The sequence below is a fragment of the Asparagus officinalis genome, chromosome 3 (assembly GCF_001876935.1).
Source record: "Asparagus officinalis chromosome 3, Aspof.V1, whole genome shotgun sequence".
In the NCBI taxonomy this organism is placed as follows: domain Eukaryota; kingdom Viridiplantae; phylum Streptophyta; class Magnoliopsida; order Asparagales; family Asparagaceae; genus Asparagus; species Asparagus officinalis.
Genome location: NC_033796.1, coordinates 60,179,798 through 60,251,886, shown reverse-complemented (window position 1 = coordinate 60,251,886; position 72,089 = coordinate 60,179,798). Strand labels below are relative to the sequence as shown.

General features: G+C 39.9%; 3 protein-coding genes and 1 pseudogene across 5 annotated transcripts; 3 read left to right on the top strand and 1 right to left on the bottom strand.

Moving 5' to 3' along the window:
* Nucleotides 20,556–22,698, top strand: LOC109835180. Its single transcript, XM_020403166.1, has 2 exons — nucleotides 20,556–21,451; nucleotides 22,383–22,698. The coding sequence occupies exons 1-2, from the start codon at nucleotides 20,556–20,558 to the stop codon at nucleotides 22,696–22,698; spliced, it is 1,212 nt and encodes a 403-aa protein (XP_020258755.1).
* LOC109832304 lies at nucleotides 22,983–24,496 on the top strand. The gene is made up of 3 exons (XM_020399726.1): nucleotides 22,983–23,431; nucleotides 23,538–24,152; nucleotides 24,255–24,496. Exons 1-3 carry the CDS (start codon nucleotides 23,057–23,059, stop codon nucleotides 24,432–24,434), a joined length of 1,170 nt encoding a protein of 389 aa, XP_020255315.1. The 5' UTR covers nucleotides 22,983–23,056; the 3' UTR covers nucleotides 24,435–24,496.
* Nucleotides 49,484–56,932, top strand: LOC109835179 (annotated as a pseudogene).
* Nucleotides 57,677–63,269, bottom strand: LOC109834213 (receptor-like protein kinase THESEUS 1). 3 transcript variants are annotated; one of them, XM_020402186.1, is made up of 2 exons: nucleotides 62,986–63,269; nucleotides 57,677–60,725 (listed from the first exon to the last, which is right to left on the bottom strand). In XM_020402186.1, exon 2 carries the CDS (start codon nucleotides 60,392–60,394, stop codon nucleotides 57,878–57,880), a length of 2,517 nt encoding a protein of 838 aa, XP_020257775.1. In that variant the 5' UTR covers nucleotides 60,395–60,725; nucleotides 62,986–63,269; the 3' UTR covers nucleotides 57,677–57,877. The 3 variants fall into 3 exon arrangements, with proteins under 3 accessions (XP_020257775.1, XP_020257774.1, XP_020257773.1); XM_020402185.1 differs by lacking the exon at nucleotides 62,986–63,269 and adding an exon at nucleotides 61,857–61,982; XM_020402184.1 differs by lacking the exon at nucleotides 62,986–63,269 and adding an exon at nucleotides 60,851–61,005.

The following is a 72,089-nucleotide window of genomic DNA, read 5'->3' as shown; positions in this document are numbered from 1 at the left end:
GCCTACAAGCAGCAAGAAGTCTACCATGTATATCATTCACTCAGGAAGACATGCAAGTCAAACACAAGCATGATAGACCATTGTACTACACAGGGTATATTGGATCTTCCGAAATCAGTCGTGTTCAAGTTGACCCAGGCTCAGCGCTTAGCATCATGCCCTATAGGGTTATGCAGGTATTAGGGATTCCTATGCACCGACTGAACACCACCCAGACTACCATCTTTGGGTTCAACGCTAATAGCACTCGGCCCCTGGGAAAGATCAAACTCAGATGCCAGATCGGAGATCTTAAGTCCGAAGTAACTTGTTACATCATAGATGCAGACACGTCTTACAATCTTTTGCTAGGACGACCATGGATACATGCAAACCGCATTGTCCCATCTACCCTACATCAGGTCATGAAGTATGCTAATGATGAGGGAGAAGTTCGAACCTTAATCGCGGAAAAATACTCTTTCCGAGGAGTGGAAAACTTTCACACCGATTCCGTTTTCTACCTGGAATCCCAGGAGAAAGAAGATGTGGACAGTGGTAATGAAGCCGACATTGAACCGGATCTTAAAGAAGATTGTCCATGGGAATTGAATCTAGATGTAATGGGTCAGGATGAGAGCAATAATAATGTACCGAGTGAGGGCGAGTGGTGCATTAATGAAGATTTTATTTTGGCGTACTTGTCTGATGTGTCCTCTAAAAATAAACAAATAGAGAATGATCGTAATGCAGGTACCAACTCATGGCACGCACTGTGCACAGATGCATCACTCACATTACCAATCGAGTCATCGTACCAACTCATGGCACGCACTGTGCACAGATGCATCACTCACATTACCAATCGAGTCATCCTTCGCGTTAGATGAAGAAGCAGAAGACGCACAGAAGGCTTTCTTTAAAGTCCTATCCAAAAGGAAAGGGCAGAAGCCGATCTGTTTTGGTAAAGTCAAACCCGAACAACTCAAACGAGGAAGTTCAGAGGAAGATGATGGAGTTCCCCAATTCCATTACCACGAACCCAATTCTATACACTTAATGAAACGAATGGGATATAACTTTAATAAAAAACAGGGTTTGAACTTCGGGAAAGGAAGACGAACACCGATCCGAATGTCTCTCACCCCTGAAGGAAAACCTCCGGATTATTATCAAAAATCTGGAAGAGGCTTAGGGTACGTCACAACCCCCTGCCTCGGAAAATGAAATCAGTAATTATCTGCGTCAGGACCATTCATCCGGAACATCTTCTTGGGAATCTGACATCAGTGTCGGACCTTTCTTTAAAAATCTGACAGTGAACATGGTTTCAACTAGTCATCCAGATGAAGACACAGGGGGTGATGAAGGATTAATCGAATCAACCAATGATCCTTGGATCAAACGTCTTAACATCTTGTGGGATATGCGCTTTGAACAACGTGAACCACCCACCGAAGATAAAGTGATCCAGGTCAACATGGGAGATGAGTCTGACCCTAAGCCTATCTTTATAGCCGAAGACTTATCATCATCCGAAAAAGAGGACCTTATATCTCTCGTTCGAGAATATATAGATGTCTTCGCTTGGAATTATGAAGATATGCCTGGCCTAGACCCGAAGGTGGCCATGCACCGTCTCAACATCGATCCGGATACAAAACCCGTTAAACAACAACAACGTAGGTTTCGTCCAGAGATCATGGAATCAATTGAGTCAGAAGTTAAAAAGCTTATAGACTCAGGTTTTGTTAGGGAAGAGCAACACCCGGACTGGGTAGCCAACATTGTCCCAGTGCCCAAAAAAAAGGGTAAGGTCCGTATATGCATCGACTTTCGTGACCTTAACGCAGCCTGTCCAAAGGACGAGTTCCCACTTCCTATCACAGATGTTATGATTGACAACACCTGCGGATATGAATGGATGTCTTTTATGGACGGATTCTACGGATACAATCAGATCAAGATGCACCCGGAAGACGAAAAACACACTTCTTTTAGAACACCACTGGGGGTGTATTGCTACACAGTGATGCCCTTCGGCCTGAAAAACGCAGGTGCAACTTATCAACGTGCAATGAACACGATCTTTCACGAACACCTACGAAAGAAGATCGAGTGCTATGTTGATGATATAGCAGTAAAGAGCCAATGTAAAGGTGATCATCTTATAGATCTGAAGACAATGTTCGAGATCATGCGAGCACATCAACTGAAGATGAACCCGACAAAATCATTCCTCGGAGTATCAAGCGGAAAATTCCTGGGATTTATTGTTACCTCCAAGGGAATTTCTCTTGATCCGGAGAAAGTACGTACCATCCAAGACATGCCACCTCCGAAGAATCTCAAAGAGCTCAGAGGTTTGTAAGGCAGACTGGCCTACATTCGAAGATTCATATTAAATCTTTCAGGGCGTTGCCAACCTTTCTCTAAGCTCATGAAGAAAGGAATATCCTTTGTTTGGGATGCAGAGTGTCAAAAAGCATTCGAGGAGATTAAGAGATATCTCACTCAACCGCCAGTTCTCGTAGCCCCGATATCAGGAAAACCATTCCTGTTATATGTGAGGGCCATGGACCATTCTCTTGGGGCTTTGTTAGCCCAGAACAACGATCAAGGTCAAGAGCAAGCCATCTATTACCTGAGCAGGACTATGATGGAAGCCGAACATCGGTATAATCCGGTCGAAAAAGAATGTCTCACCTTGGTATTCGCAATTCAAAAGATGCGACACTACCTAGTTGGAAACACAATTCGCGTCATCTCTAAGGTGAATCCTTTGAGAGTCCTGATGACGAAACCATCATCTCTAAATTGCCGGCTTGCAAAATGGGTCATTCTCTTGTCGCAATACGACATGCAGTTCATGCCTCAAAAAGCGGTCAAGGGTCAAGCACTGGCAGACTTCTTAGCCGATCACCCAGTATCGGGAACATCTAAGTTGTATGAAGAATTACCGGACGAAGTCGCTGAAGCTTGCGCTACCCAAGAAGCTACGCAAGTATGGAAGTTATTCTTCGACGGTGCGTCTAGAGCAAACCCTCATGGAGCAATCACCGCAGGAGTAGGAGTAGTGCTAATCTCTCCGAACGGTCATGTAATCCCAAGAGGATTTTCCTTAATCGAACCTTGCACCAACAATGTAGCCGAGTATAATGCTCTGCTATTAGGAATGCAATTTGCTGAAGAACTTAATATTCAGCACCTCGAGGCTTACGGTGACTCTCAGCTCATCGTTAATCAAGTCCGAGGGGAATACGAAGTACGTCATGAGGATTTGATCCCGTATTACTTCGCAGTGCTAAAGCAAGCTCAAAAGTTCGAAGGTTTCTTTATCGAATATGTACCACGAGCTCAGAATGCGTATGCAGATGCTTTAGCCTCCTTGGCAACTTCATTAGCATTGCCACCGGAGGCTGAAACAATGATTCCAGTCGCGGGACGCAAACTATATTTTTCCAATATTCCTATGGAGGAAAACTCAGACAAGGCAAAGACCGGAGAAGTCTGTACAACCTCTATAGAATTTGAATCTAGGGATTGGCGATTCCCGTATATTGACTATGCTATATATGGAATTCTGCCCGATGACCCTAAGAAAGCGGCCTCTATCAAACGAAAGGCCCTTCGATTCTATTATGATGCAGTCTCTCAAGTCCTGTATCGTAAGTCACATGACGGAGTTTTGCTTCGATGCCTCTCTCGGAAGGAAGCAAAAGAGGCCCTCAAGGAAGCTCACGACGGAATGTGTGGGGCTCATCAGCCCGGAGCTAAATTAGGAGATCGCCTCCGACGAATCGGCTATTATTGGCCAAAGATGTTCTCAGATGCAGTTGACTATGCTAAACGTTGTCACGCATGCCAAATTCATGGGGACTCTATCCATCAAGCACCTGGGAACTTACACCCCACATCGGTGTTCTGGCCCTTCGAAATGTGGGGTATAGATATCGTGGGACCAATTTCCTCTCCGACGTCCAAGGGACACCGGTTCATTCTAGCTGTGACCGACTACTTCTCCAAATGGGCGGAGGCAATCCCGTTGAAAGAAGTCAAGACTTCAAATGTAATTAAGTTCATCAAACATCACGTCATCTACCGTTTTGGAGTCTCGAGGCGAATAGTTCACGATAACGGGACATAATTTATCAGCTTTGGGTTTCAGAGATTTTGTGACAGATTCAGAATCCAAAGTGTTACATCTACGGCATATTATCCGCCAGCAAATGGTCTTGCAGAAGCTTTCAACAAAACCATAGTGAAGCTTCTCAAAAAGTTTGTTTCCAAGATCCGGCGCGATTGGGATGAAAGACTCGGTGAATGTCTGTGGGCTTACCGCACAACAGTGATGACCCCTACAAGAGCTACACCATTCTCTTTGGTATACGGCTGCGAGACTGTATTGCCATTGGAAATCCAGATCCCTTCTCCGAAAGTTGCTATTACAACTGGACTAACGGAAGAAGAAAAACATCAACGACGTCTGCAAGAACTTGAAGCCTTAGACGACAAACGACTTCAAGCTCAGTAACAAATCGAGTTATATCAAGCCCGTATTTCCAAAGCCTATAACAAAAAGGTTAAGGAACAGATTTTCAAGAAAGGCGACTTAGTTTTGGCCAACAGACGACCCATGGTGATGACTCACAAAACCAAAGGGAAGTTCAATCCTAAGTGGGAAGGGCCCTTCGTAATAGAGTCAGTCTATTCGAACGGAGCGTATCGCCTCATCAATCAAAAAGGAGACATGCTCATGATGCTAATTAATGGGAAGTTCCTTAAGAGATATTTCCCGAAAATCATGTAGCCCCCTAAACTCTAGCCAAGTCAGGCTGGGGGTTGCCAAGTCATAGTGTATTTCGGGAATAAAATTTTATTTTCCTATCTTGTATGTCGTCATGTTAACATTACACCTCTAACGATTGAAATTTTCTGAAATTATTCTAAATAAGTAATGAAGAGAATTTTGATAGCATTTGCATTATTTTTCATTATCCTGAACCAGATTTCAACAAAAAGAGATAATGAAAGGCAAAATGATATCATTTTCATTCAATATTGTTAATTTGAATACAAAACGAAGACAATCGAAATAAAAATGATACAAAATTATTCCCTAGCTAAAAAGCGATTCAAGTCCTAAGCATCAGGGCTCATCAGTCTAAAAGACTTGAGTTTAGATTTCAGCGCCAATATTTTCTCCTCACGAGCCTTTTTGACTTCCTCTGTTATCTTGCTCTTGAGCTCCTCTTCATTTGGTGCTGCCTCTGCAATCTCCCGCTTAATCTTGTCGGCAGCGACAAGTTCATCGTAATAGCCTTTGAGAAGTCCTTTGCAGTAAGTAGCTAACCCTTTTAGAACTTCCACGTCGCCGGCTAATTGAGCATTTATCTGAGATAGCTCAACACCAGCACGGGAAAGTTCTGCTGCAGTATCCCGGAGACCCATAGCAAGATTACCCATGTCCACTTGTACTTGGAGATGTTCCCCACACAGGCCGGCAATACGAGATTCTGTCTCAGACAGACTCTTCTGGAGAGTCTCTTGGTGCTGTACTTTCAAAGCTCTGGCTTGAGACAAAGCTCGATCCACTTCAGGTCCTATGTCGTCACGCTGTAGCATTGAAAGGAATTCCAATTCATATTCCAGAATAACAATGCCCTCGCGACAATTATCGGTCCATAATGCATTCCCCTGATCCTTGATCTTCGCGAGACACTCCAGCAGATGGGTTTCAAAAACTTTGAAACTCACGTCCCCGAGGCTAACGACGTCGATAGTCATTTGCATCCAATGCTCTAATTGCTCGATAAGCTTCCTCAAAGTTTATGAGCTTGGGGGTGGAGCAGTTGGATAAATAAAGCAATTCGCATAATCGGTGCGAGTAGGACGACGGACAGCTTCAGGTAACGACTTTTTAGGTATATCTGATGCTGAGCTGGGGGTGGCAGACCCCCGCCCACCTATTGTCATTTCAGGACCGGGAGAGGCAGCTTGAAGCATAGTATCCCCCTTCTTCTCTGGAGATGCAGTACGTGCCGACTTTATAACATCCCCCATCAACTTGGCTTTATTGGAGTTCTTAGCTGCAACGAGTTTTCGCTTCCGAATCCTCTTCTAATATTCGCCTTCCTCCTCAGCAGTAAGAGCCCGCTTCCCTGATGATCTCATGGAGCGAGGCTCAGGAGGGGGTATTCTCTCGAGAGCTTCTTTAGTATCCTCTTCTTCAGAATGCTCGGCAGCGGATAACTCCTTCGGGATCTCCTCGATTCCGGCTGCCTCTCTTTCGAAGGACAGATAATCCTCTATCCCTGGTAATCTAGTCCTGGCAGAACCACTTCTTGATTTATAAAGTTCCCGGATCTCATTTATGCATGAAGTATATATATATATCATATTCGGGGATTCGAGAAGCTTTGTCGAACCAATCGCGGAAGTCCGCTACGGTGGAACAACTAGGCGGCAAATTGGGCAGAGTAAACTGCGCATGAGTCCCTCGGGCAGCAAAGAAATACCAAGCATGGGCTCCTTCGTATAAATTCCTGATGTGAGCTAATCACGGATTAGGGTTACCAACATAAAGCTGGTCATACCCGAATTGTCGAGCAAAACGTGAAGGAACGTAGGGCTCAATTATGCATCTCTCACCTATTCGGAAAACCAGGTAGCCCACTCTGATAGTGAGGAGCCATTGGAAGGTCCCTGTATTTAAAAGCGAGGACCCTTCAAAGACTACGTCGCCAAACTTCGGGCCTTCTTCTTCAGCCCCATCAAAGCAAGGACGACAGCAAAAAAGATCATAATTGTTTTCTAAAGACAAGAGTTGTCTAGCCCGGACTATGTATACAGTCGTCCATGTGGCTGATTCAAGTCTTTGCACGAAAGGAACAGACGTTTCACTATCATGTACAATCCCCGTCATCAAAGAGGGACAATGCAGCACAAACCAAGCCACCAAGTAAGTATAGGGCATTGGTGTGCGTGGTTGAGAAGTCTTCCAAACTTTCTTCCCAACAACATTCGTCTCCCTGAAGTCTAGGAGTTCAGAAATCAAATCCCATAAGCCCCTCTGCAGGCAACCTGTCATTGCAGAGAGAAGACTTAGAGGTCTTCCGTGAGCCAAGAGAACGGCTGGGTAGACTACCTCAACCAAGATTGATTCAGCTGGCTTCGTTGGCACGACACACCGCTTCAACCATAGCATCAAGAAGCCAGCAAGGAGGGCCATGTCAGAGATAGGAGTTGCAGCTTGATGATGAAAACTTTCAAATTCGCTGTCAGCTTCAAATTCATCTTCCAAGCACCTGTTCCTATAAATAGCATTAGGGGTCTTGATGCGAGCTTTGATGCTCTTAGCAGAGCTTACAGCAAGATGGGTCACCGTCAAGTCTTTCTGACCCAGGTTCTGAAATAAGTAATCTGCCCAGGCAGTATGCATAAGACCACCCCCACGCATCCCAGCTACCTGAGCGCAGATGTGGAAATGGCATATCAACTCCCAAAAGGTGCTGTATATCTCTGGATGAGCAGTCTTCAGGAGGGAGAGTTCTTCGGTGGTGGGAATAAATTCTTCATAGGGCGTTTGCCCGAAGGATAGTCCCGATATCGCATGCATCTCATGGAGAGCAAATCCCAACTCCCCAACAGGTGTGAAAAAGGTGCAGCTATCCGAATTGTATCGCTCCAGCATAGCAAAGAAGCAGGGATAACTCTGAGTGATCCCACGTCTCGTAGCCTGTACTGATATGGTAAGACCAGACTGAGCAAGAGGTTCCTTGAGTTCCTCAAGGATAAAATCCACCATCCGGGTCCACCAGCCATCTTCTCCAGAAAACAACCAACCAGGAGAACGGAAGGCTTGTGCAGGAAATTCGCCTCTAGCAGCAATAAACTGGTGTATGAAAATGTTCGCTGGAAGAGGTGTCTCCTGAGTGAAGTCTTTTTTCTCAAATCTGCCAGGTCTCAGACCTTTGAGTTGTCCGCTAATTTGAACACGAGATGATCGACCAGATCCAAACGAGATGTTTTCCTTCTCCTTGACGAGATCGAAGGCCAAGCCCCTGCGACCACCGACACTCAAGAAGTAGGAAAGAGGGTACATTCTCTTCATGCTTGGAAGAAAGAGTAAACGATCATCGACTCTTCGCAGCATCCGGGAGTCTTCTACATACCCAACTTGTCCATCGACGGATATATGGTCTCCGAACAAAAATGATGGTTTGACAAACTGGTCCAAACCCGCAGGAGTGTCTAAATCCGCATCAGTGATCAGAGCCCTAAGGGTGGAACACCCAGCAAACCTAATTAAATGTGTCCGCTCCAAGCTCGGGAAAGTGCATAAAGGAAGTTCTCTGCGAAGACCAAAAGCTTTCCCCACTTCTGGGTCATCAGTGCAGTTGAAATGCTGCTCCGGCAGAAGGGGCACATTGGGAAAAAGCACTGTGAAATCCAAAGCAATAGTTAGTAACAGAAATAGATTGCTAACACGAAAATAGGAGCATAACACGAAAGACAAATTCTACGTGTCAAGTATTAAATACAAGGGCCAACCCTTGTATCAACACTTGAACGCAGAGGTCAAACCCTGCGTTATCAACACTTGAACGCAGAGGTCAAACCCTGCGTTATAACACTTGAACGCAGAGGTCGAATCCTGCGTTATAATATTTAGACGCAGAGGCCAAGACCCGCGTTCAAACTTCATACCCAAACATAGGAGTCTTAACTCTATGTTTCCTTAAACGCAGAGTCCTATGTCTGCGTTTTCAATTTTAACACAAAGTTCTAACTCTGCGTTCCTAATTTTAACATAGAGACCTAGCTCTATGATTCCTAAACGCAGGGTCCTAAGTCTGCGTTTTCGATTTTAACACAGAGTTGTAACTCGGCGTTTCTGGCAAAAACGAGTCATCTTCCTCGTTGATGAGAACCCATCTAGGGTTTTCAGAAAACTTGTCGAAACAAGTTTCCATGGCCTCCACTTACCACAGCAACGAGGTCCATGCGATAGCGACGGCGGTGTCGAAGCGCTCATCAGAGCAGCGACATCGCCGGTGTTCTCGGACGGCGACACCTCTTCTTGGAACCCGAACTCATCCTCCTGGGCGCCATGTGGGAGGTTAATCGGAGAAGACGGAGTTCGTCAGAAAATTGACCGAAATTCAAACGAGAAATCTTGTTCTTGGAACTAAGCAAGGTAGAAAGAGTCGAATGACTCTTGATGTGACCTTACAGGCTTATTTATAACAGCCGTCAAGCTGTTAAATCGGTTCGGGACTCTAAGAAAGAATCCCAACCAATTCTGAAACGCAATCTTCTGCGTTAATCGATAAGATCGGTTAGATCTTAACGCAGAGTTCACTTCTGCGTTTAAGTCCCAAACGCTAGGCTTAGACCTGCGCTATAAGAGTTCTTAACTCTGCGTTTCGAACCTTCAACGCAAAGGTCACCCCTGCGTTGTGAGTATTTAAAACAAAGGACACACCTTTTTATTGGCAAAACATGATACTTATTTCTTAAGTTCATGAATTTTTTTAACATGGCATTGTTAAACTTCTGTATTTCCTCAGCAGAGTTTAAATCCTCGTCAGGTTAATATTACACCTCAGATGAATGTCATCCCCACAGAGTTTGAGTTTAGCTGACATCAAAACCAATACGGCTATAATTCCTCTGTCAGAATCCACTTATCGATTCTCATCGATGGAACGATAAGTCTCCAAAATTACTCAAATCATGGTCAGTTTATTAACTTTCCGTAGCAGAGTAGTAAATAACCAGTTTATCAACTCCTTTCAATGGGGTGATAAAATTCCCCAAATCTAGTAAATAACCAGTTTATCAACTCCTTTCAATGGGGTGATAAAATTCCCCAAATCTTGTTCAAATCACAAGTATCACAACTCATCACTTCGATGATAAATCAGTTAGCAAGTCCTCCCCAGCGAGACACTAAAATATTCTTCTTGTCACGTTAACACTACACCTCTGACAAAGCAAAAATCCACTTATCGACTCTCTCCAATAGAGCGATAAGTCCTCAAAATTGCTCCTATAGCAATATTCTTCTTGTCACGTTAACACTACACCTCTGACAAAAATCCACTTATCGACTCTCTCCAATAGAGCGATAAGTCCTCAAAATTGTTCCTATAGCAATATTCTTCTTGTCACGTTAACATTACACCTCTGACAAAAATCCACTTATTGACTCTCTCCAATAGAGCGATAAGTCCTCAAAATTGCTCCTATAGCAAGATTCTCCTTGTCATGTTAACACTACACCTCTGACAAAAATCCACTTATCGACTCTTTCCAATAGAGCGATAAGTCCTCAAAATTGCTCCTATAGCAATATTCTTCTTGTCACGTTAACACTATACCTCTGGCAAAAATCCACTCATCGACTCTTTCCAATAGAGCGATAAGTCCTCAAAATTGCTCCTATCGCAATATTCTCCTTGTCATGTTAACACTACACCTCTGACAAGAATCCACTTATCGATATATTCCCAAATCTCTGTTATGTTAACAAACCACCTCTAACAGTTCTAACCCGTGTGAACCAGTTAATTCTTCTACAAAGGAATAACGAATGTTCATATACCCATCCCCAACAAGTTAAATTTTTTCTAGAATTATCTTAGATGATAATAAAGGAAATTTTAAAAATTGGGCATTTTCCATATAGTTTCATTGTTGCGAGTCAGAACACGACACATGCAATAAATAGAGACAAACCAGAATTACTCTTTTTATTTTGCTCAGAAATATTAAGGAGTGATACAAAAACCCTGTTCTTATCAAACAAAAAGAACAATACATAATTAAGCCTCTGGACCAACAAAAGTGAAAGACGCAAGCCGGGATTTAATAACAGACAGCCTTTCTTCGTGAGCGGCCTGCACCATCACCTCGGCTTTCTTCCTAAGGGCGCTTTCGTCCGGCGCAATCACATTAGCTTGCTTTTGGATAAGTTCAAGGTCCTGCACTGACGAACGGTAGGCGGCATAAGTTTTCACGCTTTCTAGTGTGAGCTTTTTCAAGATTTCTTCCTCTCGTGCGAGCTCGGCCTCGTGTCGAGCCAACTCCGCCTTGAGACGATCAATTTCTGCACGAGATGTTTGTATGGCAGCACTCGAAGCATCCACGGCGTGTTGTTTCTGAATGCATTGCCCCTGTAAGGATGCAATTTCGAGTTCCCTTTCAGTGAGGGCTTCTTGTAGAGTTTCGTATTGGCGGGTCGCTTCAGCTTTAAGATTATCAAAGACTAACGCAGTTTGGACAGCAAGATCAGCGCGATGCAATTCTTCCAAGGCCCTTAGATCTTTTTCCAGCCAAGAAATGCTCTCGGAGCAATACTGGAACTATTGAGCATCATCCACATATCGAATGCCGTTTAGGGAGTTCATGAGTATTGGTTTGAAAGAATCGAATGAAGCTCGTCCAGCACTGATCTCCTCAATCGCTATCTTCATCATATCTTCCAACGGTCGTATAAGAACTTTTAGCACAGAAGGGATGACCATCGGACTTAAAGACTTCGCGGGAGATGTTGCTAGGGATCCCAAAAGCATAGACCCAAATGCAAGAGCAGTGGGTGATGACCGTGAAGAAGTCGGGGAAGCCATAGTGATGTCCAATTGCGAGGGACTGGAGGGTAGAGCCATGAGTGCCCCTGATCAGGCTGAGCTCAGCACAATCTCCGTCCCCGCAGATTTGAGGGGAATCGTTAGCAAAAGAGGTTCTTCTGGCAAAGAACTTGTCATCACCGGCATCGATTCAGAGAGAGGAATGTCTGCTGCTTGTGGGTGGAGAGACGAGGACGCATCAGCAGCCCACGAGTTGGAGAACCTACACAAAAGAGCAGTCAGTATAAAAGAAAGAAACACCAGAGAAATCAGAGTGTGTAATTTCTACCAGTGGGGTAAAAAGGAAGATAACCGGATGCCTTGTCAGAAGGAGGTGGTGGCGGATCAGCCCAGCCAGCGGAATCGTCACCATCACTTTCATCCTCATCAACATCATCATTGTGAGATGAGCTCCCATAGTCTAACGGTTCGTCATCGTCTGCAGCTGAAATCCCGGAGAACTCGCAGTCGTATCCACTTTAGTCATTCGGCCAGTCGTTGGACTAGGAATAATGGCCTCCGAGTGTGGCAATAGTGCAGAGGAAGCGGGAGACTGACTCTCATTAACATTTGCAAGTTCATCTGTCACCAGTTCATCTGTAGGCAGTTTAACCCCTTCAGATGGAGACGTTGCAGGCAGTGCCCCTGCATATGAAGGAGTAGCACCTGGAGCTAGCTCTGGAAATGGTGAAATATCAGGAGGAGCTTCCATATTCCCAATCAGGGATTCATCTCCACCCTCTTCCGGGTTCAAAGGACATTGAGAAGAGAATTCTTCAGAAAATATAGCACCCCCAGAATGAGGATCTGTGCGATCGAGACGACTTGCAGCAATTGGTTCTTGTTCATCCCCTCCACCGGCAGATTTAAAAGCATCCGCCATCAGCTTCTGGGCAGGAGGGTCTACTAGCAGTTTCCTGCGAGTACGTTTCTCGTACTGAACTTCTTCTGCTTCAGTAAGAGCCCTCTTTCCAGTTGCTTTCGTTCTTGGAGTTTCAGCAGCCTTAGGGCTCGTTACCGGGGCACTCTCTAGTCCCAGTTCTCTCTCTCCTTCCTCAGCTTCCTCTTCAAAATGTAAAAACTCGTCGATCCCCTTCAGACGAGATACTCGAGCTTCTTTCCGAGATGAATACATCTTTCTAATCTCTTGAAGGCCTGAAGTGTATAGTTTATAATCTGGTATTGTAGAAGCTGTATGATACCAGTTACAAAAAGCCGTGGAGAGAAGAGAATTAGGTGTTTTGTGGGGTAATCTGAAAGTAGCCCCGATGCAACCTGCGGTAGAATAATACCAGGCTCGAGCTCCTTCATATATATTGCCCGTAACTGAAAGTTGGCTCCTCGGATTTTCGACGTATAATTGGTCGTATCCAAATTGGCGAGCAAATCGATACGGTTGATACGGCTCAATTATACATTTGTTATTTTGCCTGAGGAGGAGATAACCAGGTCTAATGTTTAATAGCCAATGGAAAACTCCCCCGTCTAAACGAGTGAAACCGTTAGGACCAGCGGTATCTTGGAATACCTGTCCATATCCTCCACCATCAAAATCTAGGAAGCAGCGGAAGATGTCATAATTGAGGTCTCTCGACAGAATTTGACGGGCCTTCACTATATAGGTGCCTATCCAAGTAGCCTCTTCAAATCTCTGCATGAAGGGGATGAAGCCTTCATCCGTAGGAGAAGGAGCACTCATCAACTGCGCACAATGGGAGACGTACCAAGCCATCAAGTAAGTATACGGTAAAGGTACTCGAGGATTTGGAGTCACCAAACTTTTCTTTCCTTCAGAGTCTATCTCCTTCACTTGAATGTTGGAGTCACCAAACTTTTCTTTCCTTCAGAGTCTATCTCCTTCACTTGAATGAACTCAAGACACAATTCCCTCAAACCATGCTGCAAACAACACGTCATGGCTGAAAGTAGATTTATAGGTCTCCCGTGAGCTAAGAGAACAGCCGGATAGGCTACTTCTATCATCACAGCATCTATCGGCCTGGTAGGGACCACACACCGCTTTAGCCACAGCATGAGAAAACCTGCAAATAAAGCCATGTCAGAGATGAGAGTGGCTGCCTGGTTATGGAAGCTCTAAAATTCGGTTTGCGCTGGGAAATCATCTTCTATTCCCTCGCTGACATAGTGAACGGTGGCGTCATTAATCAAAGCTTGGATGGTCTCAGGGGTGCTCGCCTCCCGACGAGACACGGTAGCAGTCTTACTGGACAAATTCTGGAAAAGGTACTCAGCCCAAGATAGTTGTTTTATACCATGCCCACGTGCTCCTGTCAGTTGGCTACAGATTTGAAAATGACACATCACCTCCCACAGAGTATCATATACATCGGGGTGCGTCTCCTTCAAAATCTTTAGCTCACTTAATCCGGGAATAAACTCTTCATAGGGTAAGTCTCCAAAAGGAAGACCCGAGACATCGAACAGTTCATGCAGGGCAAACCCTAATTCTCCTTCCGGTGTGAAAAATGTACAAGTCTCCGGATTGTACCGTTCTAGAATGGCAAAGAAACTATAAGGGCTAAGAGCAATACCATACTTGGTAGCCTTGATAGGGCAACCAAGCCCAGATTGAGCTAATGGCCCCTCTAATTCTGTCAACACGAATTCTGTCATTCGTGCCCACCATCCTTCCTTAGTAGAATGTACCCATCCAGGAGCTCTAAATACTGAAGAAGGGAATTCTCCTTTGGCGGCCAAAAATCTTCGCATGAAGGTGTTAGTTGTGCTAGCCGTTTCTCCTAAAGGGTATCCCCGCGAGAATAAGCAGGGTTCTAAAGCCGACACTTGTCGATTATAACCAACGGTATGTACGCCCTTGTGAGTCAGAACCCCAACAGCTACCCCATCTTGCTCTCTCACCAAATCCCAATTCATGTGGCGGGGAACAGAAGCACATTGGTAATAAGAGATGGGAAACTTCCTGTGCATGTCAGTGAGGAAGAGGCGATGATCTCCGACTTGCCTTAGCCACTTGTAATGGCCGCCATGCACGATCTCTTTTGAGATGGTGACACGATCCCCAAATAAAAAAGCTGGTTTGGTGAGCTTCTTGCGGGACTCAGTCTCAAACTTAGCGTCCGTGACTAAAACCCTAAGTACAGCTGGACTTGGATTCGAGATCAGAGCGACACGATCCATGTCGGAGTCCTAGAATATCGGGAGTTCTTGACGCAGATTGAATTGCATATTAAAATCCACGCCGCCCTCACGCCCAAAGTGGTGACGAAGATTAAGAGGTTCACGGGTGTAAGGCACTGCAAAAGAAAAAATATATATTCAAATGAAAGGAACGTTAGTCAATATCCTTACCCTACACACAGTTCAAAACTGTCGTTTAAATTTCATCAACGCAGAGGTCGAACTCTGCGTTAAGCTTTCGAACGCACAGTTCAGACCTGGCGTTTAAGTTTCATCAACGCAGAGGTCGAACTCTGCGTTAAGCTTTCGAACGCACAGTTCAGACCTGGCATTTAAGTTTCATCAACGCAAAGGTCGGACTTTGCATCTTAAACGCAAAATCCAAGTCATGCGTTATAAAGGTCAAACACAGGGGTCAGGCCCTAACGTTTCGAATTCAAAACGCAGAGTCTCAACTCTGCGTTACAATGTCAAAACGAGTCATCTTCATCGTTTGCAAGAACCCATCTAGGGTTTCCAGAAAACTCGCCGAAGCAAGTTTGACGGCAATAAGGGGCGACACTTACCACCGACGAGGGGAGCCTGAGGCGGCGGCGCTGCTGCAGCGGTCGATCTTGGACGGGAAACAACCTTCTTTTTGGAACCCATGGAGGATGAGGATCGGAGAAGATGAACAGAGTCACCGGAGTTAAAAACGAAGAGTCTTCGTTAAAAATCTTTCGAAAAAGAAGAGGCAAAAAGTTGGATGACTTTTGATTTGACCCTCAGCGGTCTATTTATAGACAGCTATGAGCTGTCAAATCGGGGCGAGATTCTAGGCCCAGAATCCCGCCAAACGAGGCCTGTGCGTCTGCGTTGCTTGAACTTCCGAACGCAGAGTTCAACCCTGCGTTTTAATGTTTTAGCACAAAGAAATTTACATGTGCGTCTGCATTAATTGAGATCCTGAACGCAGAATTCAACTCTGCATTTCAATTCGATAACACATGAAATCTACCTATGTGTTCTAACTCAACCAAACGAATTCCTCTATGTTTAAAGCCAAGACATGGTTCCAAATAAATAGAGGGAGTCTGATGTCAGCTGTCAAGGTGACTAAGGCCGAGAAGAAACAGACAACTCCACTGTGGAGTCTATTGGATGGGTACAGGCAGATTATAATCAGCAACACGAAAGCCGATTCGACCCAGCGCGCAAACCATTCTTCTAAGTGGCTTAACATTCCAACAAAGAGTAAGTTGAGCTGATCAAGAAAAGAAATAGAGTAAGAATCTTCTGAGGCTGTCCTCCTAACCACATTTAGGATAAAGTTCCTCCCATGTGGGCTTGCGATTCTCCCTGTCTATGACAATGGATCTGTCTTAAGCCCAGAATTACTCGATCTCACGAAAGACAACCTCGCTGACAAGTTTGCAGATGGTGTTTCTATAGTTGCTTCGCTATTCTTCACACTCTCTTACCCAACTCTTGCAGCTGCGCCTTACATGTTCGTCAATGCCTACAAGAACGTCCTTGTTGTTGCTGTTATCTCTGTTGTATCTGTTGAGAACGCTACTGCTGGAAAAAGGACGAGCCTGTCGGCGAGTCAGACGATGACTTGGGCTTTAGTTTGTTTGACTAAGTTCGTTGTTATCAAGACTCAAAAGCTATCTTGTTTGGTTCGAGGAAACAGGATTTCAGTATTCCAACAACCAGGTTCGCAATATCCTCAAATCAGACGAAGTGATCAATCAACTAAATTTTTGGGATCCAAAGTATTCCAAAAATTCATCCCAGTCAACCGCGAACTTTCAAAAACTTTAGAGGGGGTTCTGTAGGCTGTCTAAAAATCATAATGGATAGCTAATCCCTATTAAGCCCCGACAATGGAAGTTACAATCAGACAACTTTCTAACCACTGCATCCGTAACTCTACAACCGCTATGAACACGACCCCATCTCTGAGATGATTTATCTTGATGGCTGCGACAACAGCATGACTAATATTATATTAGCAATTATTAGAGATGCTGATGAGCAGTGTAATGATTTCAGAAATAAAAGGTTGGACCTAGCTGGTGAGTTGCTTGGTAGAGAGCTGTGGGCAAATATTCGTCTAAAAATCACTATGGATGATTGATTCCCGTCAAGTTTCAACAATGAAAGCTACAATCAAATAGCTTTCGTGCCGACAAACGAAGGATACAAATAGGAGACTTTTCACACAGATCGAGAAGAGTTACAATTCAACGACGCTTCCGACAGCTGACGAAAACTCTATTCAGTGACCTTCACAATCTACAGTGAGAGTTACAATCTGACGACTCTCATATCCTATAACAGGCAAAGATCAATAAGCAGTAACCTTTGCAGTGCTATAATGGACGAGGTTACAAGTCAGCAACATCTCTCAAACGCAGAACTCACTTCTGCGTTTCTCAAATTCAAAACGCAAGGTCCACATCTGCGTTTCCCAAATTCAAAACGCAGACGAACGGTGTGTTCTCCAACAGACGTCCAACTCTGCAACGCAGAGTTAAAACACAAAACGCACGAACTGTGCGTTCTTCGGCAAACACTCAACACTGCGTCCCAAATCCAGGATGCAGAGTTGAGAACTCGACACACGAGCGACCTGTGCGTCTCAAATCTCTAACAGAGATTTAACTCTGCGTCTCAAGCCTTGGACGCAGAGTTAAGACCCAGAACGCCAACTGGGGCTTTTTGACTTGTTCAAACACAAGCCGAACGGCCTCAAAACCGTTATCCCACGTTCTGAGGGATTTTCGCCCACTTAGGAGCGGATTTAGGGGTTGGTTACACCCCTAATCCCCCTATAAATAACCGAAGGGGTTGACGTGTGCTGGCACCAAAACCGCTTAAGGTTAGTAAATCTCAGTAGCTAAACTGCACGGAGGAGGAGATCTCTCTGAAGATCAACAAACTACCTAGTCGGTAGTCCATCAAATCAAAGGGGATCCCTTCATCAGTGGCAAATCAACTTGGCTATTAACCGGATCTTCGGTTCTAACAACTCTGTTACAGAGTTTCAACTCGCTCGGAGTTCTGAAACTCATTTAAGAGTTCGTAATTAAGCTTGCAACGTAAGTTAATTACATCAAACCAGTTATTCGGTTCTCAACAACTCTCTTCAGAGTTTTCAACTCGTCCTGAGTTCATTAAACTTGTTAAGAGTTCTAAACCGAATTCATCACACAAGTCAATTATTCCCGTGAGATAGGACGGTCGGATCGTCAATGGAGAGCAAGTTCGACACAAGCAATCGAAGGAGGCACTCCATCGCTACCAAGAAGAACCCAGTTTTAAACAAAGGGGAGAATCAAATTCATTCTCCTCTCTTTTGTAATCGGAATCCAAATTGTAATTGATTTTGAGAGAAATACAAGTCAATTTTTCTTTCATTGTCTTTTTACTACAAATTTCCAACAAACAGTCCCAAGTCTACAATCAAAGTGTGTAGAAACCAACTCCATGTATCTTGAGCAAGGCCAAGTCTTTTGGCCTATAAGCTATAGGACCACTAATAGTAACACCATAATCTCTCTACACCATTTTAAATGAAAGCTGACAATTTCCAATTAGGTTCACCTCTCCAATTGTCTTGATATCTTCCAATTAACCATTCAACTGATACCTTATTAATTTTACTTTTCAGACCACCACAATTTTGATGTTGCAACCTCGTTGATTTGATTTGAAAGGTGGTCTCACCTCTTAATCTTATGGCATGAATTTTAAATCTACATACATCAACACAACCACAATGACATTTTAATTTTCTCCTATGTTTGAAATTATCTACACATTTGCATCTATTTTTGTAGAAAATTGTTACTCTCTTATTGTCATCATGCAAGTAGTAAAAATCAAAGTTTTTTGGTATTGCATACAACTTGAGATCTTTTCTAAGGATCTCATTGGTTGCAAACCTAAGCTCTAAATTTAATTTAATTGGCTTATTCAAATCAGTCTCAGGATTAAACTCAAGATATGTGCATTCCTTCTCATCAGAGCCATACAAAGAGTTTAGCTCCTCTATGTTGCAATCATAATCTTCAGCCATATCATGTAAGTCTTCTATATTTTCAAAACCATGTGCACTAGTAGTTTCTTAATTTTTTTCATTTGCAATCTCAGACTCTTAAGTGATAAGGCTCGCATTCACCATTACCATCATCATAATCACCTTCAGAAACCTCAAAATCACTACCATCATCATCATCATCACCACCACCTTCATTCTCCACATTTACATCTACACAACCATCTCCATCAATCTCAAATTAGCAGAATTATTGTCATTTACAGGTTGTGAATTTTTATTATCCTTGTTAAGTGGTGGATCGTTTTGATTGGCCATTCTCCTTTCAGAAACTTCCCCCATGGTGATACTCAACAGTAAAAAATCCATATGCAGACATCTTGAAATTAAACAACGTTAAATTTACATTAATCATATAAACCAATCTTTAATTAAGTAAATAACTAATTACAACAACAAGAAGTCTAATTTACCCAAATTTCAAATTGCTAAACCCCTAATTTTCCCTAAGCCCTTACAATTCACAACTAACCCGTGCCTTAATTTTCAAATTAACAGATCTAGATGATGTACACAACACCAAAACACACATGCCATGTTGAATTTTGTATTCAACATACGTTCATACGAGAGTAGTCTCCACAATGTCAAGGTGGAGGCCCCTCTTGCCTTGAATTTGCTTTTCCACCACTCGATGATGAAGAAGCCCCACAAGTACAGTGACAAAGATTCAATTTTGAGGTTAATCGAGAGAGTAATAGGGATCAAAAATTTGTTTACTGGCAACGAGGTTAGGGATGAGAGAAACAATTTTTTTTTTTTTTTTTTTTTTTGGGGGGGGGGGGGGGGGGGGTGCTTCCAACAGCACATTTGCTATATCCACTCCCAAACAGTAACTTTGGGAGTGGGATTGCCGAAAATACCCTTTTGTGTGTGCAATAAATTTTTACTTTTGTGTGAGCATTAAATCCGGTTGGCTTCCAAAAATTTGTACATTTAATGTGGACTGTTGATTAAATGTGGTACCGGATTGGCATTGTATTCTTGCCATTTAATGTGACCGTAGTAATAAATTTTGTACATTTAATGTGGACTACGGTTTAGATGCCCAGATCTTGGTTAAATTTTGTACATTAAATGTACATTAATCTACTTTTGTGACCGTAGTTATATTCCAAAAATTGGCTTCAAATAAATTTCGTCGATGCTCAATGTGACCGTAGTTATATTCCAAAAATAATGTATTCTTGCCATTTAATTGTATTAATCTACTTTTGTGACCGTAGTAATTTTATGAACATTATTAGAATATTAATTTTGTGTGTGCATTTCATAAATAAAGTAGATTAATTTTGTGGAATATAATCAGAGTCCTACCTTGGAATGTGGAATGTGGAATGAAATGAAATGAAATATTATCAGAGTCCTACCTTGGAATGTGGAATGTATTTTCATGGTTTCCAAAAATAAAGTAGATTAATTTTGTGACCGTAGTTATAACTCCTAATGTAATTTTGTAATAATATAACTTTATTTTGTGACCGTAAAATCGTTTTTTTCAAAAATTGTTTTTTTCAAAAATAAATTACACCACTCAGAATTTTTTACTAATTTGATTTGAGCACTCAAAATGTCAAAATTGATTTTGACCTCTTAGATTTTTACCTATAAAAAGGCCAACAGTTTAAGTTTTTCAAATCACACTCACAACTCAATCACTTACAATTACAATCACAAACAATATGAATTCTGGAGATTACAACTCCATAAATCTTGATGAAGTTGAATTCGTCATCGACGAAACACAAAGTGATCCATTCCAGGATCATAGTTCATATGTAGAGTTTGAAGACATTTCAACCGATTTCGGTAATCCGGAAGGAGGTTTTGCTAGTAGAGAGGACATGGATGCTCATGTAAGATATGTTGCTGGCTTGAGGAACGTTACTTTGGCAATTCGTGATTCGAAGGGAAAAGACGGCCGACGGCCCAAAGTTCGATATTTATGTAGCCAAGGTGGCGGATACAGACCAAAAAAGGTTACTGGAACTAGGTCCACTAAAACGACAAAAAATAATTGTCCATTTTGGTTGGACGGAATGGAGCACCCTGGAGGGCGCTGGTACTTTGAAGTCCGGGAGGGGAGACACAACCATCCGTTCCTGTCTCATGCTGTGGGATCTCGTTTAGGTAAAATATCCCCTATTCAACTTGAAGTTATTAGGGAGCAAGAGAATTTTAATTTAAGCCCGAGTAATATGTTGGCGTCCATGAAAAGGGCTGATCCGGAGAACAAATCGTGTCAGAAACAAGTTTACAATGCTGTCAGTAAGGTGCGTGCCCAGAAAAGAGAAGGTCGGACCCCGATGAATAATTTCATCCATTTACTCAGGCAATTGAACTACATGTACGACGTTCGGACTGCTGATGAATCTTCCGAACTTGGAGATATTGTTTTCTGCCACCCGGCTTCTTTTGTGATGGTGAATGCATATCCGGAAGTCATGATGATTGATTGTACGTACAACACCAATGAGTATGACATACCTCTACTAGAAGTGGTCGGTGCAACAAGTACGGACAAAACGTTCACTATCGCCTACGCATTCATGCGAAATGAGAGACAAGAAAACTACAGGTTTGTGTCTTAATGAATTTTAATTTTTTTTCATATGTTTAAATTTAAAATTGTTAATTAACATTATTTAGTACAATTGTTTGTCAATGTTATGAATAATGTTAAATTGAATATTTAGGAGGAGTTAATATTGTTATGAACATTATTAGTATTGTTTAATTAGGAGTTATTATTTTTATGAACATTATTAGAATTGTTTAATTAGGAGGAGTTATTATTTTTATGAACATTATTAGAATTGTTTAATTAGGAGGAGTTATTATTTTTATGAACATTATTAGAATTGTTTAATTAGGAGGAGTTATTATTTTTATGAACATTATTAGAATTGTTGAATTAGGAGTTATTATTTTTATTGGAACATTATTAGTATTGTTTAATTAGGAGTTATTATTTTTATGAACATTATTAGAATTGTTGAATTAGGAGTTATTATTTTTATTGGAACATTATTAGTATTGTTTAATTAGGAGTTATTATTTTTATGAACATTATTAGAATTGTTTAATTAGGAGTTATTATTTTTATTGAACATTATTAGTATTGTTTAATTAGGAGTTATTATTTTTATGAACATTATTAGAATTGTTTAATTAGGAGTTATTATTTTTATTGAACATTATTAGTATTGTATAATTAGGAGTTATTATTTTTATGAACATTATTATATTGTTATTTTTTTATTGTTATATTGTTTAATTAGAACTTATTATAGTATTATTAGGAGTTGTTACTGTTATGAAAATTATTATATTGTTTAATTAGGACTTATTATAGTATTATTATTGTTATTAACATTGTTATTGTAGTATTGTCATTAATATTGTTATTATGTTAATTTGTTGTTATAAATTACAATTGACAATTATTTAGTACAGTTATTTTGTCCTACGTTTAAATTTAAAATTATTAATGTTATATTATTTTGCAGGTTTGTGTTACAGTTTATCCGTACTTTGTTCGTTAGCCAAGTGACACCTAATGTCATTGTAACCGACCGAGATTACGCCTTGATGCATGCTGTCGAGTATGTTTTCCAGGAATCCAGGCATCATTTGTGTCGCCGTCACATTGAGCAATGCGTGCTACAACGAGCACTGCAGCAACCTGGTTTTTTAAAAGAGGCGGCAGAAGGATTTAAATTTCGTTGGAATTGGGCGATAAGTGCACCGACCATAGATGACTTTAATGATAGATGGGTACGTCTGGCAGCACATTACTCGAATTGGGGAGCATTGCTGCATTGACACATGGATTAGTCCGTATTCCCAAAAAATCCTGTCAGCTTTCATCGACCATTATTTTCACTTCGGAAGCTACACAACAAATAGGCAAGCCTTGTGAGATTTACGTGACTAAATAATCGTTACATGTAGTCAACATTAATAATTAATATTCAAGTTCAATTGGTAATGCAGGGTCGAAGGAGAACATCATCGCGTCAAACGACATTTAGATGGTGGTCGGTACCCATTCGATACCGTACTGGAGAAACTTCACAAGGTGATGGAAGGCCAAATCAACACAGACACCCTTGGAGATACGTTGTTTGTTAATCTGAACAGATCAATCACGTTTAAAGCATTCGGCCTCATAAGGAAAGAAATGCAAGTTTTACAAGAAATGGGTCAGGATCCAACAACGTGTGGTTGCTACCTAAGGAGAACTCATGGTCTACCGTGCGCACATGAGCTTCAGTACTACATCATAAATGGGTATAGCATTCCGTTGGATCAAATACATGATTATTGGAAAAAGTTAGATATTCAGTTTCCAATATTTCCTAATGATGCCGCGGATGGATCCCCGACTCCACCAAATCCAGTGAGGAGGGCGTTGTTCGAAGAAGTCCCTGATATTACTGCACCTCCTACTGCTAAAAAGAAAACCAAGGGTAAAAAGCTCTCTAGTCTCCGTGTACCTTCGGCGTGGGAGAGGGTTGTGAAACAGTACGGATTTAAAAAGTCTCCAAACAAAAAGGTAATACTACATAACTTATGAATTTCTATATTTGAAAATTATGATTTATATTAGTTACTAATTTATTATTCTCAATTTAACATTGTCAACCTATGCATTTGTAAAGGGCCCTGGACGTGTTGCTTCTATCTCTGCATCACAGGGGAGTCCAATGAGCACATCCCAACGTACGGGGCCACCAGTATCACCATCTTCTCCAAATCCTCCGTGCTCAAGGCCTCCAATGTCAACCCCTTCTTCCAAAGGCACCACGTTCATCTTTAAGAATTCTGTATTTGAGAGAGAATTCCCGCCCTACATTAGAAAATACATAGATCAATGCACAGATGTAGCGGCAGACGGAAATTGTGGATTTAGAGCGGTGGCTCTAGCAATTTACGGAACAGAAGATGATTGGGTTAAAGTTAGACAAGACTTAGTAGCAGATCTACAGAATAGAAGCGCCTTGTACGCTCGAATCTTAGGTGGGAGGAGTGCGAGGAGTTCTAATGTGACTAATCTCATCCAATCGATTGCTCACTACCATGGACCAGCGGATGATGATTACTGGATGGCGGTACCGGATTGCGGTCACGTAATTGCAACAACATATAATGTTGTTTTCATGACATTCAGTGAACATGGAGGAAATACTTGTCTGCCAGCGATATTAGATGAAACACAAGGACCTCCAACCCGAAAGGTGGTGTGCGGACATCTTAGCAATGATCATTGGATTTTGGTAAGAAAATTACACTAGTCGACGATCATATAAACAAGTTGAATTTTAACTTTAATTTTTTATATAAGAATATAACTTCAATATTTGTACATTTTTTTCCAGTTGCATATGAAACCAGGGGATCATCCGGTACCACCCATAGCATTTTACTGGAACGACCATCACGACAAATCTGCAGATGGTTTAGATGCACAATTTGCATTCTCGATCAGTCACTTTAACCGTCTCCACAATGAAGATGGAGAACGTCGAGCATCAACAAGAAGAAGAAAGAACAATTAATTAGGATCGAAAAAAAAATTGATGTATTTCGTTGAGTAGATTAATACTTTGATTTTCTAATAAATTTTATTATTATCCTTCATTATAGTCTAACACTTCAAACATTTCAAACACTTAAACAAATTTTATTAACGATTTTAAAAATTCAAATTATATTAAAATTAAACCAACATTTATATATGTTCTAAAAAAAATTAATTTTTTTAATAACACTTCAATGATTTTTTATGACCCACGGATTATAATGGATTAATTTTTTTTATAACACTTCAATGATTTTTTTAATAACACTTAAAAAAAAAATTTATGACCCACGGATTATAAACCGACACGGATTATAGTCTAACACGGATTTTAAATACACAATTAAAATGGAATTAGTTAATATAACAAAATAAAAAAAATTTATAACCCACCGGACTGTTTTTTTATTAATATCGCTAAAAATAAATTTAATTGTTTTTTTATTAATCTAACACGGAATTAGTCTCCATGACCTTAATGAGAAGTCTCCATTTTTGTCCAACACCTTGTTTTTTTGAAACAGTTAAATTGACCTTGTTATTTTATTAGTCTAACACGGAAAACAAGGTCAATTAAACAAAAAGGATTGTGGACTCAGAATTAATGAACCGAATTAATGAACCTTAATGAGAAGCATTTAATGGTTGATGTAAGCTTAATTAACAATAAAGGGCAATTTCGTCCATCCACCACCCAAAGTTACTGTTTGGGAGTGGATATAGTTGGACCCGTTTAAACCTTGGTTAATGATTGGGTACTGGTGAGAAACACGTGCAAGTCACGTGGTAATAATAGGGGTAATTTGGGTTGTTGGATTATTAATTGAACAGATTTTGACCAAAAGTGATACTTTGCAAAGAAATACTACCTATAAGGTGGTTCCTATCAAAATAAAACTTTAAAGGTGATTGACATATATTTTGTAAAACTATGAGGTGGTTTCCATGAAAAAACCCTAATACTTAATATTTTTTTATTGTTCTTAATAATCACTAAATTTGAGCAAACCTTCACGAATAATTTATTCACTTGTCTGTATTATATGAGTTGTTGTCTCCCTCCTTTTTGGTTTTGAGTCCTTTTATTTAAGGGTCGATCGCACATACCCCACCTCCCCCCTAAGTATTGTTGCTTTGTGTATGCTACACTTACAGTTTCACTGTTGCAAACGAACCCTTGGATTATAAAATACTTTATCCTCGTATATACTCACTAAGGGGCTGTTTGGATGCCTTTAGGAAGCTAGAGTATTTATGACACAAAATAGAAAGTGGTTATCCACCTCATCACTTTTCATTCGAGTGTTTACATTGTTTGGTTATGAATCTTTGTGAATCCTAAAATAATAGTATTACATTGTTTGGATAGTATAATGTAAACTAGAGTATTTATGACACAAAATGGAAAGTGATTATCCACCTCACCACTTTCTACAAGGTTTTGAATTTATTATTATTATTTTGGACATATTTATAACATTGTGTAAGCTTTCCAACAAAATCACTCCTAATTTTGATGATTTTGCTTTCGGTGACACCTCATCAAAAGATGTAAGCTTTTCATGTAAAAGAGAATTTAAACAAACAATGTAAAGTGATGAAAGCTAACATTGAGACCCACTTTTTTACACTTTCCATCATTTTACATGGTAAAAACATACAACCAAACGGCCCCTAATTTCATACAGAGACAATATCTACCAAAATTTCAACAAAAGTAAAAGAACTAGAAGAATTTAACCTAGGGAGTCTATATGCAGCAATTAAACTTCAATGGTAGTAAGTTCAAGGGCAGGGCCGGTCCTGAGCATTCGGGGGCCCTAGGCAAAAACTTGAACAAAAATCTTAAAGGGGCTCTCCTATAATCAAGATTTTTTTAAAAAAAATAAAGTGTTGCACCTAAGTAACTTTAGGGATGCCTACATAAAAAATTATATACAAATACTAAAATACATAATATCAACAAATATTATAATTTATAAAGTTATAAAATTACCTTAAAATTTGAATAGTTTAACTTCAAACAAATTTCAGATCAACACGCCTGAATCCTAAAAGATGCACTTTTATCTCTTCTTCCTATTCAATAGACAAAAACAAAGTTTGGACTTAAAGATTTTTTTGGGACACGATGCAATCATTTGAAGTATGGATCACTAGCTACTGATTTTCATTGTTCAGGTACCGCACTTTTATACAGCCTGTATGCTGCATATTATGGTTTCTGTTTTCAATTGATTAATCACTAATCAGCAAATATACTAAGTATAGTCTGATTCATAATTTCATATATGTTATGCACAGATTCATAATATATGTTATGCACAGATTCATACTTTGTTTATACAACTAATTCATGTATGTTAATAATGTTATGCACAGATTCGTGCTGTATAGAATCAATAACAAAGCAAAAGTATTATTAGGTCATGAAGTGATGAAACAAAGATATTATGCTATTCTAAGTATAGTCTGTTATCTGTATAGAATTATAGAAATATTCAATTATTCAAATATACTTATATACCTTGTAACCTTGACGGAGTCGCCGGCCAGAGGAGGCGCAGATTGCAGACAGAGACAGAGTCTCCAAAGGGCAAAGGCGCTGGCGGCGAGGTCGCGTTTGCCTTGCGGGTGGGAGGGGCGGAGGGAGTCTCCGGAGACGGCGTCGGTTGGAGTTTGAGCTGTAGACACGCTGACTGCTCGCGGAAGGAGCAGGAAATGGCAGACGGTCCGGACGGAGTCGGGAAGAAGAAACATCACTTCAGAGAGAATGCAGAGAAGAAGAAGAGAGGTCGCGATCAGCGGCCACTTCGGAAATCGAGAGACCAAGGTTTTTCGTTTTTGTATTTATAGCCTCTAACACTTTTGCATAAAAATCCTCTTACTTTTCCAATTTCATATATATATATATATATATATATATATATATATATATATATATATATATATATATATATATATATATATAATAAATATAATATATATATATATATATATATATATATATATATATATATATATATAATATTATATATATATATATATATATATATACATAAGGGGCCCCTGTTTTTTGGGGGCCCTAGGCGCAGGCCTCTCCCGCCTGCCCCTAGGGCCGGCCCTGTTCAAGGTTCAGTTTGACAAACTTATTGAATTAGTTTTAGTTGAAGGAAGTTTGGCCCAATAGTCTAGTCCTAGTTTGGCAAAAAAGAAAGTTTAACCTAAATTTGGGGCGGCGTGGGCGCGGTCGAGCCCGATCAATGACCCGTCCCGATCGTTTTCTAGCTGGGTCAGGCCCGACCCAGACCTTGACGGGCCTGAACAGACAAGACCTACGGCTTTATGCTTAAGTTTAGGACTGGACTTAGCCTGACTCATAACTTGCCTTGCCAAGGACGGAACCAAACCCGACCCACATTTGATTAGAGCGTGGGACAGCCCACAAGATTTTTTTTACCATATTTTATTTTTTTTTCATTATTTTTTATTTTATCTATAGTCTTATTTGACCCTTTGCCACCTGACCAATCAGTAAAACTCGCAACATTTATAATTTCACGATCTCAACACATGTCAGGAAAAGGCTACGGCTTGTCTGGTTCAATTTTTGAAATGGACACCATTTTCAAATTTATATTTTGGTTTAGTGTAATCAGAGCTAGTAACAAATCATGCAATCAAGTTTTATACTTTTTAATGCTTTGTTGAATGGAATTATACTAATTTCTTGAAAATTGATAAAATTTAATAATGTATTATCATTGAGTTAGTATATTTCAATTAACAAATTGTAAATAGTTTTAAAATGCAACTAAATTTTGATTTGTATAAATAACTAACTAAATATTGCATTATATATGCACTTTATGTGTAATAATAACATGATAATTCCTTAAGGTCATTTTAATTTAGGTTTATGTATTCAGAGAAAACTAATAAATGTAAGGAAAAGTAATTAGTGGTAGTATACTTGTATTTATAGCATTTGACATAATTGTTTTTTAATATAGAATTCGGGTTGGACCGAAGCGAGTAGTGGGCAGGACAAGCGAGTAGTGGGCGGGGTCTACTTCTTTGACCACGAGCTTAGAGGAAAACTCAACTTGACCCATGGCCCAATTGAATTGTGAACCGGGTTGGACCCGACCCAACCAGTCAGGCCAGGCCTTGAATCATGGCCCGCTAGGGTCAAATTGGCCTATGCCCACCCATGGCCTAAATTAGTTTTTGGGCTTTTGATATCTAATCCAAAAAAACCATGTACACCTCAGCATGAAATAGAACCGACGAGCTCTGGCCCTAAAAAGCTTTGCCAAATGAAAAAAAGAATGGCGTCAACCCACTTCTCCACTCTCTACTTTTCCTATTATTGTTCCTTCTCCTCCTCATTTCTTCTCAACATTTTAGACTAGTTATATTTGAAAATTAGCCAAACTAGATTTAACTTAAAAAATACACATAGAAACTAGTTTAGTGTAATCTAGACTACGGGTGTGTTTGGCAACCATTTAAAATTGGGTCAAAACTAAAACTAACCCATTTTTGAACGATTTCTTATTTGGCAAGGAACAAGGCTAAAACTGACCCAATTTTTGTAGACCAAAATTTGCCCCCTAAATCAGTTCTATTTTGGGCCACCTCACCCCTAGTCCAAAATAAAACTAGGGTAAAACTAGACTAGGACCAATCCTAGCCCAGTTTTATGTGGTTCGCCAAATAGACCATGAGTATAACTGGTCTAGAGCTAAAGTCTACATCCAATTTTTTTTGGAAAAAATGCTTCCAGCCCCCAAAAGCTAAGGAAACGTGCTTCCCACCCCCAAGACTTGGTCAATGGGTGTTTTACCCCCAAAAATAAAGATTTTGTTCTCTGAACCCACAAAACACAAAACCCAAGAGATTAAAATATGTGAAGACCATAATACCCTTCTCTCTCTCTCTCTTTCTTTTTTTATTAAAATATGATGATGATTATTTTATTATTTTTATTTTCTCTCTCTCTTTATCATAATGAACTAAGATGATAGTTGAAATGATTGATGATGATTATTTTATTATTTTTTTTATTATTTTTATTGTTTGTATTGGGAGATTGTTAAAGTTACGGGTTAATTGTTAAGGTTACGAGTATTATTTTTATTGTTTGTATTGGGAGATTGTTAAAGTTACGGGTTAATTGTTAAGGTTACGAGTTAATTGTTAATGTTACGGGTCAATTGTTAAGGTTATGAATTCTCTCTCTCTCCCTCTCTCTCTCTCTCTCTCTTTATCATGATGTTACTTTGATGATAATGAAATGATTAAAGAGGATTATTATTTTTTTATTTTTATTTTTTATTCTTTTTATATTTTTAGAATATTCGTTGTTAAGGATAATGGTTGGTTGTAAAGGTTATGTATTGATTGTTAAGGTTACGGGTTAGTTGTTAAGGTTACGGGTTTGTTGTTAAGGTTATGGTTTTGTTGTATATGTTACGGATTTGTTGTTAAGGTTACAGGTTTAATTGTTAAGGTTACGGGTTTAATTGTTAAGGTTACGTGTTTAATTGTTAATGTTACGGGTTTAATTGTTACGGTTACCGTTTAATTGTTAAGGTTACGGTTTAATTGTTAAGGTTATGGGTTTAATTGTTAAGGTTACGGGTTTAATTATTACGGTTATGTGTTTAATTGTTACAGTTATGGGTTTAATTGTTAAGATTACGTCTTTAATTGTTAAGGTTACGGGTTAATTGTTAATGTTACGTGTTTAATTGTTAAGGTTACGGGTTTAATTGTTAAGATTACGGGTCAATTGTTAAGGTTATGGATCCCTTCTCTCTTTCTCGTAACCTTAACAATTAAACCGTAACCTTAACAATTAAACCGTAACATTAACAATTGAACCGTAACCTTAACAATTGAACCGTAACCTTAACAATTGAACCGTAACCTTAACAATTAAACCCATAACCTTAACAATTAAAACCGTAACCTTAACAATTAAACCCGTAACCGTAACAATTAAACCTGTAACCTTAACAATTAAACCCGTAACCGTAACAATTAAACCCATAACCTTAACAATTAAACTCGTAACCTTAACAATTAAACCGTAATCGTAACAATTAAACCCGTAACCTTGACAATTAAACACGTAACCTTAACAATTAAACCCGTAACCTTAACAATTAAACCCGTAACTTTAACAACAAATCCGTAATCTACACAACAAACCCATAACATTAACAACAAACCCGTAACCTTAACAACCAACCCGTAACCTTAACAAATAATGCATAACATTTACAACCAATCATTATTCTTAACAACAAATATTCTAAAAATACGAAAAGAATAAAAAATGAAAATAATAAAATAATAATCCTCTTCAATCATTTCAATATCATCAAAGTAACATCATGATAGAGAGAGAGAGAGATAGATAGATAGAGAGAGAGAGAGAGGATTCATAACCTTAACAATTGACCCGTAACATTAACAATTAACTCGTAACCTTAACAATTAACCCGTAACTTTAACAATATCCCAATACAAACAACAAAAATAATAAAAAATAAAAATAATAAAATAATAATCCTCTTTTATCATTTTAATATCATCAAAGTAACATCATGATAGAGAGAGAGAGAGAGAGAGAGAGAGAGAGAGAGAGATAGATAGATAGATAGATAGATAGATAGATAGAGAGAGAGAGAGAGAGAGAGAGAGAGAGAGAGAGAGAGAGAGAGAGAGAGAGAGAGAGAGAGAGAGATGATTCATAACCTTAACAATTGACCTGTAACATTAACAATTAACTCGTAACCTTAACAATTAACCCGTAACTTTAACAATCTCCTAATACAAACAACGAAAATAATAAAAAATGAAAATAATAAAATAATCATCATCAATCATTTCAACTATCATCTTAGTACATTATGATAAAGAGAGAGAGAGAGAGAGAAAACGAAAATAATAAAATAATCATCATCATATTTTAATAAAAAAAGAAAGAGAGAGAGAAGGGTATTATGGTCTTCACATATTTTAATCTCTTGGGTTTTGTGTTTTGGGGGCTCAAAGAACAGAATCTTTATTTTTAGGGGTAAAACACCCATTAACTAAGTCTTGGGGGTGGGAAGCGTGTTTCCTTAGCTTTTGGGGTTGGAAGCATTTTTCCCTTATTTTTTTTATTGTACAGTTTTGAAAATAAAAGTAAAGCTGACGTGTTAGCTTATAATTGGTTGATTTGACCTCTACTTCAAGAAATCCAGTTCAGACCACATTACGAGGAAATGGGATGGAAACAATTCATTTGTGAGTTTTCTTTGAAATCTCATTTCAGGCCAATAATGCAAAAAATTCCACCCCTGTTTGACAAAAGCAAAAGGAATCATGCCAAAGAAATCATGTGAAAGTCCTCAAAGAAAAGATTGATGCATAGGGTTTTATTCATTTCAAACAGTATATGCTTCCAGCAGACACCCATATTGTGAGCTTTAATCAGGAGCAGATGCAGGCATATCATCATACCCATGAAAGGTCGTGGTAGGGTTTTATTCATTTCAAATCTCAAAGCTGAGATTCAAACTCAGGAGTGCGTCAAGCACAAATTCCAAAGTCATAGTTAGGGGTTGTTTGATTCGTTGCAACTGTATATTTTGTGCTAGTGCGCTGTTGGAATTTTGCATCATTTACACCTGTTCGTCTCACTGCAACAAAGAAATTTTTAGTTTAGATCTGAACTTACAAAAAGACATCATATTTGAACGTTAGTCACGGTTGCAACCCTTTGAACTGCAGTGGTATTTAATTTGCAACGAAAGCCAAAAAGATCTAATACCCCAAAACAGTTACATGCAAGTACGTATATTTGTATAGTTATAGCATAAAATCAAAAGGTATCATCATGTGAGGTTTCCTTTTAAGCCGACCATTTAGAATTTGATGCTCAATAGTCCATGGCAATACTAGATGATTAATAATTGCAATATCGGTGTAGTAGCCGCTTACTTCTACCTTCTTCATTAGGAAATCTTAAGTTCAAAAATCTGAAAGAAGCACAACGAAAACGAACATTAAGGTTCATCACAGGGAACACAATTCAACTTTAAGGCACACCATGAGAATTGAAGACAAATTTAGATGAACTTGAGCAATGTATTCACATTCAAATAGAGTGAAATCAAATCTGCGTCTAAATTATAGAGAAGCCATTGAACGCATCTAACACGTTTGAACGTATGTAGGAAATTTTACTTTTCGGTGCCAAGTTTACAATTTTATGCTAGGTTCATCATATTGTCATATGAGGGTCTTTATCACCTTGTCTGCATGATATAGCGCAATTGATCATACATATGATATGAAATTCTTCTCTCGGTGCCAAATTCGCAATTTCATGCTAGCTGGACTTATTGCATAATCATTTTAGGATCTTTACCTCCTAATTTTTTTTTCATGATGCAGGAAAAATGCATCTTTCGAATAGAATCATGAGTCTGATCAGCCCTTTACACAATCTACAGTAGATGAACTTGTTGTCATATCTTAAGCTCTCTTGCTCTTAGCTCTCTCTATATATCTTATAGCGCTAATTGCATATAGATCAACTGTAGTTCCATTGGTGCGGATAGATCCTCTGAGCGAACCTTTTTGACTCTTTTAAGAGTGAAGAAAATTCAAACTGCAGCAACAGAATTACATGGGGTCCTCCGACAATTGGACGTTGGTATAGGGAGCTGTTTGCAATTGACTCCTTCACTCTAAGGCACAATTGTAACCCGTAGGTTTAGATCTTACCACGTGAAACAATGTAAGTTTTAAGACTCAAAATAATGCGAGCTTGCATATCATAGAAGACAAAAATGCAGGGCAAAAATCCACTTGATGTTAGCTCATAGAGCACCAACATTTGCTGGCTAATTTTCTAAACAAGGAAATAGTAGCAAGTCAACTTCTACCCACTCACTTCTTAGTATATATATTTGGCAAGTTGCTCTGTGAAGAGATATTTTAATCTAGATGACAAAGTCTTCGGGTGAGCAAACGAAAGAATAAAATACTAAACTGAGGTCAATAATCCTAATAAGTGTCTCATCTTCAATCCATATGCTACACATTTCAAAGTAATTAGTGAGGTAGGATCTTGTCCTCAGCGCAAAGATTTCACGGACAGTAGGGGATCATGGCCTTCGAAGTTCTAAGAATGGATTTCTACCAAACACTTACCAAAATCTGAAGCTTTTTCCAGTGACCTGAGAATATCAATCACATTAAGGTAATTAACATCAATCAGTTTAATACATAACCTTGATGTAGGGTTGGATTCCTGCCTAAGGTACAAGGTGGCATGCAATGAGATCTTAAGTCTAGGAAACACCACTGAGCATACAAAATCTGGACCAGTACCAAAAAGTCCAAGCTGTCTTATAAATTCTTCTTTTTTTTAAAAAAAACTTAGATCAGGTCACTTGCTTCCCAATAGTTGACGATTTAACCAACTTATTCATTCTTGGTTTCTGCCTAACACTCAACAGCTCATTCTTCCTTTATAAGAACCTAGAAATAAAGAGTAATCTATTATTGGCAATTAAAAGTGTAGTAGAAAGATGAGGTTCAATTAGGGGTGCATTCGGTTCAGATATGGTTCGGATATGATCTTTACCATAACCATTTTTTGGTTCGGATATGATCTTTACCATAACCACTTTTTGAAAACGGATACGGATACGGTTCGGATATTCATCGATAAGAAAAAAATTACCATATCCGCATTAAACGGAAACGGATACGGTTCGGATTTTAGAGGTTCGGATACGGTTCAAATACGTATACTAATCGGATATTTGGGAAATAGATATGAATAGGATATGACAAAAAAAACATATGATTTTAATACCTCTTAAAGTAAGACAAGTTACCTTACGACTTTGTTGCTATTTTGTATGACAAACCTCAGAACACCATAGCAGGTCATAAACAAAAAATAAAAAATATTGAATACCATAACTAATATGTGATAATCAACAACTACAACTGACCTCACAAACTACAACTTCCCCCCTTTTTTCTCAGATTTTTCTTCTGTTTCATTAGAAGGCTCTTCTACTGCGGGTTTTGTGAACGTCAGCAGGATGTGAACGTCAGCAGGACGCGTTTTAAATTCATGTGGGGGCCACAAGTGCAAAGACGGAGAGGTTCTCGTTTCGCCCGCGTGGGAAGCAATGACGTGGGGTCACGTGAACATTTGTTCGTGGATGCGGATTCGGTGCGGCCCACGAACTGCAACATATAAATACCCTTCCTAGGGTTTTGTGAAGTTGTGTGCAAAAGAGGGTTCGTGTGCAGGGGAGAAAAACGCTGCAAGGAGAAATTTTTTGGCTGTGAGAATTTTTCGACTGCAGCAAGAAGAAAAGCAAAGAAGGTCAGCGCCGAATTTGAGAGCACTCTTTGGAGCCAAATTTGAGAGGGTTTGTGCATCCTTTTGAGAGAGAAATTGTGAGAGTTTTGAGAGATTGTTTGAGGGTTTAATTTGTGTGATTGTAAACCCTATTTGTATTCTCTTTCTCTCTAGTAGTAGATCTCCCCCTTCCTTACCCCGTGAACATAGGCAATTTGCCAAACCACGTAAAATTCGTTGTCTTGTTGTAGTTTATAATAGCTTGTAGGTTCCCTCGACAAGTCAGTCCTAGAACTGATGAGAGGAAAAGTGTATATCTCACTTTGTTGAGATATATTACTTTTGATTCTTATTTTCTTTGTGAAACATGGATTTAGTTATGATCTTACTCTCTTGTTGTGCAGAAGAGGTGCTGCCGAAATTTTCGCTACGCACAACAAGTGGTATCAGAGCTTCAGGTTTGCCTTGAGGCTTGTTCGAAGGATTCAGTGAAGGATTCCTATCTGAAGAGTTAGATCGACAATATGAGAGAAGCAAGCACATCAGGTTCGTCTCTTACGAAGGCGATACAGAGTCTGAGCATCAATAACACGAAAATTGATTTTTCAAAGTTCAACGGTAAGATTAATTTTGGATTGTGAAGGTGTCAGGTGATGGACGCCTTGGATGCACAGAATTTAGAGGAGACTCTTGAGTTACAAGAGAAACCCGAAGACATGGAGAACAAGGTTTGGAAGAAGATGAATAGTAGAACTTGTGGAGTTATTCGGTCATGTTTAACGCCAGATCTTATTTATGACGTAATGAACGAGACGTCGGCAAAGAGAATATGGGAAACACTCAATGAGAAGTATCTTACAAAGAGCATTGAGAATCGGCTTCACTTGAAGAAGAGATTTTACCAATTTAAGATGAAGAGGGGAGTTTCCATCAGGGAGCATATCAATAATTTCACGAAGCTACTTTCAGATATGGCCAATGTGGATATCATGGTTGAGGATGAAGACGAGACGATGTTACTTTTGTGTTCGTTGTCCGAGAATGATTACGATACGTTCGTTCTTACTATGATCAATGAAAGAACTACTATTAGCTATAAGGAGGTGACCTCAACGTTGATAAATTATGAGTTGATGAAGAATGATGGTGAACCCTCCGAGAAGGCATCGGGAGATGCATAAGAAGTTCGAGGCTATGATCCAAACCGTCGCCAGTTCAACCGCTCAAAATCAAAGAATAGAGGTGAGCATAAGAGTATTGGTAGGAATCAATGTCGCTTTTGTAAAGAAGAGAGATATTGGAAGATCGACTGCACAAAGTTGAAGGACAAAGCCGGGAAGATAAAAGGGAAAGCAGTACAAGCTTCGGAAGTGAATGTTATCAAGGCTAGTGGCGATAATTCAGATACGGATTCTTTGGGCTTTTCATACTCAGCATTACCGTCAGTTTGTTATGCTAACTCTACGGAGTGGATGATAAATTCTGGTGCTACATACCATATTTTCCCTAGGAGGGATTGGTTCTCCAGCTTTGAGGCGCTGAAAAGAGGGGATGTCATGCTTATGGGTAATGATTATGTATGCCCTAGTGGTGGTATTGGTACAGTACGGATCCACATGTGTGACCGGGTGACTCGAGAGCTGAAGGAAGTAAGGTTCGTGCCGTAGTTGTCGAAGAATATTATTTTACTTGGAACTTTGGAGGCAGCTGGCTATCGGGTGATCTTGGAGAATACAACTCTGAAGGTCACGAAGGGGTCTATGGTGGTGATACGAGGTGTCAGGGAAAACAACCTTGTTTTCGTCAAAAGTTGCTTTTTTCATTGTTGTCAAACCTGTTACACCGTTTATCGATTACAAGTTTAATCTGAAAGGCAAATCTATCTTTTTATAAGATCTTCTTACACAATGAAAATTAAAGATTATAACTTTATCCAACAAAACACAGCAGTAGTTTATCTCCTGTTGCTTTACGTGCGATCTTTACCCGTACCGGGGACGCATTAGTCCGTGGACCATCGCGGATCAGATCCGGTTTGACAAGTTTAATTATGCTCTTGTTTCACGAAGGAAACAATTGCAGCAGCGACAATCATGACCAAGCGAGATTGTGGCTCTTCTCGATATCAAAACAAAGTTTGATCCGGAGGAAAGAGGGGGGAGAGAATCTCAAATATTTCGAAGGCTTTTTTTTTATGAAAAAGTTCACCAAGATCTACCAATTCTCCTCTGAAATTCGTGGATTACTGCTCAATTCGACAGCACCTCGCCCTCAGATTTTAGATCCTCCCCAATGAAGACCCTGGGCTTCTATTTATAGGCTTTTGTCATCGTGTTTTCTGATAAGATAGGAATTCCGATATCTTCTTCAGTTGATAACCGCCCAGGCGCACATAAGGATAGTTTCAGAGCAGTTGGTGAGGTCCTGCAATGAAAGAATCCTTAAAAAAACATCGAAATCCGTGTTTTGGGAGGTTTGGGAGGCCAAAATAGTCGTGGTGGCTCGCGTGCGTGCGAGCCACCATTTGGTGGCTCACACTTACACGAGCCTCCTGGCATGTTGTTGGTGGCTCGCGTGCGTGCGAGCCACCATTTGGTGGCTCACACTTACACGAGCCTCCTGGCATGTTGTTGTGTCTTTTTAACCCTTTTAGCTATTTGTATCTCCATTGTTTCGCTTGCTTTCCCCCTTTACACGCGCTTTGTCACTTCGTTGACTTGTGCATTTTACTTCATGCGTTTATCGGCGTCGGATAATCTTTCTTGACTCGGATAATAACATTCATCGTCTTTTCTCTGTCTCGAGCTGTGTGCGGACATCTATAGGTATTTTTAGATGCCTATAGATACCCCCTCCAAAGTGTTTCAGCCTCATTCCTTTATAGAGGAGTCTAAAATACTTTGGATGTGATAGGTCCCACCTTCAGTCGTTATCAAAGGACCTGTAGCTGGCTTCAATTCTTAACTTCTTTAGCCTTCCTTCTATTCAGTGTTTTGTTGAATAGATAAAGTTCTTCCAGTGCTACATTTATCATTTGACCGTTGTCGAAATCTTGAACTGAAGTTGGTGCGTAAGTTTTTGAATCTAGCACTTATCATTGAGTTGACGTTAAACTGATTATCTTCGTCGATAATTCATATCTGAATGTGATTAAACTCCTTAGAATCATCATTTGCCTTATTTTAGCGAGATTGCTGATGCGTTGACCGGCATCAACCTTTACTGTAACGCATTGACCAGCGTTAACACAGTTTATACTCGTACATTTACTAGAGTCTACACAGTTTAAGCCCTTAAGGCATTAGAGCGTGGCGGTCCTAAATGTTGGGGCTACAGGACCAACTGTTAAAGCTGATTCATCTGCATGTATGGCTATTATTCTAAAGTTGTTGGATGTTCAAGTCATGAGACCAACTAATAGGGCTGGTGCGTCAATGACTCTCATATTTATAGGAATTTTGGTAAACCCTCAGTCATCAACGGGTTTGATGAGCCTTTACCGACTACCGTTTGAGTCGGGCTAGTATGTGAATTGTTTAAACCTATTTTTACATGTAATGTTGTGCTAAGAGAGTTAACACTCTTAGTGCTACGATATTGAATATGTAGACTCTGTCTTTCTCACGGGAATAGACTATCCGGCAACGCGTATTAGGCGCTGACTTATCCTTACTTAGGCTTCGAGATAAAAGTCCCCAGACTTGGATTCTGATGTCTTTTTCAATCGGTGAAAGACTAAACCGGCAACGCGTGTTAGGCGTTGACTTATTCTTTCTTAGGATTCAGGATAAAATTCCCCGCGTATGTAAGGTGTGGATTTTGGTGTTATTAATAACAACCTGCCACAACGTCGAATATGTGAGCTTTTGTTATTTTTACAATCAAGAACTAACCGGCAACGCATGTTAGATGCTGACTTATCCCTACTTAGGGGATAAAAGTCTCCAGACTCAGATTCTGGTGTCTTCTTCAATCGGTGAAAGACTAAACCAGCAAAGCATGTTAGACGTTGACTTATCCTTACTTAGGATTCAGGATAAAATTCTCCGTACGTACGAGGCACAAATTATGAGAGTTGTTAATAACAACCTGTCATAATATTGAATATGTGGGCTTTTGTCTTTTTTATAGCAAAAGACTAACCGACAACATGTGTTAGCCGCTGACTTATCCCTTCTTAGGTTTTGGGATAAAATTCCCCAGACTTGGATTCTGGTATTTTTTTCAATCGGTGAAAGACTATACCGATAACGCGTGTTAGGCGTTGGCTTATCCCTACTTAGGATTCGAGATAAAATTCCCCGTGCGTGTGAAGCACGGATTTTAGGAGTTATAATATTGAAAGATTATGTCTCTTCTTGGGGCAAAGATGAACCCGATGCGGAAGAGGAAGAATTTTATATTCTATCTTCCAAAGCTAAAGAAGAAGAATTTTATATTCTATCTCCAGCTGTCAAAAGAAACTCAAAGTGGGATCTCCACTTTAAGAATCCGGGAAGGTGAAACTAAGAGTGGGATCTCCACTTCAAGAATCAAAAAGATTCGGATAATCTTAACTATCGGAAGGTTTGATTACCGAACTAAAGGTGGGTTTCTTGTTTATCGAGAGTGAATTGTGGTTTTGACCCTAACTATAGGAAGGTTTGACCAAGTGGGATTTTTAGGCGACCCTAACTATAGGAATATTTGATCACTCGATTTGAAAGTGGACCTCTCGTTCATGGAAGAATCAAGAGGGGATTTTGGTTGTGGTCCTAACTATAGGAAGGTTTGACCGAGTGAGAGGTTTGAGACGATCCTAACTGTAGGAATGTTTGATCGCTCAATTTGAAAGTGGACATCTCGTTCATTGGAGGAATCGAGAGGGGATTTTAGTTATCGCCCTAACTGTAGGAAGGTTTGACCAGGTGGGAGACAGTGAGAGTGGGAGTACAAATTATAGTGGGAGTGTTGACTTGTATCGATCACTCAGTGGGGGTTCTTGGTGTTAAGTGATAAGATCTTAACACGAAGGGATTTGACAATCGTCAAGGATTGGCAGATTAAAATTCTAAGCATTATGCCCTAACTCTAACAATGGGAGTGTTGAGTGCACAGACAAAGTGTGTGTTTGAATGGATTAAACCAGAAAGAATTTTAGTGGGCTCACTATCAATTAATTTGATCAGTGAGAGATTTTATGGTAGAAGATTGTAAATCGTCAACAACAGTGGGAGTTTTTTGTGAGGGAAGATTGATCCAACGAAGTGATCAAATCTCGTCTCAGCAAAAGAGTACTTAGAAGTTGGTGAAACTGATCCCGGCAATTGGATGTGTTTCACTCTTGGAAACATTTAGAGTTCAATTGGGAGTTTCTTATTCATCCCCTTTTGTAGCGACCGAGTTATCCCTAAGATCACCACATATAGCATTCTTTCGGGAACTTCCTGTTACATCCACCCCTAGCTTTCTTTGTGAAACTAGGTCTAACATTGTACTCAGCTGAATGGTTGGGTTATCCTTAAGAATATCACATACGATATTCTTTCAGGAAATTTCCATTAAAATTAGGAAATAGTTTAGATTCGTATACATGTTGGAGTATTGAGAAGCAGTTTATACTCGTATACTCTTCGGAGTGTCGGAAGGAGTAGTTTATACTCTTACATTTATCGGAGTCCTCATTTGGCTTAATTTAGGGTTATGACGTCAGCTTCAACTAAGGTTTGGATGTTATTCTTGAGAGCAAGCAAGCCTTGGTAGGATGAAGGATCCTCCTGTGGTATGCACAGTACTTTGAATCTGAAGTATTGTCAGTTTCCTCCATATCTACGATAGGTGGTAGTTTGATCTTGTTATTTTCAAAGAGGGACTCAAAAAATGGCTGGAACATCTTCGTCCTTGAAGAAGTACTCCTTTTGGAGTCTCGGATCTGAAGTCTTTTACTGTCTTCGAGATTGCTGTTGTGACGTCTGATTAGCATCAATAGCAGCTGCATGGGCCTTCCTTTTACCATGGGAGATGAAGCTTGAATTTGGAGGGCTAGCCGTCAGTTGGCTTCTCTCGGCTTTTTTCCTTCTGAGAAAGCGTTTGGTCTGCTCTCCGTGCACTTTCGACTCTTTCCAGGTGTCAGACAGTGCTACCCCCATAACTTCCAATACATCCAAAGAGAGGTTGTTGTGACAGGTTTGGAGGATAAAGTCCTCTATGATCAAATCTCGGTAGTTCATCGCCTTATTCTGGAAGCACTTGACGAAGTAGTCGACCGTCTCGTCGTATTCCTGTTTCTCATCAAAGAGTATCCTGATTGACAGCTTGGCGTCATCGTCAAAGAAGTGAGCGAGGAAAGGGTTCTCTAGGTTGTCCCAGCTGTTGATACTTTCAGGCTTGAGACGACGGTACCAATCGAAGGTGGGCCCACAAAGGGTGCCAACGAATGACCGAACCATTAATGCTTCATCGCCAGAGATTATGCCCAAGTGGGACTTGAAGTAGATCAGGTGCTGAGTGGGTGAACCCTTCCCGTTAAACGGCGTGAAGTTAATCAGTTTGAACTTCGCCGGATACGGGATCGACTCCCACTCTCTTGGGTAAGGATACGGAATACCGATCTTCTTCACCTCTCGAGCAGACATTAGAGAGTTGATTTTGCTCTCGAGATTTTTCATCTTCTCGTCCTCGTCTGTATCATGCTTTGGACGATTTCTAAGAGGAGCAATATGACCACCCCCGGCATTGTCATCTTCGGTAGGACCACCCCCAGCGTCGTTACCTTTAGTGGGGCTACCCCTAACGTTTTGATCAACGGGAGGGTTATCCGCATCAAGGTGTTCGTCCATGTCTGAATTGTCACCTATCCGGTAGGCATTATTGTAACGACTAGATTCACCAATTTGATTAGACAATGCCCGAATATGTTAGTCATGTTCTTCCCTTATGTGTTGTATAGCCATTTTCATTTTGATTTTGAATGCTTCTTTCTGCTTGGCTAGAACATCCTCAACCATTTTGGCTACTTCCCCGGTGTTAATCATAAACACTTCGCGAGATTGTCCTGGACTGGATACCATTTTGTCAGAAGCGACTGCAGAGTTGGCATCTGACACTTCATCATCTGAGGATAATCCCCTCTGCATTCTCTGATAATCGCTACGTCTAGTAGTCCCTACGTGTAGCCGAGTTAGACGATACAATACGAGCGGGTCAGAAATAGAAGGTCAAGCCGACTTTCCCTTATCAGCCATGTTAATTGTGACTTCTGGAAGTTCTATCTTGAACAGCTGATCGTTTCTTATGGAGACGCTTTGGTTTGGACTTACCCTTTCCGTTAGAGATTCTCTTGAATACCGAGACCCTCTGTGGAGCGGTCTTGGGGCAGCTACACACTGATAATACTGTCCTGATAATCTTGGTGCACGGACAGTGAGAGTCCATTTCTCGGGTACTTCTCTTTCGAGACTTGTTCGTACCCCAGCCCGATAGTACAACTCATCGGCATGATGACCAGAGCAATTTATCGCGTGTTGGCTCGACTTCTTAGGTATAACATCGTTGTCTGACGAACACGTTTTCTTCTGAGGACTTGTTGCCTTGATGGCATTCTCAAGAGTCACACGTTTGGTGCTACGCTTTCGTGAGCGTGGGACCTTAACGGGTTCTTGGACACTAACTTACAGTCCGAGGCGGTCAGTTACATGAGTTTTCCCATTATATAAAGGTTCTGAATTGTTGCGAGGGAGTGTACGACACCCGGCTCAAGTAGTTGCTCTGGGTTCAATCACCGGACCCAAGTGTTTTTTGATCGGAACTTTGCCTTGATCCTCGTGCAAAGGACCCAGGCGATCCGCCATCCTCATCTTGAATCGGGACAAGTCCATGCTGCCGCGGGGCTCTGCCGAAGGTGTGTGATTCATCGAGACAGAAACATGGGCTGTCGGAGGCTTAAACGTGACTGTGGGAGATGAACCGGGTGTGAACCGAACCGAACCGGGTGCTAACCAAACCGAAACGGGCGCTTGAGCCGAACCACCATTTGGTGGCTTGGTTTTGGCCGAGCCACCAGATGGTGGTTCGCACATTCTGACAGTTCCGGGCGCTGTTTGACTTTTTATCGACATCGTTTCGGACTTTGGTTTCCAGGCTTGGCATGGTTTCGGTGGCTTCTTGATCACCTCTTTTTGCTTCAACTTCTGCGCTTCTTGCACGAGAATCCGTGTGTGCGCAATCAAGGCATGGTGCTTCTGAATGCGCTCCTTGAGGGTTGAGCGAGTCCGTTTGACTTGGATCCATTCATTCGCTGTTGGTTTGGAGGAGAGGACATTTGTTTATCGCTGGGGCACTTGGCTCCTTCTGAGTTTCAGATCTGCCTCATAACAGATCTCGTCAACAGGCTCCAAATCGTTGGCGAGTCGGCGCGCGAGGCGTTGGCGCTGTCTTTGGCGAGCTCTCTTTGATAAAGTGGGCACACCGCCAGTGGCTATCTCCTTGATTGAAGAGGAGTTTAGAGCTGCAAATCCGGCTATGTTGGAGGCCGGAGGGGCGTTGTAAGGCGAGATGGCAGTAGCAACGAGGGCCTTGATCTTCCTGCGCTTGCAAGGGATGGAGGATCTGGAGGAGGACGATGACAAATAGTCCTTAAATTTTAGTTGGTCGAACTCGTACTCGACCTCCTCGTCAACCGGGATCCGGATCCATGGTTGCGGCACGATAGCTTCGGTAGCGAAGCTATTGGCTCCCACTATGGTCGCCTGTTTGTTTTCGTCAAAAGTTGCTTTTTCCATTATTGTCAAACCTGTTACACCGTTTATCGATTACAAGTTTAATCTGAAAGGCAAATCGATCTTTTTATAAGATCTTCTTACACAATAAAAATTAAAGATTACAACTTTATCCAATAATACACAGCAGTAGTTTATCTCCTGTTGTTTTGCGTGAGATCTTTGCCTGTGCCGGGGACGCGTTAGTCCGTGGATCGCCGCGGATTAGATCTAGTTTGACAAGTTTAATTATGCTCTTGTTTCATGAAGGAAACAATTGCAGCAGCGACAATCACGACCAAGCGAGATTGTGGCTCTTCTCGAGATCAAAACAAAGTTTAATTGCAGCAGCGACAATCACGACCAAGCGAGATTGTGGCTCTTCTCGAGATCAAAACAAAGTTTGATCCGGAGGAAAAAGGGGGAGAGAATCTCAAATCTTTCAAAGGCTTTTTCTTTATGAAAAAGTTCGCCAAGATCTGCCAATTCTCCTCTGAAATTTGTAGTTTACTGCTCAATTCGACGGCACCTCGCCCTCAGATTTTAGATCCTCCCTAATGAAGACTCTAGGCTTCTATTTATAGGCTTTTGTCGTCGTGTTTTCTGATAAGATAGGAATTCTGATGTCTTTTTCAGTTGATAACCGCCCAGCGCACTTAAGGATAGCTTCAGAGCAGTTGGGGAGGTCCTGCAATGAAAGAATCTTTAAAAAACATTGAAATCCGCATTTTGGGAGGTTTGGGAGGCCAAAATAGTCGTGGTGGCTCGCGTGCGTGCCCATTTGGTGGCTCGCACTCACGCGAGCCTCCTGGCCTGTTGTTGTGTCTTTTTGACCCTTTTAGCTATTTGTATCTCCTTTGTTTCGCTTGCTTTCCCCCTTGACATGCGTTTTGTCACTTTGTTGACTTGTGCGTTTTTCTTCATGCGTTTATCGGTGTCGTATAATCTTCCTTGACCCGGAAAATAATGTTCATCGTCTTTTCTCTGTCTCGAGCTGTATGAGGACACCTATAGGCATTTTTAGAAGCTTACAAACCTATACTACTTGAAGGGCAAGATAGTTACAGGGGGTCTGACAGCTTCTATCACTACAAAGAAGGATACTATCATATTATAACACATGAGACTTGGACACACAGGAGATAAGTTCTTGCAGTCATTAGCTAAACAAGGGCTATTGAAAGGTGCTAAGACCTGCAAGATGGAGCTATGTGAGTATTGTGTACTTGGAAAGAAAACTAGACTGAAGTTTGGCACCGCTATTCACAATACCCAAGGTACGTTGGATTACATTCACACAGATATTTAGGGTCCTTCCAAGAACACATCACTTGGTGGGGCTAACTATTTTGTCACTTTTATTGATGACTATTCCAGGAGAAATTGGGTATACCCTATGAAGCATAAACATTAGGTCCTGGATATTTTTGTGGAGTGGAAGAAGAGAGTGGAGCTGCAGACAGGTAGAAAGATGAAGACTCTACGTTCAGATAACGGTGAAGAGTATAAGAGTGATCCGTTTCTATAGTTTTATTGGGATCACGACATTAGGCGATACTTCACAGTTTGGGAGACACCGCAACAGAACGGGATGGCTGAGAGATTAAACCGTACATTGCTGGAGAAGGTACGATATATGATGATGCAGAGTGGATTGCCTAGATCCTTTTGGGCCGAGACGTTAGTTTATGCGAGCCATCTCGTGAATAGGTTGTCGTGCACTACGATACAGGGGAAGACTCCGTTGGAGCGTTGGTCTGGTTCGGTAGCTAGTGACTATGAGTCGCTTCGGATATTTGGGTGTCCTGCTTATTACTATATCAGTGATGGTAAATTGAATCCGAGAGCGAGGAAATCAGTCTTTGTGGGATTTAGAGATGGAGTTAAAGGCTTCAAGTTATGGGATCCACAAGACAAGAAGATAGTTATTAGCATGGATGTCACATTTGATGAGGCGTACATGATGAAGCCTCAAGTTCCTCAGCAGGTAGAGGAAGACTAGATTCGAGAGATATCGCAACAGGTGGAGGATGATGTGACTCTACTCACTCCAGAGAGCATTGTATCCATCGAGGCTCCTATAGATGCGACACTGGGAGGAGATAGGATGACAGCCGGGCATGTAGAGGATACAGTAAATTGTGAGACTCAGGAGTAGGGTCATGATTAGGAGTCTATTGCAGCGAATAGACCTAGAAGGGTGACTCGTCGGCCAGCTAGATATAATGATATCATGGTCGCATATGTATTATCAGTGGAGGTCGTTAATGATATGGTTCCATCCACATTCAGGGAGGCAGAGTCTAGCCCCGATTCAATCAGGTAAAGGGAAGCTAAGAGATGTGATCATTTCAGAAGAACGATACTTAGGAACTTGCAAAGCTACCTAATGGTAAGAAGGTTATTGGATGCAAGTGGGTGTATGCAAAAAAAGAGGGATCTTCAATTAGGAATATTTGGTACAAAGCCAGATTGGTTGCCAAGGGTTATGCACAGCTTGAGGGCATTGATTACAATGAGGTATTTTCACCTATTATGAAGCATTCATCAATTCGTATTTTATTGGTATTGGTGGTACAGCTGGATTTGGATTTGGTCCAGATGGATGTTAAGATAGCCTTTTTACATGGAGATTTAGAAGAGGAGATCTATATGACACAACCTATGGGGTTCAAAGCTACAGGAAAGGAAGAATTGGTATGCAAGCTGAAGAAGTCTCTTTACGGATTGAAGCAATAGCCACGACAATGGTACAAGAGATTCGACGGCTTTATGATTGGCTGAGGGTACACGAGGAGCCCATATGACCTATGTGTTTACATGCACAAGCTACAGGATAGTGAGTTCATCTATTTGTTACTATATGTTGATGATATGCTTATTGCCTCCATGAATTCTTTGGCTATTCGAAAGTTAAAAAAGGAGCTGTCATCCGAGTTCGAGATGAAGGATCTTGGAGAAGCAAAGAAGATATTAGGCATGGAGATTAAGAGAGACAGGATGAAAGGGAGATTGAAGCTTCCACAGAAGAGCTATTTGCAAAAGATGTTGAAAAAATTCAGGTTTGATGGCAATGCAAAAGCAGTTAGCACTCTATTGGCTCCCCACTTCAAGCTTCAGCTAGTATGTCGATTGTTTCAGTTGAGGATAGAGATTATATGTCGAAGGTCCCATATGCCAGTGCAGTAGGTAGCTTGATATATGCGATGGTGTGTACGAGGTCAGATTTGTCACAGGCTGTGAGCATGGTATCGAGGTACATGCACGACCCCAGGAAGGGTCATTGGGAGGCTATAAAGTGGATTCTACGGTATGTTAAAGGAACCATGAATGTTGGATTAATTTTCCAGAAGGATGAGAATAATGGGCAGGATTGTATTGGTTACGTGGATTCAGATTATGCTGGAGATCTTGACAAGCGTCGGTCTACTTTAGGATATGTGTTTACATTGGCAAGAGAACCGGTATGTTGGAGATGTACACTTCAGTCCATAGTGGCTCTCTCTACTACAGAGGCGGAGTATATGACGGTGACTGAAGCTGTTAAAGAGTCTTTGTGATTACATGGATTATTGGAGAACTTGGGGATTACACAGGAAACCCTTCGGATATATTGTGATAGCATATCAGCTATCTATTTGGTGAAGAACCAGGTTTATCATGCACGTACGAAGCACATCGATGTCAGATTCTACTTTGTTCATGACGTTTTGGATGATGGAGACGTAATATTGGAGAAGGTCCACACAAAGGACAACCCTGCAGATATGTTTACCAAAGTTGTGTCAGGTGTGAAGTTTGGTCATTGTTTGGAGCTTTTGAACATTCTTCGGTGTTGAGGCCTTTGGAGGCAGGTAGCTTGATATATGCGATGGTGTGTACGAGGTCAGATTTGTCACAGGCTGTGAGCATGGTATCGAGGTACATGCACGACCCCAGGAAGGGTCATTGGGAGGCTATAAAGTGGATTCTACGGTATGTTAAAGGAACCATGAATGTTGGATTAATTTTCCAGAAGGATGAGAATAATGGGCAGGATTGTATTGGTTACGTGGATTCAGATTATGCTGGAGATCTTGACAAGCGTCGGTCTACTTTAGGATATGTGTTTACATTGGCAAGAGAACCGGTATGTTGGAGATGTACACTTCAGTCCATAGTGGCTCTCTCTACTACAGAGGCGGAGTATATGACGGTGACTGAAGCTGTTAAAGAGTCTTTGTGATTACATGGATTATTGGAGAACTTGGGGATTACACAGGAAACCCTTCGGATATATTGTGATAGCATATCAGCTATCTATTTGGTGAAGAACCAGGTTTATCATGCACGTACGAAGCACATCGATGTCAGATTCTACTTTGTTCATGACGTTTTGGATGATGGAGACGTAATATTGGAGAAGGTCCACACAAAGGACAACCCTGCAGATATGTTTACCAAAGTTGTGTCAGGTGTGAAGTTTGGTCATTGTTTGGAGCTTTTGAACATTCTTCGGTGTTGAGGCCTTTGGAGGCTATTTTGATGAACTACGTGAGGCTTGATTCCTTAGGTAAGGGGATACGTAGGTAGTTATTTATGATACAGCCGATTTGGTGAGTTGATACCGACATTTGGAGAGTGTTCACATTCTCATTTGGGTTCTCGACTTGTTGTGGATTGAGTCCGTTATCGTGAATCGTTTCACTTCGTACTGGACGTAACAAGTGAGACATTTGGTTTGGTTGGTGTTGGTTCAGTTTTGGGAAAACTTTGTCGAGGTGGAGAATTGTGAACGTCAGCAGGATGTGAACGTCAGCAGGACGCGTTTTAAATTCATGTGGGGGCCACAAATGCAAAGGCGGAGAGGTTCTCATTTCGCCCGCGTGGGAAGCAATGACGTGGGGTCACGTGAACATTTGTTCGTGGATGCGGATGCGGTGCGGCCCACGAAGTGCAACATATAAATACCATTCCTAGGGTTTTGTGAAGTTGTGTGCAAAAGAGGGTTCGTGTGCATGGGAGAAAAACATTGCAAGGAGAAATTTTTTGGGCTGTGAGAATTTTTCGGCTGCAGCAAGAAGAAAAGCAAAGAAGGTCTGCGCCGAATTTGAGAGCACTCTTTGGAGCTGAATTTGGGAGGGTTTGTGCAACCTTTTGAGAGAGAAATTGTGAGAGTTTTGAGAGATTGTTTGAGGGTTTAATTTGTGTGATTGTAAATCATAATTGTATTCTCTTTCTCTCTAGTAGTAGATCTCCCCCTTCCTTGCCCCGTGAACGTAGGCAATTTGTCGAACCACGTAAAATTCATTGTCTTGCTATGATTTGTAATAGCTTGTAGGTTCCCTCGACAAGTCAGTTCTAGAACTGATGAGAGGAAGAGTGTATATCCCACTTTATTGAGATATATTACTTTCGATTCTTGTTTCCTTTGTGAAACATGGATTTAGTTGTGATCTTACTCTCTTGTTGTGCAACAGATGTGCTGCCGAAATTTCCACTGCGCACAACATCTTCTACTGCGGGTTCAATGTCCGGTTCAACGAGGAGTTCGACTGTGGGTTCTTCATTAGAAGCTTGAACTGATGGATTAGACGACATGATTTAATACCTATTCATTGAAATTTCTAAACTTAATCAAATAAAAAATATAATGATGCAAATTACAATTATATATGCAACTAAAAACAATTAGAACTAATAGGTTAGAGATTTTTATCAAATAAATTAGGATTTTTCAATTCAGTCAACAAATGCTAAAAATTAGGACTTTTATCAACAATTATAATTCACCTTAGTGATATACCACATTGAGGAGGAGACGAGGAGGTCAGACGTCGTCGTCGCGTCGTCGAAGGTCGTCATTGCGTCGATCAAGATGAGGCGGCCGCAGGCTTCTTGAAGAGGCGGAGGCGGAGCATCAAGATGAGGCAGAGCGGGAGGCGGAGCTCGGGGGCAGAGCGGGCACGGAGGCGGAAGCTCGGGGGAGCGGGAGCGGAGGGTCGGAACTCAAAGGCGAGCTTAAGGGGGCGGAGCGGCGTGGCAGATGCAGAGCTCGGAGGCGGCGGGATGGCGGAGAGCCGGAGGCGGAGGCGGAGGCGACGGGACCGTGGTGACGGAGGCGGAGCAGGGAGGTCGGCGGCGGCTTTGAGGTGGACTGGTGGAGGCTGGGTGAGTGGGGGTGGGGTTTAGAAAGATAAAAATTAGGGTTTGAAGTTATGGATTTGAGTTGAATTTGGGTCGGGTTGCGTATATATGTTATAGACCCGACCCAATACAGACCCAATACAAGTATTATACATAGCCCATTTCAAATATCCGGATATCTGAACCGTATCCGTAATTTCAACCTAATAACCTTATCCGAAACCGTATCCGGATAAAAAATCCAAACCGTAACCGTATTCAAAACATATCCGACCGGTTTTAATTTTTCCCTACCATATCTGCTTTCTAAACGGATACGGTTGCGATCGGTCCAGATAAATCTGGACCATTTTGCACCCCTAGGTTCAATAGAATTAAAGGCGAGCCGATACTTTTGCTCCTTTTCATTGTTATCGATATCAAAATCAAAGGGGGTATCAGCACAATCTCGTTTGACATGCAAAAGCTGATGGAGCCCCTGCTACAATTAATAGGCTGATCAGATGTCCACAGGAGTTCCCAAACCCTAAACCGTCACCCAAATGCTAAAGGCTGCTTCTTGAACTACAATTCACCTATATGTGACGCAGTCTGCAGAGGTCTAATTCCTTTTCTATATATTTTTTCTTTCTGTATTGTTTAACTATTACGTCCATTGTAAAACTAGAGTAAGCGGGGATTGGTGTGTCGCTAACATAGTACATATCCAAAATTTTAGCTATGTTGTAATGGTATTGTAATGACCTGGATATATGACATATCAACAACACACCATGTAAACCTATGAGGGATGTGCATGCCTTGTTTATTCATGACTGTTATGTTGAATTGATAATTTGATCTTAATGTAGGTTGAAAGCCTAGTTGCGAAGGAATAGGATCCGGTTGCTATGATCCCCACTTCATTGGGGGGCAATGGAGTTGTGTTCTACTTTCTGATGGAAGGAAATGTGAACACTTCAGCCTTGTCTCTGACCCCAACCTCCAAATCAATACACGCTTCATTGGTCCGACCAAGTGGAAGGGAGCGAGACTTTTTGCGTGGATACAAGCACTCAGGCTCATGTTTGGGCACCACAAGCTCTCCATTGGGCTGCTCCAGCCAACCAATGGGATGATTTTGTTGACCACTTCAATTTCTCCTTTTTGACAGCCAGCCTGTTCAAATTCAAGAAGGACATCTTTCTGAGTGACAACCTTCTAATGACAGAGTAAAGGTTGAGAGGACTGGAAACAGAAACAGTGTAATGATCTCAATTGACAAAACTGTTGGATAGCAATATTCCTAATCTATTAGGATTCCTAATCTATTATGGTAACATGAGGTTATTAGGATTCCTAATTTATTTTGGTAACATGAGGTTATTAGGATTCCTAATTTATTTTATTTTTGGTTTTAGGATTCCTAGTCTGTTTTGGTTTTAGTTTTTCTATATATATGGAGATTAGAATCAATCATTAAAAAGAGAGGAGAGTTGTAATCAGAGATTAGAAAGACTTTTGAGCATTGTGAGAGGGAGATATTATGAGCAAGTTGAGAGCTTTGATTGAGGGTTAGTTTGTGAGTTTTGTGAGATTGTAACACTTTGTACTCTCCTTGATTTAGTGGAATCTCCTCATCCTATCCCCGTGGACGTAGGCAAATTGCCGAACCACGTAAAATTAGTTTGTCTCGCTTTTGTGTAATTTGTAATAGCTTATTTAGGTTTCCTCGATAGGTCAGTCCTAGAACTGATGAGAGGAAGAGCTGATATCTTACTTGGTTGAGATATTTTGCTTAAGGTTCTTGTTTCCTTTGTAAAACATGATTTCCTATTATGACATGACTCTCTTGTTGTGCTGTCGAGGTGCTGCCGAAATTTCTGCTGCGCGCAACAAGTGATATCAGAGCTCAGATTTCAGATCTAGGGTTTTGGAATTAGGTGGAGAAAGATTCTTGTGTGAAGCTTGGTTCTTGGAGTTCCAGGCTTCGGTGGAGATAGCATTAGAAGTTGTCGTTGGAGATTTTACTTTCCTCATGTGGACATGAGATCTATTTGGAATCTGATCTAGAGTTCAGTTGGATAATTCTTAATTTCTATCAAAGTTTGATTCTTTCTCTACAACTTGGAGTTAGTTTGCAATGGGAGAAGAAAGCAGCAAGTCGATGGCGAGTACAGTTCAAGTTGGTTTTCAGAACACCAAAAATAGTATGATGAAGTATGACGGTAAAATCAACTTTGATTTGTGGATGAGCGACGCACATGATGCGCTCAATGCTCAGGACTTGGAGGTGACCATCATGGTCCACGAGAGACCACCAAAATATAAAGAGGCGATATGAGAAAAGATGAATAGGAACGCTTGTGGGGTGATCAGGTCCTGTTTGGAACAGGAGCTGAAGTATGATGTGATTGGGGTGATGTCTGTAATGAAGATGTGAGAAATTCTCAACAACAAGTATCTTACGAAAAGTGTTAAGAACATATTGCATTTGCTACGAAGATTATTCAGATTTTAGATGTCCATAGGTACCTCATTTGCGGCTCATGTGAGCAACTATACTAAGTTATTGTCGGACTTGGCGAATGTTCATGAGAAGATATCGGATGAGTACAAGGCTATTATCTTATTAGGCTCCTTACCGGATGAGGAGTACGACACCTTTGTGCTCACTTTGTTGAATGGGAGATCTTCTATCAGCTATAGTGAAGTTACTAATGCATTGACGAATTATGATTTGAGGAGGAAGGATAAGGAGACTTCCCGTGCTAGTACTTCAGGCAAGACCTTATCGACGAGAGGTAGAAGCCCATATCCAAAAGGTGGTAATAGAGGAAGGTCAAAGTCTAGAGGTCATCACCAGTTAGCAAATAACCAATGTGTATTCTGCAAGGAGCAGGAACATTGGAAGAGAGACTGCTCGAAGCTCAAGGAGAAGGAGAATAGCAAGAAAATGGGCCCGAAGGCCAATAAGGTGAACGTTGCGAAAGGCGTTGATTATGATGATTTGAGCTTTTCTCTACTGATTACTCCGGAGGTGAACCACTTGGATGTATCAAATTGGATGCTTGATTCCGGCGCTACCTATCATATGACCTTTAGGCGAGATTGGTTTGCATCTTTTGAGAAGCTCAATGGGGGGAGTTGTAGTCATGGGAAATGATCAGTCCTGTGGTATTTGTGGGATAGGCACTGTGCGGATCCGGATGCACGATGGAGTAGTTCGTGAATTAAAAGAGGTGAAATTTGTTCCTTAGCTAAAGAAGAATTTTATCTCAGTTGGAGCTTTGGAGGCAAAAGGATTCAAGGTGACCTTTGTAGATGCTGTAGCGAAGGTTACTAAGGGATCTTTAGTGGTAATGAAGGGAGTCTGCAGTTAAAATTTATACTATCTGAAGGGGAGCACCGAGATTGACTAGGTTGCTTCAGCTATTTCAGAGGCGGACATGAGCAGGCTTTGGCATTATAGTTTGGGGCACACATGAGAGAAGTCACTGCAGGCACTGTGCAAGTAGGGGCTATTGAAAGGAGCCAAGAGTGGTAAAGTGGAGTTCTGTGAGTACTGTGTGCTTGGTAAAAAGACGAAGGTGAAGTTCGGGACAATCATTCATCAGACGAGGGGCATTCTAGACTATGTGCACACAGACATTTGGGGTCCCACCAAGACTGCATCACTTGGTGGTCGACATTGGTTCGTCACGTTCGTTAATGACTATTCTAGACGATATTGGGTGTACACCATGGCAAAAAAGAGTGAAGTCCTAGATATATTTATGGAGTGGAAGAAGAGGTTGGAACTGCAGACTGGAAGAAAGATCAAGACGTTGCGATCCGACAACGGCGGCGAGTACACATCAGACCCCTTTCTGCAGCTATGTCGAGACGAGGGCATAGAGAGGCACTTCACGGTTAGTCATACACCGCAGCAGAATGAGGGTAGCAGAGAGATTAAATCGGTCTTTACTGGAGAAGGTCTGATGCTTATTATCGCAAAGTGGTTTGAAGAAAATCTTTTGGGCTGAGGCACTTACATATGCGAGCCACCTCATTAATAGGTTGCCTTCATCTGTGATTGAGGGGAATACCCCTATGGAGAAGTGGTCGGAAGAGGGAGAGCAAGCACACGACTATGACCAGCTCAAGGTATCTGGGTGCCCTGCATTTTATCATATGAGAACAGATAAATTAGAACCTCGAGCTAGGAAGGCCATATTTGTAGGATTCAAGCGTGGTGTGAAGGGATACAAGCTATGAGATCCAGTTGATAGGAAGATTATGTTGAGTAGGGACGTCACATTCGATGAGGCGTCTATCTTGAAGCTTCCCAGCTCTCATCAGGTGGAGAGCGACCCGACGAAGGAGATATCTCAGGTGGTGGAGATCAATGCAGTTCTACAGTGTCTAGATGGTACAGTATCCATTAGAGTGCCGACTAAGGTGACGTTAGGCAAGCACGATGGTGATACGGAGAATACGGGTACTGATGTGTAGGATCAGGGACCGACGACTCAGGTTCAGGATTTTATTACGGTTCGGAGACAGAGAAGAGACATACGAATGCCAGCATGGTATGCCGACACAGTTGCGTATGCACTTCCGGTAGAGAGTATCGATGAGATGGTGCCTACTATATTCAGAGAGGCCGAGCAGAGTTCGGAGGTTGATTCGTGGAAGGTAGCTATGCAAGAGGAGATGGAGTCTCTTTACAAGAATGATACGTGGGAGCTTGTTGAGCTTCCAAAGGGGCGGAAGGTAATTGGTTTCAAGTGGATATACACGAAGAAGGAGGGCATTGAGGGCACTCCATTGAGGTTCAAAGCTAGGTTAGTTGCGAAGGGCTATGCACAGGAGGTAGGTATTAACTATAATGAGGTTTTCTCTCCGGTGGTGAAGCACTCGTTGATTCGGATTTTGCTAGTTTTAGTGGCACAGTATGGATTGGAATTAGATCAGTTGGATGTGAAGACGATATTTCTTCATGGTGATCTTGATGAAGAAATATATATGACTCAGCCATTGGGATTTTGAGCTGCAGGGAAGAAAAAATTGGTTTGCAGATTGAAGAAATCGCTATACGGTTTAAAGCAGTCTCCTCAACATTGCTATAGGTGATTCGATAGTTTTATGATTGGTCATTCGTACACTCGGAGCCAGTTTGATCCTTGCGTATATTTTCGCAAGTTGAAAGGAGATGCGTACATCTATTTATTACTTTATGTCGATGACATGTTGGTTACCTCTATTTCCAGATCTGCTATAGATGAGTTGAAGGCACAACTTTCAAAAGAGTTTGAGATGAAGGATTTGGGTGAGACGAAACGCATTTTAGAGATGGAGATCGGCAAAAACAAGAAAAGGGGCAAAATTTGTTTGACGCAAGTGACTTATTTAAAGAAAGTTCTATAGCGATTTCATGTTAGCATGGATACAAAGCCAGTTAGTGTACCATTGGGAGCCCATTTGAAGCTTTCAGCTGATCTTTCACCGAAGACAGTTGAAGATCGAGAGTTGATGTCGAATACTCCATATGCGAGCGTGGTTGGGAGATTGATGTATGCGATGGTATGTACGAGACCAGATTTGTCACCTGCAGTGAGCATGGTTTCGAGATACATGCACGATCTAGGAGTGGGTCATTGGGACGCCGTGAGATGGATTTTGAGGTACATTCGAGGTACGCTCAATGTTAGTTTGGTTTATGAGAGGGACATTACAGGTGGGCAGTTATGCATTGGTTATATTGATTCGAATTATGCCGGGGATTTGGATAAGCGCCGGTCTACGACGGGGTATGTGTTTACTTTGACCCGTGCGCCGATGTGTTGGAGATGCACCTTACAGTCGACGGTGGCTTTGTCTATGACAGAGGTAGAGTATATGGTGATTACAGAGGCTGTGAAGGAGGCTATTTGGCTTCGAGGATTTTTGGAGGAACTTGGTATATCGCAGCGGTCTGTCACTATTCATTATGATAGAATGAGTGTTATCTATTTGGCGAAGAATCAGGTTTTTCATACGAGGAAGAAGCATATTGACGTTCGTTATCACTTCGTTCGAGATGGTCTTGAAGATGGCAATGTGGAGATTGTGAAAGTCCACATGAAGGATAATCCGGCAGATATGCTCACAAAGGTGGTTCCGAACAACAAGTTTGATCATTATCGAAACTTGTTGCACATTCGTGATTGTTGAGACCGTTGGCGACCATTTGGATGAACTACGGGCGGGTTGATCCCTTGGGAGAGGGGGTACGTAGGCAACCACATTGGTATAGCTGAATTTGGTGAGACGACGCATTGGTGTTCATGTTGGTGTCGGCTCAGTTTTGGGAATACTTCGCCGAAGTGGAGAATTGTTGGATAGTAGTGTTCCTAATCTATTTTGGTAACATGAGGTTATTAGGATTCCTAATCTATTTTGGTAACATAAGGTTATTATGATTCCTAATTTGTTTTGTTTTTGGTTTTAGGATTCCTAGTTTGTTTTGATTTTAGTTTTTCTATATATATGGAGATTAGAATCAATCATCAAAAAGAGGGGAGAGTTGTAATCAGAGATTAGAGAGACTTTTGAGCATTGTGAGAGGGAGATATTGTGAGCAAGTTGAGAGCTTTGGTTGAGAGTTAGTTTATGAGTTTTGTGAGATTGTAACCCTTTGTACTCTCATTGATTTAGTGGAATCTCCTCATCCTCTCCCCGTAGACGTAGGCAAATTGTCGAACCACGTAAAATTAGTTTGTCTCGCTTTTGTGTGATTTGTAATAGCTTATTTAGGTTCCCTCGACAGGTCAGTCCTAGAACTGATAAGAGGAAGAGCTAATATCTCACTTGGTTGAGATATTTTGCTTAAGGTTCTTGTTTCCTTTGTGAAACATGATTTCCTATTACGACCTGACTTTCTTGTTGTGCTGCCGAGGTGCTGTCGAAATTTCCGATACGCGCAACAAAAACCACAGAGGTGTCTATAAATGTGGCTCCAATTACTAGAGAGACAATGATAAGGTCCACAAGTATGGAATACCTTCTGATGATTGCTTTGCGCATTTGGAAAGTCAGTTCAGATTCTTGAAGCTATCTCAAGAAGTAGAAGGGGTTTTAGGTCGCACATATCGTCCAGGGTTTGAGAATCCAGCAGAACCTGGGGTAGAAGAGCCCGTTGTTGGTGGTGAGGACAAATATCGGACTACGTCCCTACTATCTTCAGACTGCAAGATGCGTCTATTCTCTCCTGAAGCAGATGGCTAGATGGTGGTGCATTAGTTGTATCAAACAATATTGTTGACGTATGGATTGGTTTGAAATGTATGCATTAGGTTTGATCAAATAAATGACTTCTATGATGTATTTTTCTTTTTTCAAGAATCATAACAGCTAAGAAAGCAAGATGGTTTTGATTGTATATAATGGTGTCCTGTGAGTGTTTTAGATCAAGCATTATGATGAAACAGTCCAATCTCAAGCTACGAGTGTGCAGATAGCAAAGGAGGTGCTAGAGTACCAAAATCAAATTGGAATTTGAAATCCAAGCCTAAGATATTTGTTGCTTAAGTTCTACAAAACACGCTAGATATTGTTTTCTTCAAACAAGTCATACATAGATTACATATTATTACTGAGAAGGAGTCACTTTCAGCAAAGGTGCTCAAATTTGTCTAGAGGTGTAAATGGGAAGGAGAGGGGGGGAAAAGTTAATATAGTATAAGCATAGGTAGATAATTACATGTACATCTTGTGTAAAAACAATTACAACTTAGGAAGAGAAAGATATCTGAGAGCAATTAATTCTTTGAAAATTCCTCATTATAACTAAGCATTAAAAAAATCAAACTTTATCACAAGATAGAAACACAACATTCAATTAATTGCAAAGGGAAATTGCAGTAAAAAAAATGGACGCCACACTTCCTTCTGATCCCACCATATAATAAAGAGAGAAATTTTCATCTTTGTAAACCTGCAAGCCAATTATCCTTAGCATTCAGAGAACTCTATCGAAAAAAAAAGTGAATTTCACTTGAATTTGTAAGTCATATAACTTGAACAAATAACGCTATTGAGCTCACACCCGCAAATTAAATACACTATATTATACAAACATAAATCCAAATTAATTACCGCATAGATAGTAAAAGAACAGAAAGGACCTCAAAGTCGCTGAGAATTCCTTAATTTAAAAAAAAATCCATCTCCTCATCTCCCTCGAGGATTCACGAGCTGAGAAAACACAGCACTAGTAGCCACATCTTCAGCATCATCATCAGTACCAGAGTTCACCCCCTCGACCATACTCACACTGTTATCGAAAGGCTCAAGCGGAGGCAATAAAATATTCGGAATGCTCTTCATGCTATTATCATCAGGATCAGCAAGCGATGATGTCTCGTCGAGCTGAAGAGCGTACTCAAGATTCCACAGCACATCTCCCATTGATGGCCTGTCAACCCCAGTCTCAGCCAAGCATTTCTCCGCGGTGTCTCCGTATTTTTTAAGCGATGCAGGATTAATTCTCCCCGCCAAATTTGCATCCACAATTTGCTCAAGCATCCCCTTTTTCTGCCAGTTCATCGCCCACTCTGCTATGTTCACTTGTTCTCTAGGTAAAACTGGATTGAGCGCCGGTCTTGCACATAAAACTTCCATTAGAACGACGCCAAAGGAGTAAACATCAGACTTCTCAGTCAGTTGTTGTCTTCGAAAGTACTCAGGATCCAGATAGCCAAAGCTACCTTTGACAGCTGTGCTAACATGAGTCTGATCCAATGCTGGCCCAGTTTTTGACAAACCAAAGTCGGCAACTTTGGCAACGAAGCTCTCATCAAGCAAAATGTTGGTGGTCTTCACATCACGATGAATTATACTTTGAGCTGCTCCAGTGTGGAGATAATGAAGACCCCTCGCAGCTCCAATGCATATCTCAAGCCGCTGCCTCCATGAGAGTGACGGTAGGTTCGCTCCATAGAGATGGCTTCTCAAAGGTCCATTCGCCATGTATTCATACACCAAAATCATCTCGGATCTTTCCTCACAGTAGCCAATTAGTGAAACTAAATGTCGGTGACGAAGTTTGGACAGCATCTCGATTTCAGTGTGGAACTCAGTTAGACCTTGCTCAGATCTTGGATTTCCTCTTTTCACGGCGACTTTAGTGCCATCTTCTAATGTTCCCTTGTAAACCTTCCCGAAGCCACCGACACCGAGAAGCAAGCTCTCATCGAATTTGTTGGTCGCATCCATGATTTCTTGGAATGTGAAGACTCGGCCGAGGTTTGTAGAGGCCAAAGAGATGCAACTCGCGGTTCCACTTCGAGTAGAAACTTTGCTCATGGTGTGAGAGTTTCCATACAGAGGAAGAGGTAGCCAAGACTGAGTATGAGTACTATTAGCCTTCGACCTCCGACCCATAAAACAACAGTAGCACAAAATTATAAGTCCAATGGCACCTATAGCTCCCACAACCGATCCAATTATGATACCCAGCTTCTTCTTCTTCGATGCTGACTCTGGAAGAAGATCGTCAACAGAGTTCAGCCCATCAAAGCTCTTAACTCCATTGCTAATCTTCATCACCTCGAGGCCATTCAAGATCGCATTGCTGAAATCTGCCATTGAATCAGGCCCAACACTAACAGTCAAAGTATTTGTACCATTCGATGAATTCGAAACAAAATCCTTGTAGTATGGCACGGATAATTCCCCCTTGAGAGACGAAAGATCCAGACTCGCAATCGCCATATTAGAATTAACATACACATTGAAGACCAATGTGTTGAGAGCCTTACTGATTATATCACAGAAATGGAACCTGATCAAGTATTGAAAGCTCGAATCTACAGATAAAACCCAGGTCATGTTGAAGGTCAAATCGGTGACATTTGCATCCCCCATGGCATCGGCAGTTGCATAAACCCATTTAGGGGCTACTTCCTCAGTCAAGTCCTGCGGATAATTGATCGTTAGAGGATCAACCGAGACGTTTGCAGCTGAGCTGTTGACATGCAGATACTTGCCATCATTCTCCCAATTTCTTCCAAGCGAGTCATTGTTGGATGTGAGTAAAGGACCACCCACATTTAATCGATACATAGTCTCTAGACCGAGCACAGAGAGGCCAGTAAAAGGGGCATTCGGAACTGCAAGGGCTTGATCATAGATCAGTTCATCAGGGACTGAAACGACCTCGATCGCGTTAACGAAAGACACAGAGCCATTTGTAGGAATGAAGCTTAGGACCAAAGAGTCAGAGGTGACATTGACAGAGTACTCCTTGAATAGGTAAGTATAGTTGGTATTTTTGAAGGTGAAGTTGTTCAAGAGGACGAAATCATCGGTTAAGACCGTCAGCGGAGAAGAAGCGAGGTCACGGTCGCCGGAATTTGGAAGGGGGCAGAAGTAGAGACGGATCCAATGGCGGCCGGCTTGATGGATATCGAACTTGTAATGCGCGGGTTTCGGGAAAATTCGAAGAGATTGGTAAATTGGAGACGGGAGAGAGGAGCTGGGAGTGGAGATTGCATTGTCTCCTGAAGTTTTTAGAGAGAATGAGGATTGATGGGAATCAGGGAGGAAATTTTTACCTTGAACTGAGACATTTTGGGAGGATCCACAAGCAATCAGATAGTTATCAATGGGGGTGAATGCAGCAAAAGAGAGATCAAACAAAACTGAAAGAAAGAGAAATGCGCATCTCAATAATCTCAACTTCTCCATCTTAAGACACCAAACTCAAATGAATAGAGAACAAATTCAAAGATCCAAACTTTTAGATCATAGTCACTGAACTCTCAAAAATTGTAAAAACCCAAGGTATGAAATCCCCACCAGAAGTTTCTCAGAAAAAGAATCAACAGAGCCCAAATCAGTAAATTGGATCAAGATGGAAACTTTGAGACAAAATCTACCTCAGCTCGAAAAACCCAGATGAGATCTTCTGGTTTGGGTTCCAGATCAAAACCAGCAGAGCTTCATTCCTGGGTTTCTTCCTCTCTTCTAGTTCTAGCTTGTGTTCTTCTTCCTTCTCTTTTCCAGCCTGTGGATTAGCCTGTCAATGTACGGAGAGGAGAAGGACCCACATCAGAAATATTCTTAATTAAACAATGATGATGATAAGAATAGAAATAAAGAGAGAGAGAGAGAGAGAGAGAGAGAGGGGGGTAAAATAATTACGAAGTTGTGGATCGAATACAGGTGAAGAAACAGCTGTGGAATTAATTGATTAATGAATCTTTGCAGCCATGAAAGCTCTGCCCTCTGCAACTGAGAAAGCTTTGTAAAGGTAGCAGCTCATGTGGGTTCTCTCTTGATTCTTCAATTTAATTTAATGCCGTTGTCCTCATTTTATCGGATCAATATATTACTAATTAATTAATTTAAATAAATTGAGAAAACGGTGATGAAAGGGATTGGAGTGTGTTTAAGCTTGCAAGGGGACCAACTAACGGTCCTTTTTTCGAGTACTTTACGCGGTTTCATGTTCATTAACGGTACCAGATGGTGGATGTTACTAATTACCATCGTGTTAAAAGGAGAGAGGGAGTCTGAGTGTAAATTTTCCTTAGTATTATATATACTAGTATTTAGACCCGTGCAAAGCACGGTTTCTAAAATATTTTCTGCAAATATTGAATATGTTATCAAAATAAAGTATTCTGCTTTAGATATAAAGTATAGGGGTGCTATTTGCTTTTTTTTATTATTCGTTCAGATATTTGATCAAGTTTGATTCATAGTTCATTTAGTACTAAACAAATAATTTTCAGTGTTTGGCTTATAAATGAATAGAATTTAACCAAATGTACGTTTGATTCGGTAGTTCATTAACTATTCGATTCGATAACTTTTTAATAGAATTTAACCAAATGTATGTTCAAAAGTTCATTAACTGTTCAATTCGGTAGTCCTATTAATTGAACTTATTGCAAATATTACTTATATAAATTTTTATTTACAAATGATACCCGTATAAATAGGTAAGAGTGGGTTCTAGGGCTAGGGAAGTTAAAATGTTTAAGTTCAAGAAGTGGAGTAAGTCAATTGTGTGGAAAATTGAGCAAATATTTACTAAATTATACAGAAAAACCTCTATTCCTCTTCGCGGTCTGATCTTCAGATCCTAATTAGGATCACGTGCTTATTAGTAATTAAAAGTAAGCTAAATATAAATCTATCGTACCATATGAAAAAGGGGGCAGTTGGCACAGAGATCATCTAGAAGCTTGTTGACATACTGTGAAGTTGAACATTCGGATTCCTGTGTCCAATACGCTTTTTAAGGCCTCTAACGACCTCCTTGGCTAGTTTGTTTTACATAAAGCAGGTAAGAACTAAAACGTAAGGCAAAACCAGAAGTGATCTATTTAGTCCAGATAGACATATGGAGGCATTTGTTTTGCCAAAATATAGAAGGAAAAGAAAATTCATGTTTATGGACAAAGATTTGACTGGGTGAATGCACTCTTCACGTTTTTTAATTGCTCTTTGACTGATAGAATACAATCGTGATCACCAAGCTAGTTTGTATACAAATATTTAACTGCATGATAGATTATGTGCTATATATTTTCCTTTTAGCACGCTTTTGAGGTTTTATAATCAAGAGCGAGTATAGGCTGAAACTAAGATAATCAATAACTAAAGTGAAACATCTAACACTTTCCTATATTTATATTTAATCACTGAGGATATTAAGTACTCTGTTGCCAGAATATGTAAGGGAAAGTATCTGCCTACATTTTCACTCAATAGGAAAGACAAGAAAATACAACTGGGATAAATCAAGAAATTGATGCTATACATGGATTAGATTATTCTATATGAAGCGAGAACTGAGGTAGTTTATTTACAATCATGGAAGTAACTGGTAGGAGATGGAACCGAAGTGGCACTGTTATTTTCTAAATTCACGTAGATTTGTTTTTCCATCCGATTTAACTCTTAAATGTTATCTTAGACCAAAAAAAGAAATACATATCACATATAACAGATTTTCTCATCATTATTTTATTTTACGCTTCAATAAAAAATTTTATCATCTGCTTCAATAAACATTTTATTTTTTTTCACATTTGTATCCAAATATCTGTGCTTCAAAGCCAAGAACACAATTTGGTGAAAAGAAATAAACACAATTCTTATATCAGATAATCCTAAATTCATCATTTCCATTAAAAAAAATGCAGATATAAGGATTTAATTCGGAAATGCAAGATGAAATACGGATATACGAATCAAACAATATCCAAACAAATTAACAAAGAACATAAATAAAAATAAATCAATTATGGGTAAAATTTATTTCATACGCAGGTTCTCCATTGATAGCATCACAGATCTGACGTCATTGCCCAATCGGAGCCGATCAAGAGATCGCTCGTCGCCCGATGGCCCCGATCAACCAACGGACAAGGCATTGCTCAGAGCAAGAACAAATCCAAGCCCGCCGGTGACCAAATCGAGATCAATTTCGTCCAAATGATTAAGAAAACCTAAAGAGAGAGGGTAAAGCGATAAAAAAGAAATTAATTGAATTCTTTTGCTCGAACGCTTAAATTATGGGTGTAGAGGAGAAGGAAAAACCGCAGTAGAGACAGGGGAGCAGTTGGCTTAGGCGTGGGAGTTAAGAACCAAAGTTTCTATAAAAAAAATTTATTTTTAAAAATAACATGATTGGTACAAATCAGATTTACTGTTCATTCGTTGTTCTCCTTTAGTTAAAAGAAGTAGTAGATTACCCCGTGTGACCGTGTCGTATATATATATATATACACACACACACACAAGTATAGAAGGGTGATGTGTGCTCTCATAACCGATGTGAAACTAAACCTAATATCAACAGCCTCACTCAAACTCATGTTGGATCAAACAAGTGAGTTTGCGTACAAGAAACTAGAATCGATGAACAAATAAGGCATTCGTGAAGAAATCTGCAAGCTCATCGGCGGATGAGACATGATGAAGTTGAATTATCTTGTCATTGATAACTTGTTGACGAACAAAATGAGCGTTGATCTCAATGTGTTTGGTCCCCTCATGAAATACTGAATTACTGACAATCTGGATGACACTCTTATCACAATAGAGAAGAGTAGGAGTCGGAATATAAATACCAAAATCACTGAGAAGACGACGAAGATGAATAATCTCTTTAGCTGTTGTGGACATTACACGATACTCTGCCTCGATGCTGGAAATGGCAACAACATCTTATTTCTTACTTCGCCAGGAAATAAGGGAATCACTAATAAATATACAATAACCTGTGGTAGATTTCCTGATAGTTGGATCATCAGCCCAAACAGCATCAGAATATACACGAAGCTCTAAATCGGATGTAGCAGGATACAGAAGAGAGCGAGTGCTAGTGCCCCGGAGATACCGAAGAATCCGTAATAAGACATCATATTGTACAGAACGCGGGACATCAATAAATTGACTGACAATACCAATAGTATGAGAGATATTTGGTCGAGAGATGCACAAATAGACCAACTGACCAACAAGATATCGGTGTCGGGTAGGTTCAGATAGAGGCTCACCATCAGTAGAACGAAGTTTGATAATCTGTTGAAGTGGAGTATCGACAGTTGCATCGTTAGTTAGCTCAGCACGAGCTAGAATATCCGAGAGACACTTCTGTTGAGACAGTAGTACTTCCCGCGGGCCCTGAAAAATTTCTAAACCAAGAAAATAGCAAAGAGATCTAAGATCCTTCATGTGGAACTGTTATTGCAATTTAGATTTTGCTGTTAGTCATTTTGTTTTGATGATGATTTACAAACACCATTATTGGTGCTAATTGATTGTTGAGCTATATTGTGTAGATTACAATTTATCAAGCTTGTTAGCACTATTGTTGGAGGATTGGATGGAACAACTGTTGCGCGCAACGAAAATTTCGACAACACTTCGACAGCACAACAAAAGAGTCAGGTCACAATAAGAATTCCTATTTCACAAAGGAAATAATAATCTTAAGCAAAATATCTCAACCAAGTGAGATATCAGCTCTTCCTCTCATAAGTTCTAGGACCGGCCTGTCGAGGGAATCTAAAGAAATTATTACAAATCACACAAATAGTGAGACAACTAATTTTACGTGGTTCGGCAAATTGCCTACGTCCACGGGGAGAGGATGGGAAGATTTTACTAAATCAATGAGAGTACAAAGGGTTACAATCTCACAAAACTCACAAACTAACCCTCAACCAAAGCTCTCAACTTGCTCACAATATCTCCCTCTTACAATGCTCAAAAGTCTCTCTAATCTCTGATTACAACTCTCCTCTCTTTTGATGATTGATTCTAATCCCCATATATATAGAAAAACTAAAACCAAAACAGACTAGGAATCCTAAAATCAAAAACAAAACAAATTAGGAATCATAATAACCTCATGTTACCAAAATAGATTAGGAATCCTAATAATCTCATGTTACCAAAATAGATTAGGAATCCTAATAATCTCATGTTACCAAAATAGATTAGGAATACTGATATCCAACAACAACAAGCTACAACGATGATATCTAAGGAGGTGGAGGCAAATTGGTGAAGCAAAGCTTTCAAAGAACACAACATACAAGAGAAACTTCATCAACATAGAAGCAAATATCAAGACTCAAGCTATGTACTTATATGTGAGGGATATTTACATTTTTATTTCTCTCTAGTGCTTAATGTAGGCAAGTAGTATGATAGATTACATTTAAAGTTCTTGGGATAAAACACTCACACATTTTCAAAACTCATATTTTGACATTTTTGCTAAACATTAAGTTTTCACAAATACAAGGTCCTTTTTGCAAAATTTCTTTTTAAACAAGTTTGTTATTATATTTGAAAACTTTTTCCAAAGTTTTATATTTTTAGAATTTATTTATTATTTTTTAAAGGCCCTGGAAATTCGTTTTTAAAAATCAAAACAGGCTAAAAATCTGTTATCAATCGACTGATGCAAAGGATCAGTCGACTGAAGAATTTGGCCAGAATCATCAAAAGTTTAGGTTTCTGTGACTGATGTTCTATCAGTCAACTGATGACCCTTCAATCGACTGATGAGCTCTTCAGTCGACCGACGAGCTGCAAACTGCTTACGACGGTCAGCTCATCAGTCGACTGATGAGCTCTTCAGTCGACCGACGAGCTGCAAACTGCTAATGACGGTTAGCTCATCAGTCAACTGATGAACCCCGACAGTCGACTGATAAGCTTCCAATGGCTACAATTTCTAGATTTCTCAGTTTTTGAAAGTTTTTGTCTGTTTCTTTGGGGTTTGGCTGTTCTCTTGAATGCTTATAAATACCCAGCAACCCCATTCACTTCAGTAACCAAGCAAGCATTTAAAATCTCTTGAGTTTGTGTTTATTGTTTAAAAAGAGCTTTAACTTTTAATTGTTTTCACACTTACAAATCCCACATCCCAAGCTTCAATTGCAATCTATTCATCTTGCCATAGGGCTGTTGTAAGATAGCTTCTTTTCTTTCGTTTGTAATTTGTGGAGAGCTTGATCTCATGGAGATCTACTGTGTGGTTGTGAGATCTCAAGAGGAGATCATTGTGAAGAAGTTACGGCTTCCAAACAGGGTTATGATAGTGAAATTATCCTTGAGAGTGGGGAGCAGGGACGTAGGTCGGAGGACCTAACCTCGTGAATATATCACGTGTCATAATTGGCTAACTATTCCCTAACTTATCTCATTTATATTGTTTTAGCATTTAAATTTTATGGTGTATTACATTGTCGTTTTTAATTGTACTTTTATTACCTCATAACCCTATTCACTCCCCCCTCTAGGGTATTATAATTGGTATCAGAACAAGGTCTCTATACATTTTTAGATTTAACCACCTTAGAGGAAAGATCCAATGGAGGCTTCTTTGAATGTGCATATGCTTGAGGGATAATCCACCACTAGACCCTCACTTTTCACCGGTAGAAACTTTGCTTATTGAAAGGCTAGAATGAGGATTTATCTATGATGCATTGACCTTGATATCTAGACATTATAGAGAAGAAATATTTGAGAAGCCTAGTATTAGTAGTAGTATGACTGATGGTGAGAGGCAAGCAAACCTTAATATAAAAGCCATGAATGCATTATTTGTGGACTTACCCCTAATGAATATAATAGGGTTTTTACATGTGCAAACGCACACGAAATTTGGGAAAAATTGTATATCACTCATGAAGGAACCCCCAAGTTAAGGAATCCAAAATTAGTGACTCATGTGTGATTATGAATTGTTTAAAATGCTTCCAAATGAATCTATTGATACTATGTTTTCTTGGTTTACTAATATCATAAATGAATTGCACGGCCTTGATAAGGTGTTGACGAACCAAGAGATGAACTACAAAATTCTTCGTTCTTTGACGCCGGTTTGAGAGTCGTTCTTTGACGCCGGTTTGAGAGCCCAAAGCTACGGCCATCGAGGAAGCTCATGATTTTACAACACTTTCTCTTGATGGTCTCATTGACAAGCTCAAGGTCCATGAGAAGAAGATCAAGGAGAAGGAGGAAGTGCCCCCAAAGGCAACCGAGGAGCCATCTTAAAAATTGAAGACCATTGCGCTCAAAGGAGCAATTGATGACTCATCCTCCTTGGATAATAAAGTTGATATCTCTAGAGAAGTGGCACCTCTCTAGAAGAATATCAAGATTAATTAAAATGAATAAAAATTTTAAAAATCGATCTAACAACAAGTTTTCCTCTCGTGTAGGTAAATATTTCGAATGCAATGAACCGGGACACAATGCAAAGGATTGTCCCAAAGTAAAGGAAAAATACTTAAAGTATAAGAAAAAGAAGGCTATGTACGCCGGATAAGATGAATCTGAACCAAGTGGTTCGGATAGCGATGACGAGGGCGCCCAGATTACTCTTCATGACCCAAACATTTGTTTCATGGCTCATGAAGATTAGGTACAATCCGAAACCGAAAGTGAATCTCTTTATATGCAATGTGAACTAGAAGATGCTTTAGAAGAATTAAACATTGAATTTAAAAGATTAGCAAAAGAATATTCTTCTTTCAAAAATTACATGGTTCTTGTGACTCTAAGTTTAAGAAACTACAATCCTCTCTTGCTCTAAAAGATGAAATAACAGGAGATCTAGACATTGAAAATAAACAACTAAGGTCTAAAATTGAGAGGTTAGAAATTAAAAATAATAGAATTAAATCTTATCATGCTTACTCTAGTCATAATCATATAAATAGAAAATGGAATCACAAATCTCATACACCCACTTACAAGAAAAATTTTGTGTGTACATATTGCATGAAATATGATCACATTTCCACACATTATAGACTTATAGATAATGCTTATTATTATGGGTTAATGTGGGTACCTAAAGGTACAAAGATATAAACATTCAAGGACCCAAAGTTTGGGTACCTAAAGGTTCTACAACTTATTTACATATAGGTAACATCTCGCATAAGACGTAAGGAGTTGTGGTACCTTAATAGTGGTTGCTCATATCACATGATGGGCAACAAGGAATATTTACAATCCTATCAAGGATTGAAGGAGGCAATGTCTCCTTTGGTGACGGCGAGAAAGATAAAATTATAGGTATTGGTAATATTGGTAAGATATATTCTCCCATAATTAAGGATGTTTATTTTGTTAAAGAATTAAATCATAATCTTCTTAGTATTAGTCAATTAAGTGATAAAGGCTTTGACGTTACTTTTAAACCGGATAAATGTATTGTTAGTATGAATAATAAAATCAATTTTGTTGCTCTTAGAAGGTCTAATGTTTACATTTTTGAGATGAATGAGCTAATCGATCAAGATGTAAAGTGCCTTGCCGCGGTGGATGAAGATCCTTAGATTTGGCACAAGAGACTTAGACATGCTAACATGGAGTTAATAACTAAGCTATCCAAGAAGAATTTAGTAAGAGGACTACCAAATCTGATCTATATTAAAGACTCTATGTGTGAGGAATATGCCAAAGGTAAACAAACTAAGAATTCCTTCAAATTCATAAATAAGGTATCCACTTCTAAACCCTTATAATTATTACATCTTGATCTCTTTGGTCCTATGTGTGTTGCCTCTCTATGAGGAAAACATTATGTATTTGTTATTGTTGATGATTTTTCACGTTTTACATGGGTAATTTTTCTTACAAATAAAATGTTTTGAAGAGTTTTCTCATTTTGTGAAAAGATTTGAAAATTGTTAAAATTAGAAGTGATCATGGTGGTGAATTTCAAAATAATTTTTTTGATGAATTTTGTGCTCATCGTGGTATAACTCATATGTTTTTCGCTCCTAGAACGCCTCAACAAAATGATGTTGTTGAACGAAAAAATCGCACCATACAAAAGATGACACATATAATGATAAATGCTTTTTATTTGCCTAAGTATTTTTGGGTGAAAGCCGTCAATACAGCTTGCCATGTTTTAAATCGTATCTTGATTAGACCTAAATTTAAGAAAACTCCTTATGAACTATCTTTTGGCAAAATCCCATTTATTGAATATTTTCATATTTTTGGTTGTAAATATTTTATCTTAAACACTAAAGATCACCATGATAAGTTTGATTCCAAGATTGATATTGGTATATTTTTAGGATATACATCTAGCAGTAAGGCTTATAGGGTTTTCAACAAACGAACACTCGTTGTTGAAGAATCTATAAACATTACTTTTGATGAAACTAATGATGGTTCGTAAGATGGTTTGCCTTGGGATGATGATGATATTGAGGGAGGATTGGAGCTTTTTCAAATATATGACAAACCCTCAACGGACACACCAAATATTGGATAAGGTAATAATGAACAAAATCTAGAAGAATTCCGCAAGACATGGAAATTTACACCGGATCATCCCAAGGAATAAATTATAGGGAGTCCATCCAAAGGCGTCATGATTCGCTCAAAAACAATGAGCGAATGTGGTAATGTAGTCTTCTTATCCCAAATTGAGTCTAAACGTATTGATGATGCTTTAAAAGATGGGTTTTAAGTTTTAGCTATGCATGATAAATTAAATAATTTTCAAAAAAACAATATTTGGAAACTAGTTCCTAAACCTAAAGATACTCATGTTATTAGAACTAAATAGGTTTTTAGAAATTAACTTGATAAATTTGGCATAGTGACTAAAAATAAAGCTCATTTAGTTACCCAAAGATACAGTCAAGAGGAGGGTATAGATTATGATAAAACTTTTGCAACGGTTGTAAGATTGGAATAAATTAAGATGTTTTTGGCCTTTGCTAGTTTTAAATTTTTTAAGTTATTTCAAATGGATGTTGAAAGTGCTTTCTTGAATGGTTTTATAGAAGAAGAGGTATATGTTGAGCAACCCCCCGGATTTATTAATTTTTTATTTTCAAATCATGTTTACCGGGTTCAAAAAAATTATATGGGTTAAAACAAGCTCCTAGAGCTTGGTAAGCTCGACTCTCAAGTTTTCTTGTTGATAATGGTTTTTCAAAAGAAAAAATTGATAATACTCTTTTTATTAGAAAAAGGGAAAATGATTTCAAATTTATGTTGATGATATTATTTTTGGTACCACTAATGAATCTTTGTGCAAAGATTTTTCCAAAGTTATGCAAGATCAATTTGAGATGAGCATGATGGGAGAGCTTACATTCTTTCTCGATCTTCAAGTCAAACAAATAAATGATGGAATATTCATGTCGTAAAGCAAATATGCTAGAGAGTTGGTCAAGAAATTCGAGTTGGAGAATTCCAAACATGCACCAACCCCAATGAGCATAACCATCAAGTAGGATGCGGATGAGAGTGGTGAGAAGGTAGACCAAAAGCTTTATCGAGCTATGATTGGTAGTCTATTTTATCTTACCGCTAGTAGGCAGGATATAATATTTAGTGTTTGTGCATGTGCACGTTTTCAAGCTTCTCCTAAGAAATTTCATTTGGTTGCAGTCAAAAGAATTATCAAGTATATTAATGGCACCATAGAACTTGGTTTATTTTATCCTAAAAACACATCTTTTAATTTTTGTGGATATTATGATGCCGACTTTGCCGATTGTAGGGTAGACCGCAAGAGTACGAGTGGTACATGTTAAATTTTGGGTAACTCTCTTGTGTCTTGGCATCCAAGAAATAAAATTATGTTGCTTTGTCTACTACGGAAGCAGAATACATTGTCGCCGGCTTGTGTTGTGCATACCTTTTACGGATGAAACAAAAGTTGGTTGATTTTGATTTATATTTTCATGATACAAAAATACTTTGTGATAATACTAGTGCTATTAATATTTCAAAAATTTCCATTTTGCATTCTAGAACCAAGCATATATATGTACGCCATCATTTCTTACGTGATCATGTAAAGCGGAAAGATGTATCTCTTGTTTATATTGATACTAAATCATAATTAACGGACATCTTTACCAAACCTCTTTGTGAAGAAGATTTTTGTCACATAAGAAATGAGTTGGGCAAGTGCATTCTCTGATTGGTTGTTTTAATGACTTTGTTTGATATTGGTTTTCGATCTATCACTTTTATATCTTAATATTTGCCCTATATTTATTGTCATAATATGTTTAAACACACTAGGATACTTTGTATGAGTGGTTGGGAGAGACCGGGTCAATTCTAAGAGGAGCGGGTTGGTAGTAATGCCTAGGAAGAGGTCGTAAATCCAAACACTTGAGGAATGTGATACGGGTAGGCCAACACTTGACGGGTATTTTGTGGGTTTTTGCATGTATCATATTTTATCTTCCCCATTTTTGATGGTACCAAAGGGGTATAGAGCCTTACAGATAGAGGGAGCAACTATCTATAAGTTAAATATTTACTTCTATTTGCTCTTGAATAATGGTTTTTTGTCATCATCAAAAAGGGGGAGATTGTTAGCCTTTTTATTTTGATGATGATTTATAAACATCATTATTAGTGCTAATTACATGTTGAGCTATATTGTGTAGATTATAATTTATCAAGCTTGTTAGCACCATTGTTGGAGGATTGAATGGAACAACAAGCTACAACGATGATATCTAAGGAGGTGGAGGCAAATTGGTGAAACAAAGCTTTCAAAGAACACAATATATAAGAGAAACTTCATCAACATAGAAGCAAATATCAAGACCCAAGCTATGTACTTATATGTGAGGGGTATTTGTATTTTTATTTCTCTCTAGTGCTTAATGTAGGCAAGTAGTATGATAGATTACATTTTAAGTTCTTGGGATAACACACTCACACATTTTCAAAACTCGTATTTTAACATTTTGCTAAACGTTGAGTTTTCACAAATACAAGCTCTTTTTTGTAAAAATTTCTTTTCAAACAAGTTTGTTATTATATTTGAAAATATTTTCCAAAGTTTCATATTTTTTAGAATTTATTTACTATTTTTTAAAGGCTCTGGAAATTTGTTTTT

Bases quoted from the DNA above. Each gene is read 5' to 3' on its own strand.
- LOC109835180 (XM_020403166.1), top strand. From the start codon at position 20,556: ATGAATTCTGGAGATTACAACTCCATAAATCTTGATGAAGTTGAATTC. The intron at 21,452-22,382 runs GTTTGTGTCTTA...ATTATTTTGCAG, and splicing joins GAGAGACAAGAAAACTACAG to GTTTGTGTTACAGTTTATCC.
- LOC109832304 (XM_020399726.1), top strand. From the start codon at position 23,057: ATGCAAGTTTTACAAGAAATGGGTCAGGATCCAACAACGTGTGGTTGC. The intron at 23,432-23,537 runs GTAATACTACAT...GCATTTGTAAAG, and splicing joins AAAAGTCTCCAAACAAAAAG to GGCCCTGGACGTGTTGCTTC. The intron at 24,153-24,254 runs GTAAGAAAATTA...ATTTTTTTCCAG, and splicing joins GCAATGATCATTGGATTTTG to TTGCATATGAAACCAGGGGA.
- LOC109834213 (XM_020402186.1), bottom strand. From the start codon at position 60,394: ATGGAGAAGTTGAGATTATTGAGATGCGCATTTCTCTTTCTTTCAGTT.